Genomic DNA, 72,089 nt, shown 5'->3' on the forward strand with positions numbered 1-72,089 from the left:
ATGTGGATCAACACACTAAAGATTATGAATATCCTCTTACCTATTGATTTCATTTTTGAGATTTTAGCCTAATAAAACACTCCTCAGAGACACATAAAATTATATTTGAAGAAGGATGTTTATCTGTTCATTTAAGATACTAGTCCTATTGGGCATAGTGTATTCACATTTTATATAATACTCTGCAGTCCACTTTCAATGATTTTATTTTTAAAATTAGGAGAAAATCATATATAAATGTAGCAAATATTTGGATTATATACATTTGAAATGGGCATAAAGGTGAATGCAAAAAGATATACACCAAAAATTGATAACAGGGCACATGGAGAATGTAGAAAGGTGAGTTTGATGAGAGAAAAAAGAGGGAGCAGGGGAAAGGAAAAAAATGCTCCTTGTTTCTTGGCAACACATCTCTATGTTACCAGGCATTTTGCAAAAAAGATTTATTGCTTTTGTAGTTTCAAAGGAAAAGTCAATGAAGTATTTTTAAATGTTTCCCTGCCACTCTCTTTAAATGTCTAAAAACATGCTATGGGCTAAAAATATTATATCAATTAATAATGGGTTACAGAAAAATTTGTGGTAACATGAGAAGGTAATTATTATACCAAAAAAATACAGAAGGCTTTAAAATGGTATTATAATCCTAAATATATATATATTTGAAATTTGTATATATGTATTTTAAATAATATATATAAAGGAATATATATATGAATATGTGTGTATATATGTAAGTATTATAGTCATTCCAAATTTCTCAAGAAAATCTTTCTAAAAGTGAAATTAATGAGTAAAAATATATTTTGAAAGTATTGCACAATTGGTCTGTTTCTTATTATAAACATAATTCTTTGCATTGCAAAATGTTTGAAAAATATATCAAAGCACAAAGAAGGGAAATTACCCACACTGCCACCCAGATGATACATACCCAAATGCTAACAGATATTAACTCTGAGTATATATATTATGAGTAATTTTTATTTTCTTTTATACACTCTTTAGTATTTTCTAAAATTTCTGCAGTTCACTCATATCAGTTTTATTATCAGGAAAATCGGATACTAGTAAAAAATTTCAATCTGCTCTTTTAGTAATTTTTCAGAAGCTAATCTTCTTTAGGAAACATTACCTGAACAATCCAGCTGCAATCAAGAGTTTTTTCCTGCTATTCCAGTTAAATAAACGCCCTCAAGAAACTGATGCCAGTTCCACTTTGAAGTGGTGCTCTTGATGCCTACATTGCACAGGGATTAAGTGTGTGGGTAACGGAAGGTCCAAAAGCCCAACTGCATCCAAGGCACTCAGTGAATCTTCCTAAGGCACCATGCTGTCATTCATTAGTTGTTCTACCTTGAGAAAATAATTTAACCTCTCTGCCTCAGTTTCCTCATCTGTAAAATGAAGCTTATACTAGTGCCAATCTGTTTAGGTTCCAGGTAGAATTAAACGAGCTAGTACATGCAAAATTTTTAGAAAAGTATAGGCAGATAGTGAACTAAAGGTAAAGCATGAGCTATCATCATTATCCTATTATTATATTATATAATTGTATAAAACTTACCAAATTTTATTTAGTAGTTTTTTTATCGTGTAGTCTTTTACCCTTACTTTATTATGTGTTCTTTGAAGTAGAAACCATGACTCATGTTTATTTCTAGTTTTTATAGCATTTTATACAAAATTTTGCAGAGTAAGCCTTCAGAAAAAATATTAATTGAATTCATCTGTAAATGCAAGAATGGGATAGAAAAAGCTCAAGCTTAGGTGTATTATGGAAAGAATTTAAATGTAGATATTCAGAAATCTGCTCCAGAAATTAATGCAGAGAGTGAACTCTATTAGCAAGAAAAATCAAAAAGCAAGAGTATGAGGAAGAGAGGAAGCAGGCACACTGCTCTGAGTTCTTATGAAAGGAAGACAACAGAATTCAGATTCACCAAAAAGAAAACGATAGGCTCCTTCCCTGGCCCTGTCTGTTACCTTTGCCTGTGAGCAAAGTGGCAGTACTAATTTGGATTACTAATAGAAAATACAGAGACAGGGTTTCGCCATGTTGCCAAGGTTGGTGTCAAACTCCTGGCCTCAAGCAATCTGTCTGCCTCAGCCTTGCAAAATGCTGGGATTACAGTTATGAGCCATTGCACCTGGCTGGCAGTATCTTTTTTTATTGACAATAATAACAACTGGGTAGAGTACTCTCTGAGATTCAGAGAAGTTACGCAAATTGCTCAGGCCGATACAACTAGAGAGTCACCAAATAGGATTCAACCCAAGTCTGTGTGATTCCACTTACTGTGTTTTTCTGTTAAATACTGGGTAATAGCAAGTTTACCTCATTAGGTTACAAGCATACTACTCAGCTAGTACTAAATCTGTTTTTTGTTTATTTAATGTTCTGTTCTACAATTTGGTGTTTATTTTACTTAATTATGCTTTGCAAAATGGATTAAGTGCTTTAAATCTGTTATAAATAAGTCTCCTTTTTGTACATAAACAATACTGCTTTCTTATTTCCCAGGGATTTCCCTGGGTCCAGTCCAAACACCCGAAGTTTCTAAGAGTATGCTGTTTTCCTTCCTGAGCTACCCTACAACTTTCCACTGATGGCCGCAGAGGAGGAGGGCAAGGGTCAGAGTGCTTGAAAAGTCACAAGCCACAAACCAAAGGAGGAGGCACACTGCCAAACCCTTCTTATTTGCTTAGCTTTAACAAATAGTACCCTGAACCAATCTGCACTTGAATCCTTTAGCTTGTCACTGAATAATTCATGGTTATTTAATTTTGGCCCCTATCAAAAGATTTACAATGCATAATCTTTTAAGTACGGAGATTGTAAGTATGTCACAGGGCTTATTTAAAGCTTCACTGTTCTGTTTAGTACATTCAACTTTGCCAATGAAAAGATCCACAAAAATTGATGTATTCTTATCCAACTTGAGATTAGACAATACATGTAAATAAAGAATGACATCTGATATCACCAAATGTCTCCCTTACTATGCTTGGTATTTGGAATGCAGAAATGTCCAAACAAATTGTGTGAAATCACTTTTAGGACAAAAGGGGGGAAAAAATTACCAGTCTTGCTTTCCAGCTCTAGACTCCCGAATACTAAGCTTTGAGCTAGTGGAATGTTTGTTCTAGACAGTAGTATAACAATATTACTATCATTTTTAGATGTATGTTTAAATGAATTGACAGTATTTTGAAATATATGAGCAAAGCAGACCTATCAGGATTTAGACAACCCTCAAAAAGACTGTAAGTGAATAGAAGTAGAATGAGCAGTTCCTAAATCCCCCCATCTGTTTCACATGTACAGATTGTTAAAGGCAGGGGCAGAGCCAACAGCAGTTAAGTTCTCATTTAGTCTTATTGAGGAAATTCCTCCATCCTGTATGTACTGCTGTTAGTATACAAGTGATATCTTTGAAAGAGATGTCAGTATAAACGATACAGTTTCAGTTTAAAATCCAAAATTATACACAAAGAAGTGAGAGCAAAAGCAACGACTTCTTGTTGAATAAATTGCAAACAATATAACTCAAATATAGTCAAGTATTGCTTAACAGGGCTATGTTATGAGAAATATGTCTTTGGAGGATTTCAACATTATGTGAATATCATGGAGTGTACTTACACAAAACAAGATGGCATAGCCAACTAAACACCTAAGCTACATGGTAGAGCCTATTACTCCTAGACTACAAACGTGTACAACATGCTACTGTACTGAGTACTATAGGCAATTGTAACACAGTGGTAAATATTGGTGTATCTAAACATAGAATAGTCATAGTAAAATATAGTATTATAATCTTATGAGACTACCATCTTACATGCAGTCTGTTGTGGAGTGCATGGTGTATATACTACCGCAGTACCTTCTCTGCTTAATGGTTCTCAATGAGATAAACAGTAAAAGTTCCCTTATCCTATGGCAGTAAGCAGAACTTCATCCATTTTCAAATGCCATAGAAGTATTTTTTTATGACTCCTTGATTTAAGAAACATCAATTTGGAGAATATAATTTCTTAAGGAAAAGGACCTCAGCATTAGGAGTACGTTGTACAAAATAATAGGCTGTTTTTTCCAAAGACAGCAGGCCTGTACCTCTCCTGGCAGGTACATTTGTAACATACGTTTTTTAGCCATATAGTTTCTACTGTCTTTCTTTTCTTTTCTTTCTTTCTTTTTTTTTTTTTTTAACAATAAAGGTTGGTCAAACAAACCAACAAAAATACATTTTCTTCCTGAAGAATATGAACAAATGTCAAGAAAGCAAACACTTAAGTTACAACTGCCCCCAGGCAAATGTAACTTCATGCTGGGCTTATGCTACTATCATAAACACCACACCACAGGAAATCACTAACACTAACCATGACCAAGCCAGTCATGTCTTTTCACAATTTAAGGCATAATTGCCTTAATGAACTCATATAGTATCTGAAATTTTTCTAATGCAGAGCTATTCACTAAAGTGCATTATGTTCCATATAATGGTTTTCTGTGTTTGGTCACAGATTATTATGCATTATTTTGAAATCTTAAGGGTTAAGGGGCGGTGAACATCACGTAAATGATATCTTCTTTTAGGTGGACAGCTATCAGAAAGCCACATTAAATTTGTTTTCACATTTTTCTTCGATGGTCGAATGTCAGAGGGTTGGGCAGCATGAGATGAAGAATATAAACTCAAATGTTAAGGATGTTGCTTTATGTTCTCAAATGTAGGCATGAAAATGGACAATTGAGATGAGGAAAGCTCAATCCAGTCCACAAACACACCCCGGCAGGGGAAAATTGCTTCCTAAAATAAACCTTCTAATATTTAACACTGTTGACTTTTGTGTGTCCCTGGTGATTAAGCTTCTATCACTCACTTTTCCTGCAAGACTATTCTTGAAACCCAATATTTTCCTATGTCAGGAAGTGCCTTAAATTTCCCTTTCTCAGTTTCAAACTACAATCCCAGTACTCCATGGGATATTAGACAAATAATTAAGCAGTTGTAAATCATTCTAAGTATTTCAAATGAATGCTATCTGAAGTCCTAGAAGCAGAAATTAGTTGCTTCTTTATAATTTAAATATTTTGTATTTTTTCTCTCATTATACATTACACAGCAGCAATTTAATAAAGAGATGAAATCCTTTAAAACAGGAACTATGGCCAGAATGTAATTTTAATTAATAGGTTATATATTTTTAATTTGAAGTAGCATATTAATCCTTTTTTTTCCTTGATTGTTTTTGTTGCTCTGCCCTACACTATTTTAGTTTTAGCCATTCATCTGGAACAAAGGACCTTTTTTAATTAAATGCTGCATTTTTAGTAGTTTTAGTAAACAACTTTCACATACCTTATTAATTTTATATTCAGAGACAAAACAACCCAGTGTGATTTCCAAGCTTTATTCTTCCATTTTAGTTCTTTGTCTTAATATTTGATCTCAATATTTAAGTTAAAAGACACCTGTCTTAGTTTATTTTGTGCTGCTATAACAGAATCTTATACTGGGTAATTTATAATGATTAGAAATGTATTGGCTCGTGTTTCTGGAGGCTGGGAAGTTCAAGATCAAGGGACTGCATCTGACAAAGGCCTCCTTGCTGCATCATCCAATTGCAGAAGGGCAAAGAGAGGGCAAAGGAGAGCCAGAGAGGGCCAAATTTATTTTTTCATAAGGAATCCACTCCTACAATAATGGACCCACTCCCATGATGACTACATTAATCCTTTCATAAAAACAGAGCCCTCATAGCCTCCTCTCATTAGATTCCACCTCCCAACACTGTTGCATTGGGAATTAAGTTTCCAACACATCCTTTTTGGGGGACACATTCAAACTATAGCAACACCCTAAATGAAGGAAATATCCTACTTAAGATCAATAATTCATAGAACATATTTTGAAGTTTGTGTCTCCCTCAGTCACTCATCCTGCCTCGTTAAAACTCCCTCCTTATCTCCCATACAGATTTAATTTTGCCTCTTGGATAAAAAATATTTTTCTCTACCTAAATTAGAAAACTTCTGAATGCTATATGTCAGTACTTGTGCTTCAAATTATAAATGGAAAAGAGTGCCTCACAGTAGCATTTTGTGTTTTTCAAGGATGTACACTCCAAGATTGGAAGAATTAACATTTGATATTTTGCTAGCTCCTTTCCCAAGGGGTTTTGATGTTTGATTGTGTTTATTATTTTCCTAGATCAGTGTTACCAAATTAATTAACTTGGCCCTTTATGGATGCATTATTGAGAATCTGAACAAATCCTTACAACATCTTTAATATCTCATGTCTTCTATGATCTTCAACCCTTGGTTATTTTTCAGGAGAGCAATTTCATTCCACCTTTGACTTCAACATAATGCATAACAATATGGAAATATGTAGGCAAAACATAACCTGAGCTAAAAAGAAATTTCTGCTTTCGAAAAACACTTGAGTTACAAAACAAGTAAGTTACTTGAAAGATGACAATTTATAGGGCAGAGAATTATACTGGACTATAATGGTGGGTATTGCAGATAATTGCTTGTGTATTTTATAATATACAAATTTTGTCAGTAGACTTTTAAAAGAAAACTTGAAAATGAAGACAATATCCCTATAAATAATTCATTTTAGTGGAAATTTATCAAGGTTTTGTGAAGTTGTCATAAGCAGTATGGAAAACAATTGAAAATCTAACACTATCACTATTTCATTTCTGTTTTAGCTCTCAAAGGCCATCAGGTTAATACAATGCAAAAGCCCAAGGCTCCTCTCAATATGACCATTGAGAATTTCACCATTATATAAATAAGTAGCATTGATTTAGGCAATGGATGGTACAAGTTTTCTTTGAATGAACAGTGAATTATGATCTCATATGAAATTACTGAACTTGATGTATAATTATTTTTATTTCTCTCATTTTTCTTCAAAAAGAATAACCAGTAAAAAGTAATATTAAATACAAGTCGAACAATCACTTTCTTTCAAATTAACTAAAAGTATAATAAACAGACTAAGTATACCCATATAAACTATTATTTTATAAATTTAAACACACACATAGGAAAACATTTTTAAAATTAAGACTAATAATTTCCTATGTTGATTTTTTTTCTTCTCTCTCAGTTTCCTGAGTAGCTGGGATTACAGGTGTGCAGCACCACGCCCGGCTAATTTTTGTATTTTTAGTAGAGATGGGGTTTCACCATGTTTGCTGGGCTAGTCTCGAACTCCTGACCTCAGGTGATCCACCCGCCTTGACCTCCCAAAGTGCTGGGATTACAGACGTAAGCCACCATGCCTGGCCTAAAATTTCATTTTTGAATTCATCAATGGAAGTAAGTTAACAGAAAAATTTCGTGATATAATTATTCTTTATTAAAAGAAATCATTTCATGAAAATGCAGAGAACTAAACTAAATCATTTTTCTTAGATTTTCTGTAATATACTAATAAAAATTTTAAAACTTTATACTTTCAGCAAGGATTTCTATACAGTGTCTACTGATTTGAATAAATTCTAGAAATTATAAACAGTACACAGAGCTGAGATACATATATGTATATAGATAATTATGTAATAATTTATATATAAATATTTAGGAATATAGAAATGAATTTGCTGAGAGATATAGGAGTGAGTATACTTTTCCTGTATAGGTCCAAATAGCAAATATTTTGGATTTACAAGTCACATTTGGTCTTGATTGTATAAACAGGCTAAAGGCTGATGACCCTCTACCATAGAGCAATGAAATATAATATTTTGGTATATCTTTTCCACAGAGTAGAAATCACTTAGGTCTATAGCACACAATATTTCTTTGCGTTACTATGGACAAGGATTATTTGCTTTAACGTCCTTTGTCTACATCTTAACATCTACCCCTAGAGAGTAAACAATAACCTCGTTAAGGGAAAGACAATTAGTGGTGCACATGCCTATAGAACTGGAACCCCTCTCCCCCAACCCAAAAGTCTGCTAGACAATGCTCAGCATTCCACTGAAAGGATGCTACTGCTCATGTTCAAGCCTTGAACTATTTTTTTTTTTGTAATTATATTTTTGTTAGATAGTAGGTGAGCTTATAAACCTGGGTTTGAATCTCTGGAATTCTATTCATGTGGTATTTGACATTGGATAAATGATTTAATGTCTATGAATCTTGGGATATTTATATATGCATAAAATAAGGTTCCTAACACTGTGTTTGTAGCTTTAATATTAAATAAGGTAATATCTATATTAAATAACATCCTTTCTTTTCTTTTCCCCCACTCTCAACCTCTCAGTTTCCTTTCCGAAGGCTGAACATCTTATGCTAACCATAGAAAGGATTTTGCATTGTGATTCAAAACTGTTATCTCTTAGCCTACCTCTATTATTCTTTTCATCATATAAAAGAAGCAAGCTGCTCCATTACAAAATAGTCTTATAGTCAAACACACATCCAGAACAGCAAATAATGTTCCATCGGTTCTTTAGTTTGATATAAGCAATACAGTTCCAACACATACGGAGCCCTCAAAGTGGTAAAGAATCCTGGAATATGTCTTCAGATCAGTGGTTCTCAAAAAGAACTTATAACCCCTGGAGCATCCCTGAAGTCAAAACTATTTTCATAGTAATGCCAAGGCATTTTTTTAGCTTCTTTCTCCCTTGTTCATTTAGAATTCTTGAGAATCTACATGACTTGTAATAGTATAACAGATTGAATGCAGAAACAGGTATTATAATTCAGCTGTCCTCTAGTAAGCCAGATATTAAATAAATTGTTACAAAATGAAAAAGAACATCTTTTAACTTTTTTAAAGAAAATATAGTTTACATGTAATAAGTTTATTATTTTCACTCATAAATAGTCCAAATATTTTTCAGTGTGGATTTCTAATACTGTGAATATCAATCAATATAACACACACAAAAGCTTATTGGGATCATCAATACATTTTAAGAGAGTAAAATGGTTTTGAGATCACAATTTTTGAAAAGTACTGCTTTAGATATTAAATCTATCACTTAGCTCTGGCATAAGGGAAGACCTTTGTGTTAGGTTGTTAAAGGACAGCCTATGGCCACCCTTTTGGTTGGAAGACAGCCCCTCTCCCACTGTCTTCATCTGTCCACTTTCTCCCCATCCACAGAAACCCCCAATCCACCAATCTGTAGCTGCTTCTCTGCTCTTTGCCCCACAAAGAGTTTACCTTCTTATGTCTCACTTCAGGCAGGGAATGTTAGTGACTATTTTGTCCTTCCAGTGTCCCTGTGCTATAGGGGAGAGACACGGTAAGTCCGGATCTGGAAAAGTAGAGAGATCTTTACAAGGATGTGGTACGTAGGTCAAGTATCTGAAAGACTTGTGGATATTCAGACCTTTTTGTACCACAGATAATAATCTTCTCGGATACAGAAAAGCACAGTGATAAAGGATACAGACCTACACTAACTGGTCCTATATCCTCACTCTGCAGTCAGGAATTGTAAATTTGGGCCAGTTGTTAACCTCTTTGTGTCTCGATGTCTCGATCTGCTAAATGGTACTATTTATTATCAACCTCATAATTAATGAACACAGACTGACAAGTAATAAACACTTGATAAATGCCAAAAAGCATTCCCTCACAAAGTCAGCAAATGCTTGTCTTTTTTCCACCTTAGAGTATAAAATCTACTCCATGAACTTAGTTTCAGATTATCTGGGTCCAGGATGGTTAAGGGGGATTGGATGAGGTGAGGTAGAAGGGGTCTGGAAGGAAGAGTGAGAAAGCAGTGGATGGGGGGGATAATCACATACATAAAATACTTAAGCATTTGATAAATGGCAATTCCCTAAATATTATTGCCTTTAATCCCCATTGAGAGGTTTAAGTACACTACTTTACAAATATATATGAATGTCTTCTATGTTTATTAAAGTAAAATAACCTTCAACGTTCAATTTTAACCAGAGCAAATTATTTTCATCAATTATAGTCAGTAAATGGCCCAATCAAATGGAAAGCATTCTGTATGAAACCGTACCAAGTTCTAGCTCTTCCCTAGGGTCTAACTTTGATTATAGATGCATTAGTGAATTACTCAATTTCATTGGTAAGGCCACTCACAGATAGGGGCTTTTATATTCAAATTCTAAAACCTCCATAGAAAATTGTATGTGCCTCTACCTCATAAGAAGGTAATCTACAGAGGGGATAGCCAACATTTGAGAGTTAAAGGTCTATTCTGAAATTCTGAGATAGAGAAAAATAATCTAGAATATCCATTTTGGAGAAATTGTATGCTGGGTAGAAAACTCCATAAATTCTTTTACTGCTTACTGAGATGACTTTGAAATTATTTTAAATATATGGTTTTTGATTAATCTTTTACTTAAAAAGTAGTTTATGTTGATTATTTTAATTCCTTTTCTCAAACATCACACCAATACTTAAAATTAATGGTCTCCCAGGGAAATCTGATTGAGAATTTGGGAATTCTTGGATTAATTTAGAGATTCAAAGGCTAATAGTTTTATCTGGTTAATTTAGTGGAACAATCAATTCAAGGGAAAACAAAGTATGTCATAAATCTTTAAGTTAAGTCAAACAGACTGATGTTTGGTTTTAAAAATGTGTGTAATTAACTAACTCACAGACCAGCTATAGTGGGTGTGGAGGTATTTTTTTCCTACTTAATGCAAAAATATATTTGACTATTTAAATCACTTCTCTGTTATTTAGCAATAGCCAAGAGTTTATCACTGAAATCTATACATTTTCCTGGACTTCAAGGAAATTATAATATGCTTCAGCTTTTTTGATCTTTGTATATCAAAGTCAATTATTCTCATTTATCTTCAAGAGTTCATTGACTCTAATGCTTGAATCAAACGTTCTTTTATTTACAAACTCTTGACATTCCTACTAATTGTTTGACTTCAAATTCCCAAAAGTATATAAAGAGTAAATGATCCCAAACTTAAATTTATTATTAATATAATAGACCCTCTCACATGACATTATCTTACTATTAGATCATTACTAATCAACTCTTTTTACCATCCAAATAAGGGGCGTGGGGAATTTGGAAAGAGAGAGAGAGGTGTTGTACATGCTACTTCGTAAATATTGCCTGACTGCATCACAAATCTCATAATTAACCTTAGTGTAATGTATTCAATGTTAAAACCAATGGTAAAATAATATTGTACTAGGAATTAAAAGTAAATAAAACAGTAAAACAAAACTGGTTATTGAATGAGTTTACAATAAAATCATTAATATCCCTTTAATTAATTAATTAATTTAGGCATTCCACATTTGTTTCAATTATCCCTTGCACAGAGAAATTCCCCTGGTGAGGTTCACTTCACAAGTTTCTTGATGCATTCTAAAATTTTCCATATAAATTTCCTCTTCTTTGATGTTTAGCCACCAGTCTTTGTGCTATGTTTTCTACAATGGCTGTTTACTAATGCCTTAATACAGATTTATGACAGCCTATGAAAACATTTATTAAGCATTGCTATGGACTCAATGTCTGTGTACTCTCAAAAATCATATTTTGGATCCTAATCCCCATTGTGATGGTATTTAGAGATGGGACATCATCATTATTGGTACAAAAGACAAAGAAGCACCATTTTCAGCATTCACTAGAGTCTGAATTCAACTCTCAGAAAAGAAAATTGTTGTACACATTTCCCTAGAGAGAGACTACACAAATAGAAATTGAGACACATGCTTTATGACACAGTTTTACAAGTGCTGAATGCTGCAGACACAGATCTCTTGGATTCCTTCTCTTGAAACTTTTTCCGTTGCATACCGGAAACATCAAAAACTAAGTGCGACATTGCATTCTATTACTGTGCAAATTTTTAGGCATTCATCTTTGATTACAGAAGGCGATGTGTGAGTGTTTAGGAGAAACTGGTTTCTGAGAAACGAGATTCTCTTGCCCTTCATATGGTGTGTGTGGCTCCCCACAGATATCCTGGTACATTATATAGGTCTTCCATCCTCTCTCCACAGGTGACAGTGCTTAAACTTGCACAGTGCAGATAAAGCTAGCTAGTGGAAGTCAGGTTTCACAGTCTGACCACCTCTCTGGAGGAACAAGATCTTGCCATCTACAGAAAAACTAAAACAGCTACTGAACTATTTCTATGTGGTGCTTTAAAATTGGATTTTTACCTTTTGGATGAATCTGAAGCAACTTTATTTTTCTGGTCAGACAAAGTCTTTGGAGGAAGGATTCTTGGTGCGTTATAAACTAAGCTGTACATGAGGAAACAGGCATCTCCATGTCACCAAGTATATTTATTTCTGCTGATACTCTTTGAATTCAGTTTGAGGTATATTCTTCAAAACTTTTATTGTTTCCTGAGACAGATTTTTTAGATATCAATTCCACAATAACACAATTAATTAATTCATCAGTAGGTGTTGATTTAGCACCTGCTGATATTCATGAATCATAACTCTCAGATAACTTAAATTCTAGTTAAAGGCAAGATGGCGACTAAAAATGTGGTAAATTTTGTAGAATCAACTTGAAAAAAAATTATATAAGTAACCTAGTTCTCTCAGTTCTCAATAATCCTATTTTATTTCTATTAAAAAATATTTTTACAGATGACCACATGTTTTAATTAGCAGTAGTCTCCTATAACCTCTCAGCCTTAACCAGAAATGATATCTATCTTTTGATAACTATGCTTATTAGTCAGGATTCTCCAGAGAAACAGAATCAACAGTATAAGGAATTGCTGCATGCAATTACAGAGGCCGAGAGCTCCCAAGATAGGCAGTTGGCAAACTAATGACCTAGGAGAACCCACAGTGTAACACCAGTCTGAGTCCAAAGAGCTGAGAACCAGGAGAGCCAATGGTGTAAGTTCCAGACAGAAAGCTGGCAGACTCAAGACTCAAGACAAGCTGATGTTTCAATTTGAGATGAAAGGCATAAATAATGCTTAACCAAATATCTGGGCAGTTCCTGATCCAATCAAGTTGACATAAAGTTAACCATCACAAGCCCATGCCTTGTCAACTTTGCACCCATACACATCTCCTTATATCATACTTAATGTCAAAATAAAGACAATGACAAGGTCAGAAATCTGGCTCACATGGTATGACTCTTCTATATACAACCAAACACACTAACCTCTTTCCCAGAAGAGGAAATAAAGTTTTTGAATGACATTTTTGATATGTATCTTTGATATTTCATAATTTAAATACTATGATGTAAAATGAACAAGGCTTGGATATTATAGGATCAATATATCTTATGTTACGTGATAAGGAAGTAAGAGAGGAAAGAGATTTGCTTAATATATACACACAAACCACAAACACATACACAAAATATTTTCAAACCAAAATGAAAAGGAAATACTCATGAGAAATATCATCCTTATTCCTGTAACTGGCCAGGTAATCATTGCTGGTATTTGTGACTAATTTCTTCCACTACCCATTCTGGCTTCCTTTTCCCTTCAGCAAGCACCTCTGCTGGTTGTAATTCTTTAATTGGTGGGGTGACCCATACCCTCATTCCTGAAGGAATGAATACAAGCAGTCCTGCCTATATTCAGTTGTAGTTTTCCACTGTCCTTAATCATAAGATATGATAATACTGAGAGATGCCTTAAAAGATCTCCTGTATTCCACACATACTCTTCCTTACCTCCATTTTGGAATTGTAAACCAATTGCTCCTTGGTAGTCATCATTAATCACCTCATTAGCACATTAACTCTTTTCTTTACTTGTTGATTCAGAGACATGAGGAGACCAAAGGGGTTTCACTTGCAGTTTGATGGAATTATTGTTATTTCATGGTGGTGGCATTCCTTCCTTGGAAACTAATACCTCTAGGCCAGCAGAGCATAAGGCCATGGGGAAAAAAAGCAAAAAAAAAAAAAAAAAAAAAAAAAATTGCTAGTGATTGCTAAGAGTAATAGTGAGTGCTGCTACTCCCAATTCTATCCTTTAGTTCCTGGAGCCATAAATCCTGCCTATGAAAAAAACCAGCATATTTATTTGATGCTGATTAAGAACATACACAGACTTCTGGAGAACCTTGTGCCAGGTATTAACACCTACCTGGCAATACCCGTGACTTCAAAAGGCCACTCCACCATCTATTAAGCCAGCTGTTTCAGAACGATGGGGAACAAGATAAGATCAGTAAATTCCATGAGTGTGGGCCCATTGCCACACTTCATTTGCTGTAGAGTGAATTCCTACATCTGAAGCAATACTGTATAGAATAGCATGATGATGTGTAAGGCATTCTGTAAGTCCATGGATGGTAGTTTTGGCAGAAGCAATATATGTAAAGGAGGCGAATATGGAGCCAGAGTAAGTATCTATTTTAATAAGAACAAAATGCTGCCCCTCTCATAATGAAAGTGATACAATGTGATCAACCTGCCACCTGGTTGATCACTCTGGGGAGCGGTGTTGTATCAGCAACTCAGTGTTGGTCTCTGTTGCTGGTAGATTGGGCACTCAACAGTGGCTGTAGGCAGGTTGGCCTTGGCGAATGAAAGTCCATGTTGCTAAACCCATACATAACCTCTATCTCTGCCACCATGATCACTTTGTTCATGAGCCCACTGAGGGTTGGTAGGTGTGCTGGGGAGAGGCTGACTGGCATCCACAGACTAGGTCATCTTAGCCATTTGATTATTACAACTTTCATCTACCGAGTCACCCTTTGGTGAACATTCACATGGGTGGCAAATATCTTTATGTTTTTTGCCCATTAAGAGACATTTATCTCCATACCCATCCTGAAGATTTCCTTGTCACTAATTTTCCAGTTAGGTTCCTTCCAATTTCCCGACCATCCAACCAAACAATAGGCAACACCTCATGAATTAGTATAAAGTCACACACCCGACCAGTTCTCCTTTCAAGCAAAGTGAACAATCAGATGCACTGTTCAAATTTCTACCCACTGGGGGTATTTCACTTTATCACTGTTCTTCAGGAATGTTCCAGAAAGAGACTATAGTCCACTTTTTGGGTGGTGCTTGCATATCATGCATCTGTAAGCCAGGCCTGAGTCTTCCTTTCCTCTATCCATTGATCGTAGGGAAACCCCCATCTCTCCTAGATGTAGGCAGGCAGAGAGAAGGCAGTGTAGCATATTTTGGTACCAGAAGTGGGGTGCTACTGTAAAACATTTCTCAAATATGTGGAAGTGGCTTTGGAACTGGGTAATGGATACAGGTTGTTGTGGTAAGCTCTTAGACAGAAATGAAGAATGGGTTATTTGAAGCTGGAGGAAAGGTGATCTTTATTATAAAATGGCAAAGAACTGACTGAATTGTGTGCTAGTATTTTGTGGAAGATAAACCCTACAAGCCATAACATTGCATATTTAACTGAAGAGATTTCTAAGCAGAGTTGAGAGTGTAGCTTGGGTCGTCCTGACTGTTAATAGTAAAATGGAAGAGGAAAATGATAAATTGAAGAAGGAATATTGAAGCAAAAAAAGGAAGGAAAGAAAGAAAGAAAGAGAGAGAGAGAAAGAAAGAAAGAAAGAAAGAAAGAAAGAAAGAAAGAAAGAAAGAAAGAAAGAAAGAAAGAAAGAAAGAAAGAAAGAAAGGAAGGAAGGAAGGAAGGAAGGAAGGAAGGAAGGAAGGAAGGAAGGAAGGAAGGAAGGAAAGAAAATTGAAAAATTCTCAGCCAGCTCATATTATAACAATAAGAAAGCTTGTTTAGAAGAGAACACTAAGGGTGTGTCTGGACTATCACTCAATAAAGAGATTATGGCACTATATAAGCAAAAACACTACCAGTTTGAACTGAAGAGAATGGAAACTAGATGTCATGAATGAAAGGGAAGAATGGGCCTGACGATGATTCAGAGATCATTAGGGCTGCCACTCCCTTGACAGGCTCATGAGGCTAGGCTGATTTCCCATCAGTTTCAACAGGCCAAGCAGACACCTCAGAAAACTGCATGGCTGGGGCCACCCTAGTAAAACCCAGGGCTGTGGTTACTACAGAGATTTGGAGCTGATCATATGAATGATTCTGCCATCCCAGGGGACCTGGAGGACATAGCATCAAACCAAACAGGAGAAATCTCAAGCCCTAAGATCTAATGGAATTTGATGCGTCTTGGCAAGCAACTTTTATCCTTCGTCCCTTTCATCCTTCTAATTTTTTCCTTTTGGAATGAAAATGTCTATTTTATGGTTGTGCCACCATTGCATTTGGAAGTACATAACTTGTCTGGTTTTACAGGTTCACAAGTGGAGAAAAAATTTACCTCAGGATAATTTATACCTTGAGTATCACCCATATCTGATTTAGATAATAGTAAGATGAGATTTTAGGCATTAGAATTGATGCTGGAATGAGACAACACTGTTCAAACTGTTGGGATAAAATTAATGGCTTTTATATGCAAGAAGGACATAAATTTGAGGAGACAAGAAGCAGAATACCATGGGCTGAACTGCATACTTCCAAAATTTATATGTTGAAACCCTCATCCCCAATGTGATTGTATTTGCAGATAGGGTCCATAAGAAGGTAATTAAGGTTATATAGTCATAAGGAAAGGGCTCTGATTCAATAGGATTAGTGTACTTTGAAGAAGAGATGCCAGTGTGCACTCTTTCACTCTTTCACACTCTCTCCCCACACAAAGAAGAGGAGATGTCATGTGAACACACTGTGAGGGGGTGGCTGCCTATACATCAAGGAAACAGACCTGAGAATGAAATCTACCTTACTGGCACTTGATCTTGGATTTCTAAGCATCCAGAACTATGAGAAATAAATTTACAGTTGTTTAAATCACCCAGTCTATGATATTAGATTGGTGCAAAAGTAATTGCAGGTTTTGTCATTACTTTTAATGGTAAAAACCGCAATTACTTTTGCACCAACCTAATATTTCAGTATGGCAGCCTGAGCAGACCAATACACTAGGAAACTCACATTTTTAAAGAAATATAAAGCCCTTTTTTCATATTTATGTTTCTTTTCAGTAAGTATATCCTGAGTGCTATTGACCAAGCCGATTAAATACATACATACAAAGTTCTCAGAATCCTAATTCATACCCACAACTCTGTATGTATAATAATATTGAAAACTATACCAAGATGTATAGATAACTCAGTGGATCATGAATTTAAAATATTTCAATCCCTTCTTACCTTCATCTTCCAGGGCCTTGACACATGTTTTGTTTTTCCTCATTTTTTCTTTGCCTCCCTAACTCCTACCCATCATTTAGCTCCCTGCTTAAACATCAATTCCCCCAAGAAATCTCTTGTAACCCTCAAACTGGGTTAGGTTTCTCATTATATGTTATATGCTTCCAGTGAATCCTTAACTTTTCCTCCGTAACAATTTCAAACCTGCTGTATTAGTCTAGGTTTTCCAGAGACACGGAACCAATAGATGAATGGATGGATGGATAGATGGATGGATGGATGGATGGATGGATGGATGGATGGAAAATTTAGATGATTGATAAATAGATAGATAGATACATAGATAGATAGATAGATAGATAGATAGATAGATAGATAATAGATAGACAGATGATAAATATTAAATAGATAGACTTATTTTAAGAAATTGTTTAATGTGATTATGGAGGCTGAGAAGTTGCAAGACGTGCAGTTAGCAGGTTGGAGACCCAAGAGATCCAACGTCATGCTTCCACTTTGAGTCCAAAGGCATGAGAAATGAGACAGATGATAGGGTAGTTGCTGCTCAAAGGCTAGCAGTCTCAAGACTCAGGAATAGTTGAGGTTTCAGTTAGAGTGCAAAGGCAGAAAAAATCTGATGTCCTGGTTGGAAGGCATTCATGCATAAGGAATTCACTCTTATTCACAGGAGGGTCAGCATTTTTGTTTTATTCAGGCTTTCAAATGATTAAATGAGGCCCACCAACATGGAGGACAACCTTTTTTACACAGGGATATGGTTAGGCTTTGTGTCCCCACCCAAATCTCATATTGAATTATAATCCCCACGTGTCAAGGGAGAGACAAGAAGGAGGTAACTGAATCATGAGGGCAGTTTCTCCCATGCTGTTTTCATGATAATGAGTGAGTTCTCATGAGATCTGATGGTTTTATAAGTGTTTGGTAGTTCCTCCTGTGTTCATTCTGCTTCCTGCTGCCTTGTGAATAAGGTGCCTTGCTGTTCTTTAATTGTAACTTCTTTAATTCTAAGTTTCCTGAGGCCTCCCCAGCCATGCTGAACTGTGAGTAAATCAAACCTCTTTTCTATATAAATTATCCAGTCTCAGGCAGTTATTTGTAGCAGTTTGAAAACGGACTAATACACTCAGTCTACAGATTCAAATCTGAATCTCATCTAAAAGCATTCTCACAGACACACCCAGCATAATGTTTGACCAAATATTTGGGCACTCTGTGGTGGCCCAGTCAAGTTGACACATAAAATTAATAATCACATCCATTTACTGTTTGTTAATAATAATAACACAAGAACTGTGTCTGGTTTTCTTATCTATATATCCCTAGTGCTAAAAAATACTTATTAAATAATTTTTTTACAGGATAACTGACTAAACACCAATTCAAAAACACTCATTAAATCTTTATATGAATAAAATCATTTTAGGGCTATGATGAAAATAAGAACACATATATCTTTTGTCTGAATCTCCCTGTACAATTTACCGAGACTTCCTTTCTGGAAAATCTTGTCTACCTAGCAAAGCAAAGAATTTCTGGATTCATTTATATTTTTCAATGATGCCTCAGTAATTTCCATTATAAATTCAATTGAGAAGGAATGCCTTTTTCTTTATAATGTAATTCACATGTTGCATATTTAAGACCATATATATATATATAAAGTTCTTTAATTGATTCCACATTACCCTCCAGATATATTCTTATTATTTTTCCTCTATTTCACAGGCAGCTTTTTCAAAAAGTTGTCAATGTATATAAAGTTATTGCCTTCATTTCTCAGCAGCTTCTATATACTCTAGGCTGACGTCAACTTAACTTTTGCTTTACCTGTGACTCTCCCACGTCACTAAATCTAATGATTCAATTTAAAGCTTCATCAAACTTGATGTATCCACAGCACTGACACTATTGACCCTTTGATCCTTTTGGAAATACTCTTCCCCTTTACCTTCCATGACCCCAAATTTCCTTCCTTTCTCTCTGCCTTCCTCCTCTGAGTCTCATTTACTGGATAATCCTCTTTTTCCTGATTCCAGTTGTTGAAGATTCTCCCAGCTTTGTGCTAGGTCCTCTTCTTAAACTGCACATCCTCAGCTAGTGCTTGTTTGTTTGTTGTTTGAGTCAGAGTCTTGCTCTGTCACCCAGGCTGGAGTACAGTGGCAGAAACACAGCTCACTGCAACCTCAACCTCCTGAACTCAAGCAATCCTCCCCCATCAGCCTCCCAAATAGCTGGGACTGCAAGCATGTGTCACTACACTCAGCTAATGTTTTTATTTTTTGTGGAGACAGGGTCTCTCTATGTTGCCCAGGGTGGTCTCAAACTTCTAGTCTCAAGCAATCCTCATGCCTCGGTCTCCCAAAGTTCTGAGATTACAGGTATACAATCAGCACCTCGCCTCAGCTAGTTTTAATCACCACAGATACAGAGATGACTCACAAATTTGTGCTTCCACTCAAATTTTTCTTCTGTGTTCTGTACCATATACCTGCCTATGACACTGCATTTGATTGGCTCAAAGCCTACCTCATCCTCTGCCTCTTTTCCATCCTGGTCCTGATCAATCTCAATAATGTTAACAGCATATTTTTAGTTGTGCAAATGAGAATTTCTAATAATGTTTGTTAACACCTCCCTCTCATCACACATTCGTATTTGCAATCACACTTTTATGTGTCTCTTAATTTCCCCCACTTCTTTCTCTTTCACTCCCCACTTCTCTCTCTTTCACTCCCCACTTCTCTTCCATAAATTCAATTTCACATTAACTCTAACATGCAATAATGTTGCATGACTGTAATAATCTATTAGCTTTTTCTCCCTGAGTTTATTTCTAGTCACTGCAATCTAATATCCACACTACAACTGGAGTGACCTTTTCAAAGTGGAAAATGAATCATATATCCCCAATGCTTAAAAAAATTCAACAAATTTCCTTTGTATTTAGCCTAAAACACAAAAATCTTAATATGTCTACAAGATGCTGCATAGTCTTACCTCTCCCTATCTTTCCAGGTTCATCTTGAACTTATCCTTCTCTATCTTCATTACCCACTTTCTGCTCCACTGCATTCTCGATACGTTGACTGTGTCTCATTTGCTTGAATGCTTCATACTTTTTTATATGACATGGACTTTACCATTCAGTATAGAAAGTCCCCACCCCAACACATTCAGAAATAGTTGGCCTCCAGTTAACAGATTGACACAAGCCTCAGAAAGGCCATCCCTGACTCACCGACTCTAAATGCTCTTAAGGTGTTCTGTACCTTTCATTGGATTAAATATAATTGTACTTGTTTCATCATTTTATCAATGCTTATTTCCTCTAGTAGACTGTAATGCCCATTAGAGTAACCACAATATTTCTTTTATTAACAATTATTCCCCAAATCCTGGCTGGCATATTAATTAATAAACGCTAAGACCAATTGAACAAAAATTTATTGAATGTTGATTTAATCAGTGTGGAAATGCACATTCATATCACATAGAAGTGATATAATTTTTTAAATCACACAGAAGTGATATAAAAATATTTTGGAGATGGTCCCTGTCTTCAAAGAGCTTACCTTTCACTTTAAGAGATAAGCATAAATATAATTAAAAGTAAACACTACAGTAAATAATTAATATCAAATGCTATGGTATAAGAAGTCGCAACATAATTTAAAAATAACTTACAAAGCAATACAACAAGTAAGATGCTTCTAACTGAAACGGTCTAATGATGACTTACAAATGAAAATAATCGGGAACTGGACCTTGAGAAATAGAAGAAGCTGTAAAGTCAAAACTGAAAAGGCAGAAATTTCTGGGGAGAAGAATGGAATGAACAGCACTCCAGAGGCAAGAGAGTCTCTGGGATCTAGATCAATGGGATGCCCTCACAACAACCCTTATAGGGCTCCAATGTACTGTGGAAATAAACAGAGACTAGTTCCAGAATTTGACAAAAGCCACACTTTGGAATGATGAGAATTTTAATGGCTTGGAATTCTGAAACAAAGCTTTACTATTGTATTTCTGCAAAATACTACAAGTACCATTACTGTGTAACTGGAATGTGAAAAGAAAAGGTGTGAAAATAGGCCGGGCGCGGTGGCTCAAGCCTGTAATCCCAGCACTTTGGGAGGCCGAGACGGGCGGATCACAAGGTCAGGAGATCGAGACCATCCTGGCTAACCCGGTGAAACCCCGTCTCTACTAAAAAATACAAAAAAAAAAAAACTAGCCGGGCGAGGTGGCGGGCGCCTGTAGTCCCAGCTACTCCGGAGGCTGAGGCAGGAGAATGGCGTGAACCCGGGAGGCGGAGCTTGCAGTGAGCTGAAATCCGGCCACTGCACTCCAGCCTGGGTGACAGAGCGAGACTCCGTCTCAAAAAAATAAAAAAAAAAAAAAAAAAAAGAAAAGGTGTGAAAATATAATGGCTAGTTTAACATTTTTTTGCAAAGTTGTAGTCTTATTGGACACTTTCCCAAATCTCAATGCGGCCTTTGGAATTATCAGCACATAAAACAGAGTATGTGTTTTTTTTTTAGTAAGCATTGTGGTTCCATGCCTTCAAAATTCTACTTTCCATGTTCAAATGCACCCTTAGAATCTCCTTTTAAAGAAAAATAACCCAAAGATGGTTTGGCAGCAATCCTTGAAACTTGGTCCCTCATTCTGAAAGCTATGAGTTTTTTTGTTTTGTTTTGTTTTAGTTTTAGATTTTTGAGAATAGAACAGCAGTATTTGACAATTCCAAATGCAAACATAGTACTTTATCTGTGAAATCATCATTTTGCAACATAAGATTTAAGAAATTTATAACCTCTTTTGCAGAATTTCCTGTCTAGAAATACTGATGTAAATATCAATGCTATATTGATCTATAGCATTTCTGGGTAGGTATATCAATAAAAAATATAAACTGTGTCACCAGGTTTCCAAATCACATTGCATCTAGACTGGAAATGATGAAGTGTTCAAAAATAGACTAATTTAATTTGATTTCTTGTCAAATTAATACATCACATAGTTTTAACAGTCAACTATTTCCACAAGGATTGTTTCGAAAAAGATCAGTTTCTCTGCCTCCTGCAATCTACTGTCCCTGCTTCCTGCTTCCAAAATCATGCCTTAGTTCCTTAATTTCAGATTTAGGCATTAACTGTTGTCTTCCAGCTATGGAAGATGAGAATCTCACTCTTCCCTCTCCCTTCACCTAGGTCCCAGCAAATTCATACACTGTTTCAATCCTCCATCCTCTTAATGTAGGCATATTATAACATTGCTTAGATTCACATTCAACGTTCATTTTAACCATGTAAAAATATTTACCCTGGAGTCATGTGATATATGATGTCATTTTCTTTTCTTCATAACTTTCCATTTTTCCTGGTGTTAGTAATTATCTTGTTTATAGTTTTCTTAACTTTATCAGTATCACTAGTTTAAATTGAAGCACTCTGCCAATTATTTAATCCTTTTCAATACATTAAAACACATTATATCTAGTCATCTTTTTGCAATAATTATTCATACAGCTTTCTAGTGTGTACGTGTGTGTGTATGTGTGTGTGTGTGTGTGTGTGTGTGTGTGTGTGTGTGTGTGTGTTGAGATGGAGTTTCACTCTTGTTGCCCAGGCTGGAGTACAATGGTGCAATCTCGGTTCACTGTAACCTCCACCTCCCTGGTTAAAGTGATTCTCCTGTCTCAGCCTCCTCAGTAGCTGGGATTGCAGGCGCCCAGCAGTACACCCGGGCAAATTTGTGGTATTTCACCATGTTGGCCAGGCTGGTCTCGAACTCCTGACCTCAGGTGATCCACCTGCCTCAGCCTCCGAAAGTGCTGAATGTAAAGAACAGCTGTCACTATAGATTGTCTTTTCATAATCTTGGGATTTCTCTTTACGTATCTCTTCAGTTAAATCCAATGTTCATTAGACCCCTTGTCTTTTTCTTTTTTATTCATTCATTTTGCTGGAATATATATTTTAGTAGCTTTTAAGAAGGCATATTTGTAAAGTAAATATTTTTATTAACTGCTTATTTTATTATATACATATATATATTTAACATAGACTTCTTATTAGAACTTATGCATCCTCAAAATTTTGAAAGCATTTATCTAATAACTTCAAGATTCCAAACCTAAATGCCCATCAGTGATAGACTGGATGAAGAAAATGTGGTACATATATACCCTGGAATACAATGTAGCAGTGAAAAGGTAGTAGATCATATCCTTTGCAGGGACATGGAGGGTGCTGGAGATCATTATCTTTAGCAAACTAATGCAGGAACAGAAAACCAAATACTGCATGTTCTCAAGAGTAAGTGGGAGCTGAATGATGAAAACACATGGACACATGGGAGGGAACAAAACATGCTGGGGCCTGTCACAGGGTGGGCAGAGGGAGAGCATCAGGAAGAATAGCTAATGGATGCTGGGTTTAATAACTGGGTGATGGAATGATCTGTGCAGAAAACCACCATGGCACACATTTATCTACATAACAAACCTGCACATCCTGCACGTGTACCCCTAAACTTAAAATAAAAGTTGGAAATTTAAAAATTAAAAAAAAAACAACTTTAAAAGTCTGTTGATAGATTGATATTGTTCAAGAATCCAATGTCATTCTTATTTTTTAATCATTTTATGAAATCTTGTTTGTTGGAAATCGTTACGTATTCTCTTTTTTTTTCCACTGTTTTCAAGTTTCATGATGATTATTATAGCATGGATCTTATGTTACTCATTGTACTTGGCACACAGCAGAGTGTCTCAATCTTAATTCATGTCCTTCAGCTCTGGAATACAGTCTTTATTTCTTTGATGATTATCTCCCCCTTGTTTTCTTTATTTTCTTTTTCTGAACTGGTCCTTTATTTTTTTATCTGTCCCTTTTGACATACATCTCATGTTCCTTTTGCTTTTATGAGGGGAGATTTCCATAGCTTATCTTATGATTTTTAAAAAATATTCCACTATCATGTTTTTAATTTCCACATGGTACATTTTGTTCTCTAAATATTAAACTATAATAGCACCATGTCTTTATTTCATAAAGTCAATATCTTCTCATATATCTGTTTTTTAAAAAAATTTCTTTTCTTGTAGCTTCAATTTGCTCCACAGCATTTTTCTTCCTTTTGTATGATTTTTGTCTTTGACTTTAATGATAAAGGATTTCCTTCATTGCCTGGTGATTCCTGGCAGTCTGCTCATAATGAAAAGTGGGCACTTAACAGCTGATTGGAAGCTCTAAATACATGGTAGCAATTCTCCATTGTCAATTTCATTATAGGGTGGTCTGGATGGGCAATTAGGATAGAGAACCCTTATATCATTATCTTTAGGTCTTTTTCTTTCTATGGAGAAGATTCTTCCAAACTTCTAATTGGAGGATAGGAGACTGGTTACCTGTGTTCTTGGAGACAAGTGGTAAAAATACTTGAGAAAACCTTAACTTTCCATATGTAATCTTCCGTTTAATATCTGTACTTTCAGTACAGGATTTTTACTCTCAACTAAACCTCTTGCCCACAGTCAGTTCCTTATTTCCTCTTCAGAGAAGAAATTTCCAGTCTTCTCCCAGGTTGAGGAGGAACAGTTGTCTAACTACACACAATAATACGATTAATAAGGGTGACTACTTCATATACGACTTTCAACTTATAAGTCTTTTTTAGCACCAACCTTAAACACTATTTCAGAAATACCTGTAGTATCCTATTGTAGTACCGTTTATGGGTTCTGTGGTATATGTAGTTTTGCTTGTTAGAATTTGTCATGGTTGTTTTATGATGCAACTTTCTGGAATATGTTAAGTCAATTATCATTCACCTGTTTGCTTCTAGCTTCTAAATTTTGGGAGTTGTCTAATTCTTCCTCTTTTTACTTTTAAACACTCACTTTACTATAATATTAGTAGGATTTCAGGAAGAAAATATAAATATGCGTATCCCATCTTCCATTCCTAGAACTCTTAATTAGCCCTTTACTCGTCGGTATTAATGAGACTATTACAAAAATTTTGATGCCATTGTAAAGATTATGAGTTGGTACCTCTAGAGACACCAAACAATGGGTCTGTTATACTATTATATGCACTCAATAAATATTTGCTGTTCCCTCCCTTTTGAAGTAGCAACTACAATCCTCTCTCACACTTTCTTCCTGGCTGTCCCTTTACTGATAAAGATACCGAGGATCAGAGAAGTGCAATTCAGTTATCCAAGAGCATATAATCCATTCATGTCAAAGAAACTTTAATCTTTTCCCTTCTTGCCTTTTTGTACACCTCATTTACTTTCAGTCTGTACACTTATATGTAAGGATGTTAGTTTTCGTTTTGCAAAATACAGCATTTTCTCTAACAAGTGAGTAAACTGTGGTTGCAAATGATATTATACAAATGGCCAAAGATGCTTCATTTAAAAGAAAATATCATTGATCATCCATGATGACAACTAGCTAATTAAACAGGCCACAATATCCATAGCTGACCATGGATTGGCAGCAGCTGTCTTAAATGACACACAGAATTTGCACACTTCTCCAAACTGAGTAGGAATATCGCTATTTCTAAGGGGATCACCTCTTGCAATATAAGGTGCTCCATTTTTCTGCCATGCTGTAGTCAGCATGCTGGTGCCAGACAGACTGGATAAGCTCCACAAACTAAATTCTTGGGTCTCACCCTCATACATAATGGTTCCATAGTTCCTGCTGGAGTACAGCAACCTAGAACTTCATTTTAAAAGTTCTCAGGTGATTCAAGGTGCAGCCAGGTTTAGAAGCCATTCTAGTAGACTACACGCCATCTAGATAGAGCAGAAACATACGGGTGTTTTTTCAATGGGTCAGTGAAACATCCCAGGAAAAGTCTTTGGAAGTTTCTATTTTAGATTTCTATTTCAGCTTTCTATTTCAGTGGTTCCAAAAGATCGTTTGAGTGGATTTTCTCCTTGATTTTACAACTCTGAGCACGATCTCTCACCCTGGATGACTGAGCAGAAGAAGGAGCTGAAGCAGTAAGGCAGGCACTCAGGGTCTCTGAGCATTACCATATTCCAGAGCAGCTTTTCCAGTAAAGACAAATGCCATGTGCTCTCAACACTATGATGAATGAGAGAGCAGCTTCACTGTTGCCACCTAGAAATTAAATAGAGAGGGCTAACTACTGGAGATGCTCTTTAAGTTGAACATATTGGTGTTCCAGGAAAAATGCCGTCATCTAGAGATTGCACCTCATTAAATTTGTATATCATTTTATTGTTTTAGAAACTATATTTAATAAGGTGCTCATGAGGGATCAAAGCAACCTATTACCTCTGCCCTTGTAAAAGAAAGAAATTTTACCTGAACAAGGGTGTATAGGGAAGTCTAGGTCATTATACTCATACTTCTTTTCTTACGAACTTAAGTTTGCTATAAATTATTGTGAATTTAGCATCAGGTCCATATGGTGTATTTACAGATGTTAAGCTGGAAATGAACGCTTCAAAGAGAATCACAGAATTTTATTGCCAAAAAAAACTACTGATTACGCCGTCTACTTCAAAATCCTCACTTTATTGGCAAATAAACTGAGGCTTAGAAAGCCGAAAAGGTTTATCTGTGGTCATATATCTAGCAGGTGACATCGGAACCAGATCTTTTAACGCCTGGAGGAATTTTACTCCCAGTGTGTCACTTTTCCCAAACTGTGTTCTGAAAACCACAGGTGTCTCAAAAAACATTACTAAGTGTTTGATGGGAGGAAAGAGGACTGGGGAGGACATATAACGGTTTGAGTATATATATTGAATTTCCACAAGGGATAAGTGTGGACAGTCTTTTCTAAGTATTTCACTAAGTACAATCATTGTCACTTTCACAGGGACTCATAGGACACTTTGGGAAATCACCTCTATCCTTTGTGGCTAAATTCTGTTTTTCTGTGTAGTCAGCCTCATGGAGAATATAGTGCTAAATCATGTTAATTCAATGTAGATTTCTTTCTTGTTACTTTTTGGACACCAATATCTAACAGTTTACTTGTGAATAGACAAGATATTATACTAGGGTTCAAAAGATATTATAAAATTCTGCCCTAAAGAGTTGTAGTGAGATTGAAGTTCTTTGGGGGAATATTTTTGTAGTTTCAATTTCTATGCTGTTTTCTCCTGCAAATCTGCAGGGGCTGCTACATTTGTGTATGAGATCAGGAACGATGCAGTTACATGACTGAACCATTTTGGAAATTCTTGACCTTGATCTATACAGAATATTTCTACCCTTGCTTTAACTGTGCTATTATTGCTCCCATTTCTCCTGTTTCTATTTTTCCTTTAATGTGCCTTGAGCTTCTCAGATGAAAGGATTATCAGAAGTACAAAGTCCTGTATTATTACTACAAGCATAAGACCGTCTCTCTTCAGTTCATCAGTGAAACTTTTGTCCATTGACTAAGAGTGGTCTACATTTTTTTGAAGTATGCTACCAATATATATCTGAGAACTTATAAAAATTTTGAAGGACATGTATAGAATTGTGCTATGTCTTTTGAATGCTCAAATGCTGGTTTCTAGAATTATATGTTTAGTTTCTCTATAGACATTTTAAATGTAGCTTTTCCCCTTTTTTGTCCAGATGGATAGGAATCATTATGTAAATCAATCTTCTTCCCTAACAAATGGGAAATGTTTCTTATTTCAAAGCTATTGACAATTTTAATCAGTGCTGCCATCAAATTAGAAGGCCATTAATAAAGACAGTCAGAGAGAAAAATCTGTATTTGCTTACTTTGCTCCTTCTCATACTTATTGGTAAGAATACACTGGTTAGAGCCCTTGGGCCAATAGCAATTTTCTGAGGAGTGTCTTCTGTGAAGGCCACATAACTCTAAAGAAAATCTAGACATTGGGATAACTGGGAACACACAGTAATCCTTTTATCAGCCTGCAGGCTCTCAAATAAAGAACTTGACCCCACCCCTTTTTATTCATATTCCAGTGCCACTAAAATTGCAATCTCTCAGGGCAGAAATTTTGTAAGGAACTCATTCTTCCTTTTCCTTCATCACCATATCCTCAATCTCTGATCACTGCCATATTTCCTTCAATATTTCTCTCTTTTTAATGATTTTTTAAATTACACTTTAAGTTCTGGGATACATATGCAGAATGTGCAGGTTGTTACATAGGTATACACGTGCCATGGTTGCTTGCTGCATCCATCAACCCGTCATCTACATTAGGTATTTCTCCTAGTGCTATCCCTCCCTAGCCCCCCACCCACGGACAGGCCCTGATGCATGATGTTCCCCTCCCTGTGTCCACGTGTTCTCATTGTTCAACTCCCACTTATGAGTGAGAATATGCGGTGTTTGGTTTTCTGTTCCTCTATTAGTTTGCTGAGAATGATAGTTTCCAGCTTCATCCATGTCCATGCAAAGGACATGAACTCATCCTTTTTTATGTCTGCATGGTATTCCATGGTATGTATGTGCCACATTTTCGTTGTCTAATCTGTCATTGATGGGCATTTGGGTTGGTTCCCAGTCTTTGCTATTGTGAACAGTGCTGCAATAAACATATGTGGGCATATGTCTTTATAGTAGAATGATTTATAATCCTTTGGGTATATACTCAGTAATGGGATGGCTGGGTCAAATGGTATTTCTGGATCTAGATCCTTGAGGAATCACCACACTGTCTTCCACAATGGTTGAACTAATGTACACACCTACCAACACTGTAAAAGCATTCCTATTTCTCCACAGCCTCTCCAGCACCTGTGGTTTCCTGACTTTTTAATGATCACCATTCTAACTGGCGTGAGATGTTATCTTATTGTGGTTTTGATTTGCATTTCTCTAATGACCAGTGATGATGAACTTTTTTTCATGTTTGTTGGCTGCATAAATGTCTTCTTTTGAGAAGTGTCTGTTCACATCCTTCACCCACTTTTTGATGGGTTGTTTGTTTTTTTCTTGTAAATCTGTTTAAGTTCCTTGTAGGTTCTGGATATTAGCCCTTTGTCAGATGGATAGATAGCAAAAATTTCTTCCATTCTGTAGGTTGCCTGTTCTCCCTTATACACTCTGTTCTGTCTTATACACTCTGTTCCCTCTTACACACATTTCCTCGGTATCTTTAGGCACTTACAGTGTTTACTGTCTTATACCTGGGTTACTGCATATCCTGCTGTCGGATCTTTTTAAAAAATTTTTCTGGTCTTCCAACTCAGATTGTAAATTTCTTAAGGGCAGTCACAGTCTTATGCTTCTTTTGTGTACCCTATCACAGTCTGAGAACTTCACTGGAGCTCAAAAATACTTGCTTATTTTGATTCATTAATGGCCAGCGATAGTGGAAAGGTCAAATGAAGCACTAGAGGAGATAGTCTTATCATTTGAATCCAATTACAGAAATTCTAGATTTTACATTTCACAGTGAGTTTAATAACACTGATCTCTGGCATGAGATGAACAAAAGTAGTACAATGACATGGAAGTGAGGGCCCTTAGAGTTAAGGTAGGTTAAGATTGTAGAAAAAGAATAAATAATTTGCACTACTAGTGTTAATGGTGTTACAGTTTTCTCTGCAGCTCAAGGCTATTTTACCACCTTCAAAATGTATCTTCTCTTATATTCACATTTCATTAGAAGTGACCTTTCACGCAGAATAAAGAAGAATGGCAAGAGTTTTTAGTAAAAATATTAACCCTGATTCTTTTCCCTAGAGGGTCAGAGAGCAGATTCTCATGAACTCTCAAGAGCTCTCAAGAGCAGTAGAGTTTTGCAGTAGTCAGGGTGGTCAGGAAACAGAGAAGAATGTCTTGCCCCAACACTTTTTGTCTGATGTAGTAAATGGGGTTGAGTGACCCCACTTCAGGTTAGGGCTGGAGAAGATAATCGACGGAGACATGTGTAAGCACAAAGATAACACTTCAAATAAAATTTCACATCATGCTATAACATCACACTGCAACAAAAGCCAGAGGCAGGAAGCCCAGACCTTGTGCCCAGCTCTCTCAACAAAGTGATCTGTGAGCCCGTCATTTCTCCTGTTCGATCCTGGGCTTCTCACCTATGCAATAGATAGTGCTATTGACACCTGGGAGGAAAGTTGTGAGGTAGAATGAAATGCAGATTTTCACCATGTAATGAACTTTCTTTTGACAAATTAATAAACAGACTATTTTGTCATATATGGCAAAATAACCTGCAATAGAAACACTTAAAAAATGTATGGCCTAAAATGTGGCGAGAATGTTCCCAGATATGCCATGACCATGGAGGGACGTGGTGACCCAGAACTCCCAGTTCAGCAGGGGCTCATAGAGCAGGAACAACAGTTCTATGTCCCAGTAACAAAGAAACAGCCTCCATTTTTATTTCCTTTATCTTCATCAGCCAGCAGTAACACTCCTGGCTCTGCCGTGTGGCAGGCCTCTATGATCTTAGTATTTATTAAAAAAGAACTTGTAGGACTAGACAAGCAAAATACAAAAAAAAAAAAACAAACTGAATGATAGGAGGGTTAGGCTAAGAGACTAATATAGAAGCAAGTCTATTCATCTGTAAAGAAAAGTATATATATATACACACACACATATACATATATATGTGTGTATATATATATATATATATCACATTTTGATATATATATATATCACAGAATACTACTCAGCCATAAATAGGATTGAAATCATGTCTTTTACAACAACATGGATGGAATTTTAAGCTATTATTGTTAGTGAAATAATTCAGAAACAGAAAGTCAAATACCATGTGTTCTTACTTATAAGTGAGAGCTAAATAATGGGTACACAGAGTGGAGACTACAAAGCATGGGAGGGTGAGAGTGGGGGAAAGCCTGAAAAATTATCTATTTGGTACAACGTTCATTTCTTGGGTGATGGGCACACTAAAAGGCCAGACTTCAACAGGATGCAATATATGCATGAAAGAAATCTGCACTCGTACCTCCTAAATATGTTTGTAAAAAATTTTAAAAAGAAAGCCTATTTATCCAAATCATAGCATGCCAGTAACTTTCAGAAACTAGAAATGCATACAACATTTATGATCACACATAATAAGCAGTATACAAACATTAAAGATATTGGATGATAGGGAACCTTAGCAGCTAGGAATTAATTTTTTTTTTCTTTTTTCAGACAAGGTCTTACTCTGTCACCCAGGCTGGAGTGCAGTGGTGTGATCACAGTGCACTGCAACCTTGACCTCCTGGGTTCAAGTCTTCCTCCTGCTTCAGCCTCTTGGATAGCTTGGACTACAGGCACATGCCACCATGCCCATCTAATTTTGTAATTTTTTTGTAGAGATGGGGTCTTGCCATGTTCCACAAGCCGATCTCAAACTCCTGGGCTAGAGCTATCCTCCTGCTTTGGCCTTCCAAAATGCTGGGATTATAGGTGTGAGTCACGGTATCTGGCCAAAACTTAAAATTTTTATTAGACAAAGGAAGAAAGGATTTTTATGCTTCCCCACCTCCTACCCAAAGACTGTAGGTGGTAGAAGAAGCCACTTATTTCAAGGCTCAAATTTCAAAGCTTTCTGCTTGTTTTTTTGCTGGTAAGTTTGGAGACTCAGGGCACATGCTTTTTTATTTTATTTTATTTTACATATTTTTTTTAAGAAAATAACTTGAAAATCCTTTTTGGTTGTGAAAAATGAAATTAGCATGATCTGAAAGTTTATTATTATTCTGCATATAAGAGATGTTTTGAGTTTTCTTCTGGCATCTCCAGAAAGAAGAAGTTGAGAAGCAGAGTGATGGGAGAAACTGTAGAACAAACTCCAGAAAATGGAACCTATAACATGAGGGAATGGTATATAAATATGTTATTTTACATACTCAACATCCCATCTCTCTTTTATCTGTTACCCTCTCTCTCAAGGCACATGATCCTAAAGGAGTCCATTAGAAAGATTCTATCAGTCCCTACCTCTCCCTATTACACACTCAAACAGCAGGCACACCCACACGCCTCTAACATACATCATAGTGGCAAGCAAGTGACCCAAACTGTAATTTGACACATGTATACCATTATGTTTTATTCCTGGCAACAAATTCATATTAAAATTCCTCCAGGTGTCTCCCTTCCCAAATATTTTTGTTAATGGTTGCATGTTTTTCTCAAACAAAATTTCAATCTAGATTGTCCATAATACCTATTCGTCCCACTGCAGTCAGCAAATAATGTCAAGATGATGTCTATTCACCAGTGAATATTCTGTTCTCTGCAACTTTTTCTTCAATAGTTTTAGCATCTACTGATTGTTGTCGGTGTGTGCATTTTACAGGATATCTCTCCAGTTTTCCTTTTTAATTTCACACTTCGCTCTTTTCTCAGTTCTGTCCCAAAAGTCTGACATAATAGATATGTCTAATAATGCACACTAATTTTTTTAAGAAGAAAAGCTCTACCAGACTTTATAAGAATCATCAGAAAGCTCCTTTTCTCACATATTTTTTAGCTTGACCTTATCTATTCAAGAAAATATCTTGACATTCTGTTAGAAAGCATCGTATTTTCCTGAGATATCAAAAAATTGAATTTCAGCTTTATTTGTCAAATGAAGAAGCAGGATAACATGCCTAAATTTCCATTTAAAGATCTATTCAAGGACTCTATTTCTGCATGAAGCTCTCAGTGAAGTCTGTGGCAGTTCTGAACACAGAGGGGAATGTTGTAAGGGATTTGGGTCCAACATCTTTCAACACATACATGTCAATCAAAATCAAAACAAAAGAAAAATTCTTAATAACTTTAATATTTGGTTTCAAAAAATCTCAAATGAATACTGCTATGTCAAACTTATAATTATGAGACCATGAACTAAAAAAGCCCCAATTCATTAATTATTGTGCTGAAAGACTCATTAAATAAAATGATTTTAATAGAAATAATCTTCCTCCTTTCATGTAATTTCTTTCTTCAGAAGCAATGCTCTATTTTGTCATCTTTAGCACTGGTGGAAAAGGTGTAATTTTCATAAAGAACACAATTGCTCATATGGCACATTGCATGAAGTCTGTTAAAATTACCTCATGAATTACACATATATCCATCCAATGGGTTTTCCTGCCTCTATTCTTTACTAAACTCACGCTGTCTCTAACTGGATCTTTTGAAGATTTCATGCCGTTACGGGAAAACATCCAGTAGTTTTTCAGCACATATAGAAGACAAATTTTCTGGGATTTTAAAGTCTTTTTCATTTCACCTCTTCTCTCAAGCCTCACTTTTCCTCATTCCTGTAAAAAAATCCTGATTCTCATCTGGATGGGACACTTTACCACATGCACAGGCGGGTGAACTTAGAAGCTAGTCAAGTTTAAACTTGATGTCTTTTTGCTTGGCCAGGTGTCTGAAAAAGTCTCTCCTAATTTTGTTTTCATAATTTTATTCTCCTTTATCCAAAGAGAACTCCACAAGTAATTCAAACTTCCCCTGACCATATGTCAAACACATTAATTCCATTCTCTTTTCTTAAAATAGTGCCCTAGCTTTTTGAGTCCCTCCTCTTCCTCCTGATTTTCGTTCTCAATATTTAAATCACTTCTTAAAAGCTCAAATCCACTCTGATGTCCTCCAAGAAACGTCTCACAGCTACTAAGACTTTTTGGCATTATGAAACGCCCTTATTCTTTTATATTTCTCCATTGTTTTCTTGTGTTTTAAGATAACGTTATATTGTCTTTCCTGTGCCCCCTAAGCCTTCTGAACTACATTTGGAACATGGAGAGTATACATACACAAACACCTATATTCATCCATCAATATGTTTTGTGACAACTCTCCATTCTAGGAACTTTTGCGTATGCCATGTAGTTTTATATTTTGTTCTTTGTTGCATTTTTTTGTTCTCTAGATATTATATTTTAGCCCAGGTAATGGGATAAGAATTCCCAAAGTTGATACTTAATAACCCACATGGTATTTGATATGCCCTGGACATCCATTTATTTCCCAAATATTTACAAAGTGCCAACTATGTGCTAGGCACTCTGTTAGGCACAGTCCAATAGTGGCTACACATAATGAGCACAAAAGTCAGTGTATTAAGTACTGTGAAGGGGGAATCACACATCTTTACTGAGGGAGCACTGGTGTATGTCTAGTGGTCAGATAGGGAGAGTGGATCAGAGAGATGAGAGAAAAGAAGAAAGAGCAATTGGAAGTTTGAGAAGTACTTACCTACTGGCTCCACTGAAGGAACTGGACCATGAGCCAAGGATTGCAGATGGCCTTTAGAAGCCAGTAACAGCCCTCAGATAGTCAGAAAGAAAACAGGATCCCAGTCCTATTAGGAAAAACAAAACTGGATTCTGCTAACCACCTGCATGAACAAGGAGAGAATCCTCCCACAGAACCTCCAGAAAGGAACTCAGTCCAGTCTATACCTTGAATTAATATTAACAAATTAACATTAATATTTCACATGCAATTAAATAAATATGTATATATACATTATATATAATTATATTTAAGGTGTTTAAAATGTAATAGAAGTATAGAAAATATTGATAAATTTATAAAGAACATCATGTTATTAATATATAATCCTCAAATATATGTGACAAAAATTACTTTTAAAAAAGGAAGAAAATGCAAGAAAAAAACTAGAGCCACTTTTAAGTTATCTACTTTTTGTACAAGAATCCACTTTAATAGTGGACCAAATGGATCTTGTCTTTACCAGGATTACGTTGGGGATGATGGATTGTCATTTTGGATTTTGCACTTGAGATATAGTTGTATACTATATCCTTAATTCCTATTATTATTCTAAGCCTAAATCAAGCACAAGGCTCACCATAACTATAAGACTATTGTAACAAAGCTAAAGAGGGACAGTAATCCATCCATCTCCATGTTGCATCTTGAAATAACATTATAAAATCAGAAATGTTATAGGAACTATAGTAAAGTCAAAGTTGCAAATTATGGGAGAATGCCCTGTTGCAGAACTGCAGCTTTCAACAATAAATAAAATTACCAGGTGTTGGCCAGGTGTAGTGGCTCATGCCTGTAATCCCAGCACTTTGGGAGGCAGAGGCTGGTGGATCACGAAATCAGGCGTTCAAGATCAGCCTGGCCAACATGGTGAAACTCTGTCTCTACTAAAAATACAAAAATTAGCTGGGCATAGTGGTGGGTGCTTATAATCTCAGCTACTCAGGAGGCTGAGGCAGGAGAATTGTTTGAACCCGGGAGGCAGAGGTTGCAGTGAGCTGAGATAGCGCCATTGCACTCCAGCCTGGGTGACAGGGAGAGACTCTGTCTCAAAAAAAAAAAAAGAAAAAAAAGAAATTACAAGGTGCTTTTATTATTTAATTAACAAAGGAAGTCTGAGACCCACTTTTTAGGATATGGCAAACTAAAAATAAAGTTTTTCCAATATTAACTGGCAGTCAACTTATGCTTTTCTGACTTTTAATTTTTTTTTAGTTAAGGTTATGTTGAAATGAATAGAGGGGGTTAACTTCTTGCTAATACTTCTGGTGTTTAGTTCGAAATCTCTGCCTCATTCAAACTGGATTCCCCACAGATATGCTAATGTTGTTAGCTTTTTCTAGAGTAAAAAACCAACAAGCTCCAGGGCCAACTTCAGTTTAAATCCTACTTCTGAAAATTCCTAGCTGTGACAGTCTGATAGGTTATTCTCTGAATACCTCAGTTTCCTAATATGTAAACTAAAAATAATAACTGACCCCGTGGAATTTTATTGTGAGGATTAAAGTAGTTAATTTATATAAAAATGTCTAATAAGACTTTCATTTTGCCTATGATAGAATAGCTTGTAGCATGTCAATGATTTAAAAAAAAAAAAACTATTATAGAATCAAAAAAGTGGAGTGAAAAAATGGCAAGTTTTCTTAATAGGGGTCCGTGGACAGAATTTATGGAGTTTGTGAACTTGAATGGGAAAAAATAATTTTGCTGTTTCTTTTCATTGATATCAAACTAGCATTTGTTATTTTCTTCAATTATAAATATAAACCCAAACTGCACTAATGTTAGTAGTATGTGTGATTGTAACAGTAAAACTACAGATGCTTTTACTTCATATTATGCTTATTGTGAGTATCTTAAAATATGATATATGCTTAATCCTGTGTAATGATTAATTTTATATATCAACTTGGTTGAGCCATGGGGCCCAGAAATTTGGTTAAACATTCTGAACGATTCTGTGAGGCTGTTTTTATTTTGTTTTGTTTTGTTTTTTGTCTTTTTGAGACAGAGTCTCGCTCTGTCACTAGGCTGGAGTGCAAAGGTGTGATCTCGGCTCACTGCAACTTCTGCCTCCTGGGTTCAAGAGATTCCCCTGCCTCAGTTTCCCAAGCAGCTGTGACTATAGCATGTGTCACCATGCCTAGCTAATTTTTGTATTTTAACTAGAGACAGGGTTTCACCATGTTGGCCGGGATGGTCTTGATCTCTTGACCTAGTGATCCAACCCCCTTGGCCTCCCAGAGGGTTGGGATTACAGGCGTGAGCCACCGCACCTTGCCGAGGCTGTTTTTTTTTTTTTTTAATGAAATTAACATTTAAATCAGAGGACTTTGAGTAAAACAAATTGGCCTTCATAATACGGGTAAGACTCATCCAATCAGTTGAAGGTCTTAGAAGAACAAAGACAGAATTCTGTCAGCAGATGGGGTTTGGTTTTGAACTACAACATCAGATCTTCCTTGGTTCTCCAGCCCATTGGCCTATCCTGCAGACTTTGAAACTGCCAGTTTCCATAGTCACATTAACTAGTCTCTTAATAGAACTCTATCTCCTCTCTCTTCTCTCTTCTCTCTTCTCTCTCTCTCGCTCTCTCTCTCTCTCACACACACACACACACACGCATCCTATCCTATTGGTTCTGTTTCTCTAGAGAACCCTCTAATACAAGCTACCTCAAAATTATGATAGTTGTTAAATCTGCTGCTAGATTTTACTAATACAAAATAAGAAAGCACATATATTATAACCCCAAATTTTAAAATATACATGTATTTTGATATAGCATTTCAACATGATTAATTCCTTTTTGGAACCACATCACTTTATTTGGTATACTTATTATTCTGAGAAGCTGCCCTGAGAACTTATCAGATTAACAAAGATGTTCATGTCACAATGGTTAATAATCCCCAACTTAAAAGCATTATAAAAGTTGAGGGTTTCAGAGCCTAAAGAAAAGAGAAGGAGGAAAAGAATGAAACTAACAGTCCAAATCAGTTTTCTCCCTGATTTATCTACCAATTTGTGTGTGTATGTTAAGAACACAGCTTTTTAAAAGAATTATGGATACATAATAGTTGTATATATTTATGGGGTATGTGTGATACTTTGATACAAGCATACAATGTGTAATCATTGATTCAAGGTAATTGGGCTACTCGTCACCTTAAACATTTATTATTTCTTTGTGTTAGGAACACCTCAATCCCACTCCTCTAGTTATTTTGAAATATGCAATACATTATTGTTAAGTCTAGTCACTCTATTGTGCTACTGAACACTAGATCTTATTTCCTCCACCTAACTATATATTTGTAGCCATTAAGCATCTCCTCTTCATCCTCTATATCCACTACCTTTCCCAGCCTCTGATAATCAATGTTCTGATTCTCAATTTTTAAATTAACAGGAAAGAATATGAGAAAACAAAGATAAGTCAGTGCATAACTGAGCAGAGCTTTTGACTCTCTTGCAACACTAGAAAAACAAAAGTTATCATTCAGGACCATAAGAGGAAGGACTCCAGTAAATACCTCAGAGTGTCAGTTGGAAATACTGGAGGACTGCGCTTTAGGAAAGGACTGAACTTTACGAAGAGTTCAACCCAATTCCCCACCAGCTCAGACTCTAATTGAATGATGGAGATCTGCCAGAAAACAGGTGAACAGTCTCTGAGATAGATCGTTAGATAGATAGATAGATAGATAGATAGATAGATAGATAGATAGATGGATAGATGATAGATAGATCATTTTTCATACAAAATGTCTGATATTCAGTTAAAAATGAGCACACTCCCATAGGCAGGACCAAGAATTACAAAACAGGCAACAGAAAGGAACTCACAGGTAATATGGAATTAGAGATAATATATGTAAAATTTAGAAAATGTATAATTAACATATTCAAGAAGACAGATGACCAGATGAAGCATTTTACCACATAAATTCTAGAACTGGAAAATATAGCATCTTAAAATAAGAACATAATAAACGGGTTTAACAGCACATTGGATATGAAGGAGGTCATTGAACTGGAAGATGTATTAGTATGAAATATCTAGACTGATGTATAGAGGAAATAAGATTGAAAATACAGAAACAAGTTCCTCAGATATATGAAAGCTGGTGAATTGGTCTAATGCATAATTAGGATATTAGGAAGGAGAAGACAATATGGGGCAGATGTAATACTTGAAAAGATAATGACTGAGTTTTATCCCAAATTGAAGAAAAACCTCAAGCCACAGAGAGTCTATGGACTCTAAGTAAGGTAAATACATGTAAAACCATGACCTAAGGATGTTACAGTAAAACAATTAAAAAGGAAAAACAATTAAATAACAAGAAAAACTAGCCATTTTAAAAAGCAATTATGAAAAACAATTATGAAACTGACAGCTAACTTCCCAGCCGAAATAATGAAAGTAAAGAAACAATAGGAAAAAGACCTTTAAAGTCCTGACAGAAAATAAGTGCCAGTGTAAAATTCTATGCCTAATAAAAATATCCTTCAGAGGGTAAGAGAAAATGCATCTTCAGACAAAAAAGAAAAGTACTGATGGATTTCTTTTAGCAGACCCACAGTAATTCCTCAAGCAGAAAAAAGATGACCCTAGACAGTAACACAGAAAAGAACAGCAGAAAAAGAACAAAAGGAATAGTAAGTATCTGATACATACCAAAAATATATATACACTGCACAAAACAATAATAATGCTCTGTTGAGTTTAATAGTTTTTAGAATTAAAATGTATGACAATAATAACACAATAAGAGGAAATAGACAAATAGAGTTAAATTATTTGAAGGTTTTAGCATTGTGTGGGAAAAGCTATAAGTATGTTTATATTAGATTCTAATAAATTACAGAAGATGTAATCTCTAGGTTAACAATCTAGGGATAAAAAATTTTAAAGGATATATACCTGACTAATTTTCTTTAAATGCAAGATATATGATAAAAAGGAATGTATAACAGAGGAGACAAACAGAAAACAAATAGACAAGAAGTAGTTATAAATTCAATTATATCAACAATATCGAATGGACTAAAATTGCAACAAAAAGACCTACTCAAACAAGACTAAAATCAAAGACAAAACAAACTTCTGCAGTCCTTACAAAGACACAACTCAGGAAATGTAAAAGTAAAAGAACAGAAGAGGATTCACCATGTAACCACTAGCAAATGTAATCTGGTGCCATTTTATTCATATCTGTCAAAGTTACACTTCAAAGCAAAAAGCATCATTAGCATTCAGGAGGGATATTTCATAATGATAAAAAAATTTATCTACCAGGAATACATAAATATGAAAACTTTGTACACTCTTAATAACATACCCTACTAATTTTCCAAAATAAAAGGAGAAATATGAAAGTCCAGATAATAGTGGGACATTTTAGTAAACTTTACTTAAGCACTGATGATGTTAATGAGAGAAACTAAATAAAACTTAAAGAAATAGAAAAATGTATTATGTTGATGGATTGGAAGGCCAAATATTTAAATTAAAAAATCAATTTTTTTAAATGATTAATGCATGCATTGCAATTTCAATAAAGATCTTGACTTTTTTTTGAAAATGTGTTTTAAAGAATGGGGAAGAAGTGTTAAGGAACCTTTTAAAAAATTTACATGGAAATGTAAAGGTCAAAAAAAATGAAAGACAAGCATAAAAAAGCAAAACTGGAGACGTTCGAAGAAAAACGAACACACATACCAGATATCAAGATGCGTTATTAAGCAATAGTAATTAAGAAACTGTAATAAGAATAGGCAAATGGACTGGTGGAGAAGGAGAAAATCCAGAAAGAGACTATGCATAGGACTGCCACTTACTTATTTTACAAATGTGATAGCACAGTGCAGTGGAGACTGAATCTTTGCAATAAATTGTACCGGCTTGATTAGATCTATGTATCAAAACAAATGTCAACCTACCCCTCCTACTATGCAAAAACCCAATTCCATATGGATCGTGAAATTAAAGATTAAAAATGAAAGGGAAAACAAGAATCCTTCTGGAAGAAAATATGAAAGATTTACTCTTGGTCTTGAGGTAGGCAAGGACATAAACGCAATGACCATTAATAGAGGAAGGAGGAAGGTGTTAAATTTGACTATATTTAAATCAAGAACTTATTCTTTAATTAAACAATACAATAAAAAAAGAAAAGCACGAACAAAGTATAAATAGATATTTAAAATATATGTTTGACAAAGTATTCACATATATCCATCACCCCCGAAAATAATTATTTAAATCAATATGAAAAATGCTGATATCTTAGTAAACCGGTGAACAAAAGTCTTGATTGACACGAAAGAGAATATTGGTAGTCACAAAAAACATAAAAGGGCACTCTACAACAGTAGTCGTAAAGTGTATGCTAATTAATTTCACAACTAGATTAAAAAAAAATCCCACCAGAAAGGCCAGTATTAAAAAAGACATAATATCAAGTGTTGATACAGATGTGGAACAACTAAATTCTCATATATTGCAATTAGGAGTATAAATTGTAGAATCATTTTGGAAAACTGGTAGTATATCCTTACAATTCAGCAATTTATCTCCTAGGTATAGATAAAACAAATATTTCACCAAAAATCATGTACAAAAATGGTCCTACATTAATAGTCATAATAGCAGAAATAGAAGTAATAAATAAACTTTACAGTAATGAGAATGCATAAACATACAACATAAATAATCTCACAATAATAATGTTGAGTTAAGAAAGCCAGACACAAAAGAGTACATACAGTATGATTGGATTCATATAAAGATCTAAAAGAAGCGGAATTAATATATGGTATTAGAAATCAGGGTAAAGACTACATTTGGGGATGAGAATAGTAATTGTGTGTTAGTGTTAGGAGAGGAACATGATAAAACAGGTTGTTAACATAGGTGGATTTATTTTGTGAAGATTCATCAAGCTGTACCATTGTTTCACCCATTTGTCTACATGCATGTTACATTTAAAGGTTCGCACATATACACACAAATTCTAAATATCTACACATAGTAGGTATTCAAGAAATATTAGCCATTATTGTTGGAGGGGAATATTTGGGGCACTAATTACCTACTCTCAAAGTTGTGAAAGTCAGGTATTATCATGACCTGAACCAGGGATGACTGCAAAAAGATATGAGACGTAACGTGCACATTCCACATAGAAAAAGGCGGAAATGAGTAATGGACTACAAATAGAGAGCATGTCTGGGCAGAACATTCAAATGCTGTTTCTCTCTTTTCAGGGGCCACAAATTCCCACCGGAAAAGATGTGGTGGAAAATTATCAATGTATTACTCCAAATAGTTCTTCTTTCTTTATATGCTAATGAGTGTTTTGACCTCTGCACTTTTAGTCCGTTGCCCTCTTCTAAAGAGGATTTTCTGCTCTTACCAGATGGTTCCCAGGGTTTTTGTAATGCAAAATCAGTATAAAGAGAGAGAGACAGAAGTTTGGAAATGGCAGATTAAGGAGATATGGGGGAAGTATATGGACAGTATACAGATGACGTATGCATCCTCTGTAAAGAGGAGATACAGCTTGAAAAGAAAGAGGTTTTCTTTTTTCCCTTAGGAAAATTAATATTAAAAAAAAGAGTCAAAGAGATAAAGAAAAAAAGTTATCATACTGAAAGGATCAGCCAATGGCTGGTTCCAGAAAAGTTCTCTGTGCCCAAAGTTGAATATCCAGTCATGCCTGAATTCATAAGACTAACAGACATAACTGCTGAGCACAAATCATATGGTCATGAAAGTAACAAAAGAGAGAGACAGTTTTGCAGACCTCAGATTTGTCAACATAACATGTTTCTGATAGAAAGCTCAACTATAGACAATTGCGAAAGCGACTTTCCTGACAGGATTCTCATCAGTTGGGAAAACAATTTGAGCATAATTAATAGGTTCCTGCAGAATTAAACTTTCTAGGAGCTTTCTGCTTCAATGTTGGGGAAAGGAAGCAGTGACAGGAGAAGAGGTCTCCTTGCCTGCCAGGTCACATATGGTGGTGGAGTGGTGTGCCTGGATTCACTCTGGTTCATTCTGCATCCACGTGAGGTTCCATATGTGATGGTCTTACCACGGTTCCCTCTATCATTAAGTTCTAGGCTTCTAAGCATTTTATCAAGATGAGTTTTCCATCATTTGGCAAGCAGCTATCCAGGCTATGCCCCACCTTATTGTTCCACAACTTCCATGTCTCCTTGGAATCCATAATAGCAGGTGTTCATACAGAATGGAACAACACTCACAGTCACAGAAGCTGTAGAACAACAAGCTGGGGCAGGGATGACCTCAACCTTTTTCAAGACACACAACATTGTGATATCTGTAAGGACACTTGATTTTCCAACTATTGATATCCTTAGACCAGAATTAGACAGTTTTGATATTCAAAAGTGCCACCAAATCTTAGAGAATGCTTAACAAGTATAGCTTTTTTTCCCTACTTTATAATAAAAAATGGAACTGAAAAGGACAATGTGCTATCACATCTATGTTTCCAGAATGCTTTACCAGACACCAGACATGGCAATATATTCCACTCCAAGAGGGTGAGATTAAGGGCTTCACAACCCAAGAAATATAGAGTTGAGGAACAGAATGTTAGTCTCCACTAATTGCAGTCGCACACTGTATTTAGAAATGATTCTCTTGGAAAACTTTCCTTCATCGTAGGGGAAGATTAAGTAATCTTTTCTCTGCCAGGAAAAGAGAGAGTCTAGCATTTTACCATCAACATTGAGCTCCTAAAAAAAGACAGAGAAAGAAAGGAAGAAAAAATAAATAAAATGTATCTCTGCTATTGGTTTTCTTTTTGTATTAACCTATTGATCATAGGCTGTTGGGGTTAGGGGTATAGCATGCAAATGAGTTTGTAATGGGACTAGTTTTAAACTGATTTCCAGGCAAGCAGTTTGCCCCAACTCATGGTGACTTCTTGAACTTAAAACAGGAAGTACTTGGCCATTTTTTCTGTTTAGAGTACTGGTTATAATTCCAAGACAAGAAAAATACATTCAAAACTTTGTCTCAAAGAAATGAATAAACTCCTACCTTCCTGCCTCCAGAACAATGGTTCTCAACCAGAGAAGTTTTGCCCCTAGTATGTATATGGCAATCATTAGAGATATTTTTGGTTGTCACAATTTGGTGGTGCCACTGGCATCTAGGTAAGGACCTAAATAAAGGACAGTGCTGTTGCTGAGCATCTTACAATGCACAAGACAGCCTCCCATAGCAAATGTGACTGTGTTAATTTGGAGGAACTCTGGACTAGACCGTATTTCTGTGTTCCTCTCTAAAATAAAATCTAGTTGACAAGAGACATTTCAAGGTAACCTGTAATCCTATTAATTCCAGGTCTATTGGTAAAGATGAGTAGTCCTAATACATAATTCTTATTTTCATTTTCATATAGTTCTATAAGGTGTGCATGTTTCTTATTCCAAAATGTCTATGTGGTTGATTCCTCTTACACACATTATCATTTTTTTATCAGCAAATGTAACATAGTATGTATGCCTATATTTCAGGTCAATAAAAATTATTCACGAAAATTACACTGATCTCTTCAATGAGTTGGCTTCCCTGATTTCGACAGGTCACCAGAATTTAATAATAATCTCAGCAATCAGATGGAAGTCTAAGAGGATAAAAATCCATTAGCTGTATTTCTTTCACATTTGTCATGTGCCATCAAACCACTCAGTTTATGGTTTCACGAGAAACATAAGTAACTGCAAAACTATGTAACCACCAGGCCAGGTGGTAAAGCAACCTAGAGGTCAAATAAGCAAATTGACATAACATTTTAAAATGTGCTATTTTGTCAGGGTGAATGACAGTGCTGCTATGTGCATAAAATCACAGATTTATCTGAATGTTAAGTTACTTGTCAAGGAATCATTTTACAATTTCTTTTTTTTTCTTGCCTTGTGTCATGTAAGATTCCTTGAAGCAACTAAAAAAACAGTCATAATCCATTTGATTTTCTGCCTTCCCACGAGGAAAACTTTTGACAGATGATAAATAGCAACTGCTGACAATCATCAATGCAAAGCTATCATGCTTTTACATTAAATACAAAAACAGAGTTGTAAAGTCACAAGGGATAAGACTTTTGACACATAAGAGACAAATATATAATCCTCAGAACTAAATCACTATTGGGATCTAAGCAAGTGCAACAAAGCACAGCTGCTTTTAGAATCTCACAAAGTCAAACTAAAGCTAACTTTGATATCTGGAACCTAATGCATGTTCCAACCCAATGTGCCACGCTCTTATCTGGAAGCTCACGTTAAACTTGCAAACATCAGGGAATGTGCGTGCACAAAGAAAACAGCCATTTTATCAAACTGTCTCTTTTAATTAAGGCCAAAAAGGAGACTAGAAAACAAATAAAAATACCATAAAACCTAATTAATTAGAATAGAAGGGCAATGTTGAGTCAAAGGAGTTTGAGTATCAAATGTTTGTATCTCATTAAACCTGCATGAGAGCTAAGTATGTATGAACCTTCAAAGAAACACAATAAATTGTTCAGATTGCTTGTCAATATGACAAAGTCATCTACAAAGGTTACTTCCTTTATAGTCTAAGTCACTCTCTCTCTTCTGCTTTTGACAAGTAATCAGAGTGGTTCACAGATCATTCCTTCACTACGGCTAATTCGTGGCTGCTTAGTGACATTCACTTCAAGTTATCTAACTAATTTAGCAACTCAAAGTACCCTTGGGAACCAATTTCCACCTCAAATTATACATATTTTTGTACTTTAGATTAAATGACTGATTTTAATGGAAGAAATCTTATCTAATAGGGCTGAAGGATAGCAGTTACTTCAAATTTCATGCTATTCTGAATGATCCTGATATCAAATTAACAAGGTTTAAAACATACTGTTTATTTACCCAATTAGTAACACACTGGCCTTTTGGCTTTTATCTAAGCTTGTTTTTCTCTGCTTGGCCTAATTTCCTCACGGGAGAAAAAAGGTGAGGTAGACTGGGTGAGAGAGATCATTTCCTATTCTCCAATCTCTTTTCCTTCTTCCTCCTCTTACTTCACATACGCATACACACACACACACACACACACACACACGAGAGAGAGAGAGAGAGAGAGAGAGAGAGAGAGAGTGAGAGTTTGTAGCTCTACATGGGTTACAATGCTAAGCAGAATCTCTATCCTTGAAAAATCTTTGAGTGGAACCACGTTTTTAAAAAGGGCTTCCAAGTTTTTTGTCATTTTCCTACATTCATTCTACATTTCTAATATTGCATTTTTATATTGCATTTTTATACAAGGGGTATATATTGCATTTTTATACAAGGGGTATTATATTAAGAACACATTTAAATGAAAGGGAACCTACATGAAATTTGACAGGAGTGATGATGATGATGATGATGATGATGATGATGATGATGAAAGTGAGAGATATTCCTTTATATGATTTTATTTTATTTATATATGATTGTATTTAATTCTGACAGCAAACTTATTAGGGAGATTATATTATCCCAAATTTACAGAAGTGAAGTAATTCATTTGAGGTCACACATTTAGGAGGTAGGAGAGCTAGAGCTTGAATTCTTTTTTGTCTAACTTTTGGTCATTGATTTCCCCCAATGACTCATATAAGTAGTAAGTTCAATCGCTTTTATTTCATTTTCTTATTTTTTCAAAACTTCCAAAGTATCTTTATTCAAAAGAGTGCAGAAATATAAATGCTTAAAGTATATAGGGTCATGTAACACATTAAATGAAGAATGACATTTTAATCAGTAGTTAGGTTTAAAATTATTTACTTTATTTTACCTATTTTACCAAATAATGTCTATTATTATATTAGCGACCTTATTTTTAATGAAAATATATACGATAAAGTGATAGTTTTTCATGCAAACCAGCCATGAAGATTCTTCTCTTAAACTCTGAAATCTGAGACAGTTAAGGCAATTGATTAGAATTTAAGTAGGTCTAACTATGTAAGTGAGATAAAGACATCAATGAGCACAAACCTCCCCAGTTAGTTTAGGTAAAGGGAAATGACTGGGATTAATATTACTTTGAAGTAACTATAGGATCCTAAGAAACTTCAATGCACTGAAAGCCTAGGTAAAAAACATTTTCAAAATGAAATACACGTATTTGTATTCACATGTAAATAGAAAAACATACAATGACTTTCATATTAACTGCTAGCTTTTAACCAAAATAAGACATATGGTTAGGATCAATGTCAACCAGAATTGATACTCAATATTGATTACTGTTATTTTCCCATTAAAGTTGAATAGTTGCTATAAGTAATACGGTTGCATACATTTTACTCAAGAATACTCAGAAATAGAGCAGGAGAATGCATCCATCTTGGAATACATTCTAGGATCGCACTTCACACAGTAGATGAAGTATCTTTTCTTTCTTGTCACAGATCAAGGAAGGAGACCCTCATATGAAAGACACCAGCATCGTCAAAATTCTTAGTCTTTTTTTTTTTATATAGCCTTTTATTATTATTATTATTATACTTTAAGTTCTAGGGTACATGTGCATAACGTGCAGGTTTGTTACATATGTATACTTGTGCCATGTTACTGTGCTGCACCCATCAACTCGTCAGCACCCATCAACTCGTCATTTACATCAAGTATAACTCCCAATGCAATCCCTCCCCCCTCCCCCCTCCCCCCTCCCCCCTCCCCATGATAGGCCCCGGTGTGTGATGTTCCCCTTCCCGAGTCCAAGTGATCTCATTGTTCAGTTCCCACCTATGAGTGAGAACATGCGGTGTTTGGTTTTCTGTTCTTGTGATAGTTTGCTAAGAATGATGGTTTCCAGCTGCATCCATGTCCCTACAAAGGACACAAACTCATCCTTTTTGATGGCTGCATAGTATTCCATGGTGTATATGTGCCACATTTTCTTAATCCAGTCTGTCACTGATGGACATTTGGGTTGATTCCAAGTCTTTGCTATTGTGAATAGTGCCGCAATAAACATACGTGTGCATGTGTCTTTATAGCAGCATGATTTATAATCCTTTGGGCATATACCCAGTAATGGGATGGCTGGGTCATATGGTACATCTAGTTCTAGATCCTTGAGGAATCGCCATACTGTTTTCCATAATGGTTGAACTAGTTTACAGTCCCACCAACAGTGTAAAAGTGTTCCTATTTCTCCACATCCTCTCCAGCACCTGTTGTTTCCTGACTTTTTAATGATTGCCATTCTAACTGGTGTGAGATGGTATCTCATTGTGGTTTTGATTTGCATTTCTCTGATGGCCAGTGATGATGAGCATTTTTTCATGTGTCTGTTGGCTGTATGAATGTCTTCTTTTGAGAAATGTCTGTTCATATCCTTTGCCCACTTTTTGATGGGGCTGTTTGTTTTTTTCTTGTAAATTTGTTTGAGTTCTTTGTAGGTTCTGGATATTAGCCCTTTGTCAGATGAGTAGATTGCAAAAATTTTCTCCCATTCTGTAGGTTGCCTGTTCACTCTGATGGTAGTTTCTTTTGCTGTGAAGAAGCTCTTTAGTTTAATTAGATCCCATTTGTCAATTTAATAAATGGTGCTGGGAAAATTGGCTAGCCATAAGTAGAAAGCTGAAACTGGATCCTTTCCTTACTCCTTATACGAAAATTAATTCAAGGTGGATTAGAGACTTAAATGTTAGACCTAATACCATAAAAACCCTAGAGGAAAACCTAGGTAGTACCATTTAGGACATAGGCATGGGCAAAGACTTCATGTCTAAAACACCAAAAGCAATGGCAGCAAAAGCCAAAATTGACAAATGGGATCTAATTAAAATTCTTAGTCTTTTATCCTAATCTGACCTTGTTGCTTATACTTGAGAAGGGCTTCCACGGTGAAGACACACTTTTTTTAAAGTACTCTCTGTCATAACATCTCTTTGTCAGCCTGATCTTTATAAATCAAATGATATATAAGGCAGGCATACTATTGTAACTGGATTATCATCTTAGGGATAGAGGCACGAACAATTCTAAACCACTTTAGCTGCCAGGGAAATATAAAATGGTATTTAATTTCTTCTTTCATAATTTCACTCTTAGGCAGCAACTCCCTAATAAATCTAATATCAGAAAATCATCCTTGTGTGGTTGGACCTTATCAAGTAAGTTTTCTTATCACCTCTTACTCCAATTCAGAATTAGGATGCAAGCACTTTCCATTTGCATTTTATTGCTGTCTTGGGATGGAGAAGAAACTTCATTTCCCCATAGGTATATTAAGGGCTTTTGCCGTTTTAATGTTAGCTATCTACCAGAATGACATCTAAATTATAGGAGACAAGTCAAATTATGGTCATTTAAAATTTAGCCATAGAAAGTTTAAAAGACAATATTCTTATTCGGCCAAAACCATCATAAAAGACAACTGATATCCCAATACTAAAATATTTCACTAGGTTTTATGTTCTTGCGACTTAGGAAAAGTGGACTTGAGACTATCAATGGCCTCTAAGTAGGGATCATAACACCTGTTACGTTCTATCCTTTCTCTAAGACTATTCCCTGGTGGCTATGAGAATAAGAAAATGGGACCAGTTAATTTGACTAGTTCTGAGTACTCACAAGGATAAGGTCAAAGGTTGAGTCCTAAACAGACCAGTTAACTTCAAATGAGTAAGACGTCTGTTCTTCCTGTTCTTCAGTCACGTATTATGCCTTTAATAATCATGACCAGCTGTCTCAGAAACTTTTCAATCACAATAGGAATCAGTTCAGACTGTAGATAGTTCTTTGGTTCATGCAAACATATCACCATTGCAGATAAAAGAGCTCAAAAGTGAACACTGCACTTATGATCTCCTAGTGATTTTTAATGCATACAAAATCACTTATTTTTAGAAAATTAAAATGAGTTTTGTCTACCCAGTGTCTGCAAAAGCATCCATTGAATGAATGAAAGAAAATCAGTTACAATATTTGACACTGCAGGCAGCACAAACAATATTTTGATGTTTTGTATTTTCCAGCTGTCATAATGACAAAGCTTTCCTCTTTTGTCTTACTGCATTTGTTTTCAATGGAATTCAATAATTGGATTTAATTATCCTTTGAAAAACCCAGCAAAGTTTATTTATTCCTTTTAACAAGAAACAAGGCAGATCATTCACCCTGTGACACTCAGACAAGAAAAGAATCAAAGAGTTAAATGACTCACCCAGAGAGATAGTCTGTCAGCAAAAACAAGAAAGAGACTGGGACCTGGGTCTCTCAAACCCCAAGTATTTATTGTAACTCAAACCGATTCTGAACAATTCACTATTTAAGCACAGTTCAAATTTGGGATCTTAAACTATTTCTGAAGTTTCCTTATTTGAGAGAGTTTCTGATGACCTTGCAACTAATCATGGTTAGAAGAAAAAGACATTATTTAAAACCTAGTATTAAACTCATCTAGTCCTTCATTGTATCCCATAGTATTATCTGTGATTGTCTTTTCAGAAATAATGAGCAAATGATATCAAACAAGTCACAAAGTGTTCACAATTTTGTATTGCTTTCTTACTAGACAATCCAAAGATAGGTAAGCCAACATTGAGTTCAAATCCTATTTTCTTTATCTAAGGAGACCAAAAATACAGGCATTAGCTCGTTAATATTCAAATTAATTAAAAAGTGCTAGAGAAAGAGAGGAATAGAGCAAAGTATAAGTGTTACAGCCGTGTGCTGGGGAAAATTTTAGGAACATGTGTTGACTCATTAAAATGGTTACAGATATCTGCAAGAAACAAGAGGAAAATTAATCTAGATTACAGAGGCTACTCAATAAATCAATTAACAATTAAAAAACATGCAACGTATAATTTTTAATTAACACACTCAGAATCTCAAGTGTACCTGAGGGTTAGGAAAACTGTATTTGATCTCTGAATCTCTTCAAATATAACATCAATCCCCTTGATCATTTTTTTCAGTGCACTAGGATTCTTCTTAACTGTTATAAATATATTTTTAAGCACCGGCAATTTATTAGAATATTTTACAGTTTTGGTCCATAGATAATTCAACTTAGATTTGGGTGGTTTATTAAATGCAGCCATCTTCGAATAAATGTTGCTGAGTATTTACGTGGCCTTCACTCTGCTAGGTAATTCTAATGGCTGTTAGCACTACCTGCTTTTTATGGCTTTCTGGGCAAGAAGACAAAGAAGGGCATTTGAATCTGAAATGGCAAGGTAGTTAAAAAAAAAAAAAGAAAAAGAAAAACATTTTCTTCACGCTCATTAAATATCAATTTTTGACATAAATGTTTCAGTCAGGTTGTGAAAGAGGTCAGAGGGTATATGGATAAAGGGAAAATATAGTGTAAACTCAATGTTTAGTTACTTTTTACAGTAATAGGACTCTGAATTTCCTCATAAATACTAGATCTCTGAAGAGGGCAACTGAAATGACAGCCTCCACAAAAAGAACAATTATTACAATAGAAATTACTAGAAATGCACAATTCAGGATGAAAATATAAACCTTCTAATTTATATATTTTCAGGTATTTATTAATTTATGAAACAAATATTTATTTAGTATTGAGGTATCAAAGACTAGACTAGGGAGGCAACAAAGGACTGACCCTCCCTGTTTTCATGTATGCACCGTCAGTCTGTAAATTGCCTTTCATGGAAGCTTTCAGATTTGCACTTGAGGATACTTTTTTTTTTAATAGATGGGGTCTTGCTATGTAGCCCAGGTTGGTCTCAAACTACTGGCCTCAAGCAATCTTCCTGCCTCAGCCTCCTGAACCAGTGGGATTACAGGCATGATCCACTGTGCCTAGCCTGAGGCTCCTTTTAACCTAATATTGTAAGACATGGGGGCCATGACATGACATTTTCCCTGGGTTCCACACGTCCTATATGGACAACCTTGAAATAAGGGCTGGCACAGCTCTCCAATTTGTTTTAGAGCAGGTTATAAACTTAGTGAGGGCAAGTACCATTCTCTCTCTTTTATCTTCGTGTTCCAGAGACTGGATTGTAGTAGGTGCTAATTAAATATGTGTGAAAGAAGTAAATAAATAAACTCTTAAAACTAATGAAGTGAGAGGGACCCACTAATACCGAAATAAAATAGTTTATCCAATTTTATTTAGTACATGTTATCCTGCTTGTTCCCACCTAATCTTGTCTTTCTCTTTTCCCAAAGCACTTGTCCATGGCTGCTTAGAACTCTTCTCATGGTTTGACTTTTGCAATCACTGTTTATAAGTCTGTTTCCCTGATTAGACTATGATTCCTTGAGGGCAAAGAATGCAGTCTCCTTCCTATATTTAGACAGCTGGTACCTAGGAGAATGCTTCTTACAGGGTTGTGCTCAATGAACATCGGAAGGAATTGTTCAGGTTGGCGTGTATGTGTAAATTACAGTCAACTGAATTGAGGCTCACACTTATAAGAAACAAAGGAATGCCCAGAAACAGTGCTAGGTAGTTTCCATATATTATTTCATTAAATGTCGAAATAGTTCTCCTGAAGTAGGTCTCCTGAACTGGTTTCATCTTTAAAGGCTGAGATTCAGGGAGGTAAAGCAATTTGACTCAAGTTGTGAGTGTTATTTTAGGGGTGGCAGAATGAGAATTCAAATATAAATCTTTCCGGTTCCAATATCAATGTCCTTTCTATGTTGTATTTCCTCTCTTTGCCTTTCAAATGCTTAGGACAAAGCTAAACTAAACCTATAGTTCTTTTAAATATATTGTATATCCCATAACCTAGTTACTCACTTTGCCATTATCGACATTATCGTTCTAGATTCCTTTATAAAGTTTTATCAACGGGAAGATTAAATTTTTAAATTAATCAACTTTTACTACCTTTAGTAATGGTACTCCAACAACCTCCTTTGGGAAGCTTTTCCATTTGATTGACAATGAGGCGGTGTTTCCTAAGTTGCATTTTTCCCCTTTCATTTTCAGGCTGTCATGAATCCAACCTTTCCTTGCTGTTCCTAATAAACCTCTTGCAGTTCTCTTCTTAGTCATCTTTTTTGAAGCCACATTTGATAGAGCTGGATAATCATTCTTCATGTATAATACTCTGACCTCTCACATATTAAGCCTGTTTTGTTGCCCTCCATTCTACCTCTTCAATTTTAGTGATGTCCTTCCAAAGAATAATGTGGTCACCTGAAGTGTATATAGCACACTAACCAAACAGGGCTTCACCTTCATTATGGTGGCCAAAATAACTTTGATTGATTTGAATCTTTGCTCTGACTCGCCATCTCCTCTTTCTTTATAAAATATTTCTAAACATGAACTTTGTTACTCTCTTTTTGCCAAATTATTTTATATTGAGAATTACAATGCATTAGTATACTTGCACAATCATTTCTCCTGTCATTTTCTTAAGCCAGCATCTATGTTGTACCTTGCTTCTGATTCTAACCTTTAGGATTTTTTTATCCCTCTACTCGCTTGCATTATTGTAGGATCATAATAGTCCTTTAGAATCCAATAAACCAACTACATAAAACATTACAATTGTGTTTGTCCTGTTCCTCCATATTTTCTAATCCTTAGGTAAAATCTGTGTTATAAGCAGATTTAGGTGTTCTGGAAAAATCCTTTACTTAAGGTCATTTCTACACTACTAAAAAGATAAGACTCTCAAACAGGAGCTTGAGTACTCAATTAATTTTAATATATACTATGTACTGCTTTTAAAATTTAACTTTTGTCCCCTATCGCATCTCTGTTTTCAAACTTATTACAAGTTCAGTTATTTATTATTGTATATGTCTCACTATACCTGCACTTTCTAATACAGTATCTACTAGCCAAATGTAGCTATTAATTAAAATTGATTAAAATTAAATTAAAAAGTAAATTCCTCATTTGTACTAGTCACCTTTTGATACAGTTAGGCTTTGTGACCCCACCCAAATCTCATCTTAAGTTGTCATCCTCACAATCCCCAGAATCCCCATGTGTCAAGGGAGAGACCAGGTGGGGGTCACTTAATTATGGGGGTGCTTTCCCCCATGCTGTTCTTATGATAGTGAGTGAGTTCTTACGAGATCTGATGGTTTTATAAGGGGTTCTTCCCCCTTTGTTCGGCACTTCTCCTTCCTCCCGCCTTGTGGTGAAGGTACCTTGCTTCCCTTTTCCTTCTGCCATGATTATAAGTTTCCTGAGGCCTCCCCAGTCAGCTAAACTGTGAGTCAATTCAACCTGTTTCCTTTGTAAATTATCCAGCCTCGGGTAGTATCTTTATAGCAGTGTGAGAATGGACTAATACACCTTTAGCAGTGTGAGAAAGGACTAATATACCTTTCAAACATTCTGTAGTCACATCTGTTACTGTCTATTGTATTGGACAGTGCAGATTACATAGCATTTCCCTCACTGCAGGAAGTTCTACTGGATAGCACTGCCCTAAAGAATATTTGGACCCCAGCAAAGGCTGTCTCTCTTTGAATGTTATCTTTTAGTCAGTAAACTGTTATTATATAGTAGTCCAAAAATATTTATTCAATTTGTTTTTTCTAGAATAGTTGTTATTTAAATTTAGCAGAGTTGGATTCTTTTAAATGATGATGTTCATCTCAGAGAGGTTAATTTCTTTTTTCAAAGCAAGCCCAACACAAGAATACTGGTTTCCTAAATACAAATCCACAGTGCTTTTTCTGGAAAGTCACACTGAATTCCTTATGAGCACATAACCTCATATTGACATTAAAAATTACAGAGGCACTGAGAAAAAAATGTGGTAGCAGATTTGAGAAATAGAATAAAATCACTAACATTGTTGAGAGGCCTCCATTGACGGTTAACCATGGAATAGCATATTTCTAAAATAATACTAGCATTTGTTAAACATATGGATAGATTCATTATTGTTACTGTTCACAGAGAGGTATATATTTACAGATAGATATGAGGATGAAACACATGCATTTCATTCAGCAAATATTTACTGTGTATCTACTATGTGCTAGGCACTAAATATACAGTTATTAGCAAAGCACATGTCTACATGAGAACTAGAGTTACCAGACCATGGGAACAGCAGACTTGTATAACTAGGAAATTGCAAAGCAGGATTGCAAATACTGTGATAGAAATCGATACGGAATACATAACGTGACACCCAAAAACATCCATGGAGAACATCAGAAAAAGCATATTGAAAATATCCTGCATTCATTCATTCCTTCAACAAACAATGAACTAACACGGAGTATGTACATTAATACTACAAGAGATCACAAAGATGAACAAGCTAGGACCCTATCCCATTGGACGTTCAACCCAGCCTAAGAGCCTGCCTCCGTGCACTTCAATAAAAGTGAAGATCTTTAATAGGTCTAGTCATTATGCTAAGATCCACTATGACCACCATTTTCTGTCACTGACCGAAGAGTAGTTGATAATGACAGGGCTGCAAATGATACCACCGACTAGTGGCTAATCTTTAGAACCAAAGTGTTGGGGACTTCTGATGCAATGCACACAGACACGACTATTGTTTTAAAAGTTCTTTATACCAATTCATATGTATACTTGCGGGGTCTAATGAGACCTGTAAAGCATGGAATTTGGAAGGTAAGTGATAAACAGTATGTGATTATTATATTAAATTATTATTCAGTGTAGCAATATATCATACTTTTTAAAAATGCAGCAGTAATCCATTGAAAGATTTTTATAGCAAGGTGATGAGGACAGTGTTGTAAGTTGACTCTGGTATTACTAAATCATGCATTACCAAATGTTTGATAATTGTCAATTACTTAAATCTTAGGCTTGGTTTTTCCACCAGCCTTCAAGGTGACTTCTTTTGGTTTCTGTTTTAATACCTATAAATCAAAGTAGAAGGCTCTGAAATTATACTTGCTGTCTACTTTTGAAAGGTCTTTTGATGATTGGTGGGTTAGTATCTGTAATTCCACTGCAATAATTGCATGTAAAAGAGGAAAAGAACTTCCGAATTTTCAGGCTTTCGTGAGAGTTTTTTTCCAGAACCTTTTGTGTGTGTGAGTGTGTATGCACACATGTGCCTACATGCACCAGCTCTTTTCCAAAATATGGGAATACACCCTTCGGCCTTCTGGTGACATGTTGTCCTTAATGACTTATGAAAAGTATTAACTAAAAATTGTACTATTTGTTACTTCTTTCAGAATTCTAGTGTGTAATGCATTTAAACTAATGCTCTGTCAAATTTAATAGTTGTAATTGCCTAATTATCTGCTCTAGTGTGATGGTAAAGCCTTTTAACATCACACTTTCCCCTGAGGAGAATGCATTGCAGCTTCTATAATACTACATTCCTCTTCTTTGGTACTCAGGCAAATAATTCATTTTGCTCTCAGCTAAACAAACTTCATCCCCTTCTTCAATCGCTCGTTTTGTTTTGTTTTGTTTTCTGTTTTGTTTTTTTCTCCTTACCTCCCTTCTTCAGCTTCAGGTATATACAATGTGTTTCAGTGAATTCGTATTCACATTCATAAAATATTATTTATTGGTTTAGTCAATTAATTTTATAGTGTTTCTTTTCAGTAAATTCTATTCAACCTTCTTCATTATTACATGTCCCGAAGTATGTCTTTTATTTTTCTCAATAACTACGACTCTCCTTATTCAACTTCTAAGGATATGTATCACTTCACATGACACAACTAATTAGCAAACAATCCCAAACAACATTTTGATTAAAATGAATTATTTTCTATGTAAGATTATTTTAATTTACTTGCTTTGATCTTTATACAGTTTCAGCTCGGTAGACTTAGTACCTAAATGTAACATGCAAAGTATGTTTCCATGACATTATTTTTTGCTTTTGACCTTAAAACTGAGCCACTGAACTTGATCTTTTGATGTTCAGTCCACTTGGGAATCTAGTGTGGTGCCTGCCACAATGATTCAAAGATACGATTGATAGGGAGACGTCAGGATGCACAGAGAATGCAGAGAATCTCCTTTAATAAAAGATGCAGAAAACTACATAGACAAATAATCCATAAAGCCAGAAATAGCAAAGGATGTGCCCAGAGGGGGATAGAGTTTTCCCAATAGTCCAAAATCCTCTGGGAAGTAAGGGGCTCTAACAGGCCTGCCTGAGCTCCAAGCACAAGTCACTAGTTCAATACAACTCCAAAACATTCCTGAATGTTTTCTGCTAAATTGTATGAAGCAAAGGTTCACACAATTTAGCTGGGGGAACCACACTTAGACCTGAATTTCATACCTCTTTGAGGTCTTCTCCTCCCACTAACCCTCAATTTTATGTTTTTAGAGGGTCGATTCAACAAGGGAAATATCTTTTAAACGTCAGATGGATATCAACATTAACTCAAACCACTCAATCATAGGAAGGTATTCTATCACTTAAACAAACGTAAGTTTTTCACTTTCCTTTACTTACTAGATGGTTTGAACCCCTTCCTAGTTTGTGTGTATGTGATTAATAGGCATGACTTCTATCTATCACAAGTAAATATTCATCTTGAAAACTCCTGTCCCAAACATGGAATAACCTTTTCTACAAGGAGCCCTGGCTCCTTTCAGTGAAGGATGGTATTAGAGAAAAAACCTGGGGCTAGGATGCACAATATCACAAACCATAATCTGTTGGAGATAAACAGAATGACACAAGAGAAGAGAATATTTAAACCATTGTGGCTACCGAATAAAAAATTAACTTTCTCCCCAAAGGTTGTGAATTTAGGCTAAGATTTTCAATTCAGCGTATTTCTTCTACCTAGCTCTAAAACAGAGGTTATTGACTCGTATTTCTTTCTATCCAACAATTGCCAAGCATTAGGCTCTATATTGTCACACTTAGCAGTGTCACCAAATTATAGTTTCTTCTTTTTAACTTTATGCTTAAGTACGAGGACCTGGCTGTGAACTTCCCAATGATCTCCTTTTCAGTGTCACCTGTACATCAGCCCTCTGAACAGCAAAAGATCTTCCAAAGCCAAAGTAAGTCCCCCAAAATATACTTATAACACTAAAAGTCACAAGAGTCACAGATGTTCTGAGAGAAAAATACATGTTTACAACCTTCCTTTGGCTTTTTATTTCCATGAACCTCTGGATCATTATTAGTCTTTTATTGTGAGCAGTTTTAATTCTGAGCTCCAATTTCTTAAAGACTTGCAACATCTTTGTATTATATCAATCTCACTTTTTCAAAAAGCAGTTTGAAATGACAGAAAATATCAGCAAATTAGCATTATCAACATAAAATTTAGAAAACATTACTCCAAAGATCAAGCAAACCATTTCAATATGGAGCATTTTTTTCCCACAATGCTGACTAGTTTCCACAAGAACCAATTCTTAAAAGTCACTAAAACATTTGGATTATAACATATTTCAGTTGATGTTCTATATTCATGTCTTTTCCGTGGCAACCAACATCTTTTCAAGTATTTCCCAGAAATTTTTGGACTTCCTCCAGAGATTTTATTTTCACTTAAAAGAATCAGAGTAAATTCAACTGTTGTGAAAATATCCAAAATGTGAATGAATTAAAATGGGTAGTCCGACATTTTTGCATTCTGTGGTCTTTGCTTGATCATCCTGCGGTAAAAGTGGATGATAGATCCTCTCTGGGACAGCAGCTCCGATTTAGGCCTATACAATTCCTACATATTAAGACATCAAGATGAACTCAGCACCGATGAGCACCAAGAACACACAGCTGCATGCCACCTTGAGTATGAAACAACAGGTTTAGAGTCCACCAAGGACATCAGATACTGGAATTATTAAATAGGAATAAACAAAGGCAGGATGCGGTTTTAAAGACCAAGTAAAACACAAATTAATAAATACATTTTTAGGAAAGTCTTAGTTCTTTCAGGCTACTATAACAAAATAATTTAGCCTAGGTGATTTATAAACAACAAAAATGTATTGATCACTGTTCTGGAGGCTGGGAAATAAAAAATTAGGGCACTGGCAGATTGGGTGTCTAATGAGGGCTTGCTCTGCTTTAAAGATGATATCTTCTTGCTGCATCCTCACACAGTGGAAGGGGCAAACAAGTTCCCTTAGGCCCCTTTTATGAGGGCACAATCTCATTCATGATCTCTGCCACATCACAAAGGTCCCACCTCAACACCGCCATACTGTAGACTTGGTTTCAACATAGGAACCTGGGGTTGCAGGGAGACATAAACATTCAGACCATAGCACTGTAAAATATATAATCAAAATTATAAAGTAGAATCTTCCATAAGAAAACTAAAAAGACAGAAGACACTGGGAAAAGAAGATTACAAACTACATAACTAACCAAGAGTTCATCTATAGAACAAAATTTAGTAAAATATATGACTAGCCAGTTGACTATAGGAAAATAAAAAAAGATTAATATGTATGTAAAAAGCTTTTCAACTGCACAAAAAATAAGAGAAATGAAATTAAAATAATAATATCAATAGAAAGTGCTGGTGAGACTGAAAAAATATGACCTGTGTTTGCTGCTGTTGGGGTTGTAAACTGATGCAATCATTTTGAAAAACTACTTGGTGGTAGTTAAATTAAGCATGCATATATATTAAAACACTTTAATTTAACTTCTGTATTTGCACCCAGAGTCACTAACACATAGGTACACAAACAGATGTGACCATGAATGAGCTTAATAAATGTTTTTTTGGAGAGAAGGGTAGGGGTGATATTTTGTGCTTCTGTGAGTGGATCCCTCTCTCTGTCTGTCTCTCTCTCTCTTCCATTCTCCCTCTTTTTACTCTTAAATTATTTGCTTTCCTTTCCTTTTATCATAAAAATCTAGGTCATTCTGTTTGATTAATTGTGTAATTTTCAGTTTTAGAGGACAGATGCTCCTGCACTTATGATGCTGCAACATCCCAATAAACCCATCATAAGTTTAAAATATCATAAGTCAAAAATGCATTTAAACATCTAACCTGAACATCATAGCTCAGCCTAGCCTAGATTATGTAATCAGAACATTTACATTAGCCTACAGTTAGGCAAAATTATCTAACACAAAGCCCATTTAATAATAAAGTGTTGACTATCTCATGTAATTTATCAATACTGTACTGAAAGTGCAAAACAGAATGGTTGTATGGGTACTAGAGGTATGGTTTCTACTGAGTGCATATTGCTTTCACACCATCATGAAGTTGGAAAATCATAATTTGGGCACCGTCTGTATTTGTTTTATTTGTCCCCTCCCTAAATAGATTATGAGTTTCTTGAAAACACAGATTGTACCACATCCATTTTTGTATATACACTGCCTAAGCATAGTGTATGGCACCTAGTAGGGAATTAATGTACAAATACACAAAATTTCTTCTTGTAATATGAAATTATGAATAATGTCACATACTCCTACATTTACCGATGTGCTTCAAAATATTAGAAAACATTAGGATGCTTAATTTGAGAAAGGTTTTATTTTCAATATATACTTATTTGGCTCTAAAGACAGTCAATGGTAACTAGAAGCTCCCGTTAACTTCAGACTCTGATTAAATAGTATAAACACCCTTGACTTCATATGAAGCATTAATGTTGAACTTTTAAAATATAAAAACCATAACTGTAAGCTATTATAAGAATCTTGGCCTTCTTCACTAACATTTTCCTATTTCAGAAATAGAAATTCACTGTAGCCAAGTGATCAAACTACATAAGAATACAGCTTTTTTTTTCACTGACAGCCAAGAGAATTCAACAGCAAAACTTTAGAATATAAGCTACTTAAACTGAAATATCCTATATTTCAAATTTACTCCCAGTAAATAAAAGAAAAAATATTTTAAAATTTGATTTGTTCCCCTTCCTGAGTCCAAGTGATCTCATTGTTCAGTTACACCGGGGCCTATCATGGGGAGGGGGGAGGGGGGAGGGATTGCATTGGGAGTTATACCTGATGTAAATGACGAGTTGATGGGTGCAGCACACCAACATGGCACAAGTATACATATGTAACAAACCTGCATGTTATGCACATGTACCCTACAACTTAAAGTATAATAATAATAAATAAATTTAAAAAAATAAATAAATAAATAATAAAATAAAAAAATAAAAAAAATTTGATTTGTGTTCTGACAATATCTAGTTTCACATGAAAACAAATATGGAACAGTTCTGCACACTACACAGTTGAATTAAAATAGAACATGGCACAAAGCCTATAAAATAAACCATTGTCTTCATGTGAAAGGCAATATGTGAAACCTCCTCGGAGTCTGAATTAATAAGCACATTTAAAGTATACCATTTCTCTGCAGTGGTTTCAATTTTCAATTCCATGAAAAAATGATATAATATTTTATTATTAACACTTAGTAAATGTATACATTTATCTCCCTTAATAGAAAATAAGTTGTAAAACATTTCTTTAAATACAACTCATTATTTTCTTTCTAGAAATTTTCATTTGCATAACTACTTCATCCTTCATTTTCCCACTTTATAGGATAATGAAAACTAGCATAACCCATCAAATGGTTTGCTTAACCATTAGTCTAAAAGAGAGACAGGCAGTAGAATCTACTAATCACAAATTTGGAATATGGACTCCAACCAAACTGAATCCAAGACTTAGATCTGCCACTTACCGGTTGTGTGACTTTGAACTTCATTTTTGTCTCCTGTAACATGGAGAACATGATACCTACCTAGCTCTTAATCACGTAATAGGATTACCTAAGAAAACCATGTAAAGTAATTGGCATAAAGCAAGTCACATAGGTAACTGTAGATAAATATGAGTACTGTGTTTCTTTATTCTTGCTGTTAGAAAAGGGAAAATTGAGGGCAGGGAGTGTCAACTGTTGAAATTTGTATTCTCCTGGCCCTAATAAGAATTCCTTAACACATAGTCAGTGTTCATCAAAAGTTTCAGGAATAAATATTTTTAAACCGACACTCTCATAAATGTTATCCAGTAACATGTTTATTAAAAATATGATTCAGTATTAAATTATATTCTAAAATGGAAGAACCAATACAGTATCTGAAACATTGCATTTGGATATTATACATGCTATCACAAAATCATTTACTGTTTTGAAACCTGTGAGAAAGAACTTATCACAGTAGAAAGTGCAAGGGTCCTCAGAATCATACTTTAGTTGCTGAAAGATCTTTGTATAATTATTCATTTTCTTTGAGCCCGTTTTCTCCCCTGTGTAAAAGTGAATAGTCCCCAGGTATGAGAATAAGTAAATAAGACAATATATGTAGAGTACCTAGTGCAGTACTCGGCACATAACATTTGCTCAATACATGTCAGTAAATCTACCCCATCACCACCACCTCCATACCAATCTAATAATTTAGAAGCCAATTGATATCTGTCTATAATAGGGAAACAAAACCTATGAATAAGTTAAACAAGGAAATGTCTTAATTGGGTCGATGAATCTTTATGGATATCATTACAAAATGAGTGGACATATGTCAATGACTCTCATATATATACACATACATATGCACACATACATACACAAACACACATATTTATATTTCCACCTCAAAGTGATTGATATCAATATATCCAACTATTTGCCAACTCTATTTTGGAAATTCCCTGGCAAATCAATTACACCAAATACATGGCCAAAATCCTCAAAACCTCATGTTTCGCCTGTTTCCTGACTCAGTGAACAGCAGAAAACTCAATCCTGGTGGACAAACTAGTATTTTAAAATCATCGTCGACCCCTACATCCTAAGTTACCCCCTCTAATCCTACCACCTTATTTTTTCTATTTTATTTATGTATTCATGTATGAAACAGGTCTTTTTCTGGTCCCAAAGTGGAGTGCAGTGGTGCAATCATAATTCATTGCAGCCTCGACCTCCTGGGCTGAAGCGATCCTCCTACCTCAGCCTCCTAAGTAGCTGGGATAACAGGTGCAAGCCACCGTGCCCAGCTAATATTTTTTGGTAGAGACAGGGTCTCACTGTCTTGCCCAGGCTGATCTCAAATTCCTGGCTTCAAGCAATCCTTCCACCTTGGCCTTCCAAATTGCTGTGATTATAAGCATAAACCACCACATCTGGCCTTCCGTCATTTTATAACACAGTTGATTTTCCTTCTACATATATTTTACATCTGTCCACCTATCTTCATCTCCATCTTCACTTTTGTCCGAACTATCATGTCATACCTGGACAAGTGCAATGACCTCTTGAATATTGATATCTACTCTTATCTGTTACCAATTTATTATCTAAAACTGAAATGATCTTGTACAAGCAAAGAACACCTTGTGATAACTCTTGTTTAAAACAGATTAGCTGCATTTATGGGCATGGTCAACAAGCCGCATGTGGTCTGCTTAGGCCCTGCCTAGCTCTCTAGCAATATATTCCACTACTTACTCACATCTCCCTTTTACTCTGCTCTCCCTTCACACTTAATTCTTCAAAAACATCCTTCAAACACATACCTTCTTGTTTAGAGCACTTGGCACCTGCTATCCTCTTTACCTAGGAAACTCTCCTTACTTCTCCTACATCAACCTTCCACCTGATTAAATTCTGTTCAGCCTTCCGAGTTTAGTTTAAAGCTTTCCTCCTCAGAAAAGCCTGTTCTGCCAGACTAGATCAGTTCTCTGCTCTGTTTTCTCAGTCTCTCTACTGTTCTTTCTTAGGATGTATCACAGATTGTATTTACATATTTGTGCATTGATTAATTTCTCCCTTCCATTTTGGACCATAAGCTCTTTAAGTCTGTTTGGCTCACTGCTTCCTTTTCATTAGGCTCTCCGCTGCTGGCGTATCACAGATGCTAAGTAGTTATGGAATAAATTAACGGATGAATAAATATAAACTAGGCTGAGGTCATCACTACTCTTCATGCATCTAGTTACCAATCCCTGTCCCCTTGCCTCATAAAACATGAGTAATTTTTGTTCATTTGATTTTTGTTTTTCAGAGAAGAGAAATGAGAGGAAAGCCTTGAAGAACTGAGACATATGGTGGACAATAGAAACATTTTGCTGAAGTGAGATCTATAGGCAGTTGTAATAATTATAGTTGTCAGGGAATATAGAAATTAAAGTAAGAAATCCATTTTTTCCTTTAATGCTAAGCTTTCTCTGCTTTTACTTTTCGCATGTGCCACTTTTTCTGGTACTAGTAATCTGGACTGAGAAACAGGATGGTGTTCAAAGCATAGAAAGATAGCCTAGATGTTACTCACTATCAGAGAGAGAGAAACAGGAATCTACTTCTTATTATCAAGAGGTCAAGGAAGGGTCCAAAAATGTAATACAGAGATGAGCTTTTCTTGTATAAAGGGCGTCAAAGAGTAGTCTATAAGGAACTGGAAAGCCAGTGTGGCAATGATGAAATAAATCTCATCTCAAGAGGCAATTCTGAACCATTAAGAGTGGCTTCTTAGAGATCTATGCTGACAAGGATTCTGACACCGCATCTGGGCCACAGAGCTAGGAGCACAATAATCAACTGGTGATGTCAGACAGGCTTTGACTGAGTATTGGTGGAATGTAAGCCAAGTATTTGCATTCACTCTTCAGAGACCAGAAAGGTGATAGGAATATGGGGTGCGGGATAGGATTAGTATTCCACTCATTCCCATGATAGGATTAAGAAGTATATTTCTTTGGAATATGAGTTGAATATCGTTCCTTACCTGGGCCAGGCATGCTGTCCATCATTCCTGATTAACAATTTGGAAATTGTCCTGAGAACTGTAGATACAGAAATGCTAAGTAGTTTCAACCAACATGTTTATGAAAGTTTATGACAGGGTTAGAAGGATTTTTATTCCAGAGCCCTATCTTAATCAATATATTCTCATTTCAAATTCACAACCTGTAATGTAAAAATATCTGAACATGTTTAATGAGATCAATTAAATATGTAGCTTGACATTGTCAACAGGAAATGGAACATTTGCATAGAAATAAACACTGGTACCTTTACTATTATAAGTAATAAGCTTCTCTGCAGTTTAATTTTCTGGTCTCACTTATGCCACAGTAAATGTCAAGCCTGGCTACCCTTAAGGGAAGGTGAAAAGGGAGTATGCCTAGTATATATCATTTATTTTCTTCTTATTGTAAAATCCAAGCTCAGAGTTCCTTATCAGTGTTTGTTGAAATATGCATTAAAGGGTTTACTGATATCTACCGACTTCCACCATGAGTTAGTGTGATATTAAGTATGTAATGAATGTCTAGAGAGACTCTGTGTCAACCTAGAAAACACAAATACATTGTTTAAAAACACATTTTCTTCCATTTGCTGCCATTGTCTTACCTCTGCTTTAAAATGCAGAAGTTGATTAGAGTTGCGAAGCTGGAGTAATATCTGTCGTGCCAAACTACTTACAAGCTGTAATATATCACCCATGTCTCTCAGGTACCTAACTCACTAATTACTTCTCCAGAAATATACAAGAGGTCACTTGCCTGCCACCTTTCATCATTGCTTACCCACCAACAAGAACTTTAAAATGATTCTAAAGATATGAGGAGAAAATGAGTGAGAGACATTGATAAACCCTTAAAGGCAACCTCATTGGTAAGAGCCCAAATCATAGTTCAGATATATACAGTAAATACTGCAAGAAACTATTTGAAACACAGGATAGATTAAAAAAAAAAAAAACCAACAGGAAAAGAAGGAGGTTTCCCTGCCAGCCTTAAAAGCAACAGGGCAATAGAATTAATTCAGGGTGTGTGTTTGTGTACGTGTGTCTGTGTGTGTGTGTGTATGCTAAGTTTTTGTAAATGTTGTAAACTTCATACTTTATGCAAAGATCTTAAAATCCTTTAAATGTTGCATAGTGAGTATATTTTCTTGCTTTGAGTTGGAATGGAGAATAAAATTGAGGGTGTCCATTCTTTTTCAGTGCCTAAAGATCTGCCAGAACCTGAAACAACCAGGATCAAGCAATCATGCTGTCATTCATGATTTCAATACATCTGCGGTGGCTCTAGCATCTCTCTGCCCACCACTGTGAGGAGACCACTGCAGTCTAGCATCAGCCCCTAACCAATGGTTCAGATGTGACTGTTTCCCACTTGTGTTCAGGTGCGTGTGAGAAGATGTTAGGAGAAATGGTGATGGCATCACTGTTTTGTTGGGAGGTGGAGGAATTTCCACTTATGCCATGTTAGAGAATCAAGATACTAAAATTGAGAAGAAGCATTTCCCTTGTCATACTCAATAAGTTAATCTGGGCCAGATGTGGTGGCTCACGCCTGTAATCCCGCCACTCTGGGAGGCCAAGGTGAGTGGATTTCTTGAGACTAGGAGTTCAAGACCAGTCTGGGCAACATGATGAAACCTCACCTCTACCCCTACAAAAACAGAAAAATTAATTGGGTGTGGTGATGCGCTTGTCGTCTCCACTACTTGGGAAGCTAAAGTGGGAGGATCACCTGAGACCTGTGAGCCAAGATCAGGCCACTGCACTCCAGCCTGGGAGACAGAGTGAAACCCTCTCTCAAAAAAACAAAAACGAAACAATAACCAAAGAATAATCTGCTCCTGATAAAATCAGGCACATTTTCTCATTCGGGGTTAGGAAACAAAGGCACAAAGATAAATAAATTTAAATACGTATGAAAAATGATTCCCAGAACTCAGATTTAGTTTTATAGTCATAGGACAGTGCATTTTCCCACTGATTGTCATATGTGAGAATTGACACATAGTATGTATGCATGCATAAGCATGATTTAATGTATTTTCAAAAAGCCTGATAATATATCCAACCACTCTTTCTGAAAAGGTAATAATGAGCCAGGATTTTTTGCCACTAGTTCTGGTCCTTTATACGATACCACCAGCTTCTTCAGGTCCTTACAGCGACTGCTTTAAGCTCATTAAGATCAGATACATCATTCTTTAATCTTGGGCTCTGCTTATTTTCATCAACACCGTGATCACCAGCATCATACTCAGTAACAAGTGCCTATTAGGTTCCAGGAGATATGCAAGGCCACTGCCATCTGGTAGCTTAAAATCATCCTAAGTCAAATCTGGTGCAGAACATGGGGCCTGATGAGGTTTTCATTCTAAATTAATCATGTTTTAGTTTAAGGATTAGCGAATAGGCACCTCAGTCTCAAGGGGACACTAACTGGAAAATTCATGATCATTAGTCCTTAACATATTCATTGGTTATCTTCCAATAGTTTCATCTTATTTTCCAAATTAACTCTCTATTCTAGATAAATGGGACCACATATGAAAGAAAAAAACTAGTGTGAAAGGAAAAATAAAGGGCATTTTAAAGATATCTATGAAACTGAAGGGCAAGTTCATATAATACTGACAATTTCAGAAGTCCAAATATACGATACCAAAAATAATCTTTTAAAAGACATTTGTATTGTAAATTGATCATCTATAGCTGTATAAATACACTGGGTACAAAGTAATGTTATGATTTATAATGTGGAGTAAAAATTACATCAAGCTGCTGAACATATCCATCACCTCAAATACTTAGCATTTTTTGTAGTGAGAACATTTAAAATTTACTCCTTTAGTCATTTGGAAATGTTCCATACTCTATAAACTGTATTTACCGCACTATGCAGTAGAAGTAAAAATAAAATTGTTAGCAAAGAATCATCACATAAAATTAACCCTTAGAAGTAAGCAAAGTATCGAGTCGGCACAGTGGCTCATGCCTGTCATTCTAGCACTTTGGGAAGTCGAGGCTGGTAGATCACTTGAGTGCACTAGCTCAAGACCAGCCTGGACAACATAATGAAACCTCATCTCTACCAAAAGTACAAAATTAGCTGGGCATGGTGGAGCACACCTGTGGTCCCAGCTACTCGGGAGGCAGAGGTGGGAGGATCAGCATCACATGCCCCCAGGATGGGGAGGTTGTAGTGAGCCAAGATCGTGCCACTACATTCCAGCCTGGGTGACAGAGCCAGACCTTGTCTCAAAAAGTAAAATAAAATAAAAAATACAAATTAGAAGTAAGTAAAGTATTAATATACTAGTATAGAGATGAGTTTTTTAAATAGGTTTAGACAAATTGTTAAATAATTGAACGTAAGTATTATTAGTCAACGATCTCTTATAAAACATCTGAGAATGTCATTTTCTCTGTCTCACATAAATTTAGACGGTAGTACAATTTGTACAATTTTAAGTTCATATCTTAATAATATAAAATGAGTGTTTTCATTGTTGAAATTATAATCAACTTTCCAACATTATTATTATTGTTATCACAGCCTAACATCTACAGGGAGTGACTATATTCAGTATTGCCTTGATGGTAAAGTTTGAGTGAAAGAATCACAGAACTCAAAACTTTATTTGAAAACAAGCTAACATAGACTTTTAGGAGAAGGAAACCTTAATTTTCTAAGAGCTAGGAGTTAAGAGTACCTTGAAAAGTTTTATGTGGTTTTTATAAAGCAAATTTTCTGTCCCACACTTTCCCTGCTGCAAACTAACAGAGAAGCCGCAAATGGAAAGAGGCTACTCCATTAGTCCACAGTAATTTCCCCTGTACAAACTAATTACAAAGTGGATATGGAAATAGATCTGAGTTTGCCTTCCTGTGAGGGTAACGTGTGGGTCTGTACAGACTTCCTCCGTGAGTAATTGGGTGACAAGTTTAGGGGCACTGCAGACAAAGGAGATCAGTTTTAAAGGGCAGACTCGCCCATCCTGATTTCTCACACAAGAAATTACTTTTTACTTGTCCCTCTGATTTTTTTTGGTTTTTAATTTGTTTGTTCTTTTTCTTTTAAACAACTACAACCCATGAGGCCTGCCTAAGGGTGTATATTACAGACCATATGGATTGCTGAGCTTTTGGCCCCTGGCTTCCATGGCATTCTTATCCAGAATGCTAATATTTCTACCATTCACTAACATGACAAGAACAAGTTATGCTGCTTCTGGCATCCTTCCTTTGGGGGCAAAAAAAGAAAAAGAAAAAAAAAACCCTGAAAGCTGTACTTTATTAAGAAAAAATTGCCAAGAAAAATCAATTCATTTGATGATCCCCGAGGCTGCATGATCATCCTGGAGTTGAAAATGCATTGTCTATTCTAGAAAATGGGGTAAAAGGCAAAAGACAAAAGTTCAGTATCTGGGTCATCACACAATGTTAAGAGGAAGCTCACGGCTGAAATGGTTGGATGAATACTTCACGCTACTGTCTGGAACAATAATCCACCAGAATGAGACTCATATCTCTGCCTCCATCTGCTTTCCTGTGCCTGAAAAATTCAAGAAGGAAAGGATATCTATTTGCTGATAGACCGTTCCCTGGTATTATTCTTATAATTTCCACATCCTGCTTAATAATGCTATATCTGAAACATTGTTTTCTTTTTCTTTACCTTGCTCTTATAAATTATCCCTGAATTTGAAGAATACCCACTCACGGGGGGGGAAAAAAACTAGCTCTTTTTCTCATAAACCAAAGAAGAGAAGTAATTCATTGTGTACCTAGGATCTGTGCTGTCTGATTCCTACCTCAAGCATCTATACTAAAATACTGAACATGCTTAGTAGAAGTTTCAGCTCATAGGAGACCTAAAGAACAACTTTCATGTTGTACAAGGGCCCTTACCCAAGCACAAATAAATGGAATTGGGAAACAGAACTTTCTTCACAGAAACAGGATTCAGGTAGTAATGGGCAATCCTCCTCACTCAGTCATTTGTGTTCCACAGAACAAATCTGCACACGCTCATGTGAGGATAAAGAGTGTGTCATATGTTTTTGAAGGCTCTTAGGGAGGAACCCTATTTCTCTATAATGCATTTTTTTTTGTTTGTTTGTTTGTTTTGTTTTTTTGAGACGGAGTCTCGCTCTGTTGTCCAGGCTGGAGTGCAGTGGCGGGATCTCAGCTCACTGCAAACTCTGCCTCCCCAGTTCATGCCATTCTCCTGCCTCAGCCTCCCAAGTAGCCGGGACCACAGGCACCCGCCAACACGCCCAGCTAATTTTTTTGTATTTTTAGTAGAGACAGTGTTTCACCGTGGTCTCAATCTCCTGACATCGTGATCCACCTGCCTCGGCCTCCCAAAGTGCTGGGATTACAGGCGTGAGCCATCTATAATGCATTTTATAGAATACTGGCAATTTTTAGGGATCTCGAAGACGAATTATTCATGCAATGCAAGAACCCTTCCCCATCAACACTGCCAAGTAGTTGTCTAGTGTTTACCATTAATGTATCCAACAAATACTTATTGAACACTAGGTTCTAAGCAGTCAGCTAAGCACATGCAATTATTTTTTAAAACATACACATACATCTTGCCCTCAAGGTTCTCACAGTCTAGAAGAAAAGAGACATGCATAACCAATTACAAGAACAGTGATAAGAAAGGTGAAAAGTAATAACTACTTCTGAGTGGTTGGGTAGTAAAAGGCATCATCAAAAAGTTAATAATAGGGTGAGATTTTGAAGGATGTAGAGATTGTCGCCAGATGGAAAGGGGATAACTGGACATTGTTTTGTCAAAGAAAACTAAATAGTCAAAGATCTGGAAGGGCAAAAATCTTGGAGTATTAAATTCATATAGAGATATGTATTTTGTATCAGGCTACACTAATATGACAGCCACTAGGCAAATATGGCTATTGAACACTTGAAATGAAGGTTAATCCACATTGAAATGTGCCATAAATATAAAATATACACTCAATTTAAGAGACTTAGTATTTTTTAAAAGAGATTGTAAAATGCACTAGTAATCTAATAAATCTCCTTAACAAATTATTCTAAAAAGTTAGTAGTTTAAAACTACTAACATTAATTACGTCGCGGTTGCCACGGATCAGAAATTTGAGAGTAATTCTTATTCAATATCTCTATTGAGGTAGCAATAAAGATGTCAGTACTACAGACATTTGAAGGTTTCAGTAAGGCTGGAAGATCCACTTCTTAGCTGACTCACATCAATGTTGGCAGGAGACCTCAGATTCTCATTGGCTGTTGGTCAAGACCCTCAGCTCCTTGCCACATTACATCTCCATAGATAAGAGTCATCACGAAAAGGCAACTGCCTTCTGCACAGAGTAAGTGACCAAAGAGAGAGCAAGCAAACAGGAAGCCACAGTGTCTTTTCTTAGTCTCCAAAGTCAAACCCAACGTCTTTGCTGTATGCTATCCATTAGAAATTCTTCACAAAGAATTTGACTCCATCTTCTGAAAGGAAGAGTATTAAATAATTTGCGAACCTATGTGAAACAAAGTTGACCATTCGGTCACATATAATTTTTATTCATCCCACAAGCAAAGTATATTTACTCTCTCCCAAAGGCCCCAAAAGTCTAATCCCATCACAGCATCAGCTTGAAGCCTAGAATCTTGTCAACTAGATCAGGTGTAGCTGCAGATGAGTCTCCTTGAATACAGTGCCTTAAGTTCCATAAGTACAGCTCCCCAAGTACAGTTTCTGTTTTTCAGGAGACCTGTGAATTAAAGAGACAGGTTATACGTCCCATAGACATGTAACATACAATGATGGGACAAGCATAAGAAAACCACTATGGGCATTTCTATTTTAAAAAGGGGAAAGACAAGAAACACAAAGGGGTCACAAGTTTACAACATTTCTGAAATGGAGCCAGGCAAATGATCAAAGTCCCTTGACTCAGCCCTTTTCCTTCACAGGAATAATTCTTCAAGGCTATCAGCTCTACTTTCTGGGCTCGTGATTCCAGTCTTTGACTCATGCTTCCTTTTGCAAGAAAGTAGCCTGTGTTTACAGCTGTGTGGTTTCCTCAGCCTCCTTCCTGCGTATTGAATTCTGGGGGTTGAAAGATCTCTTTTCATTTTGTATTGTCTGTGTACCTTTCAGTTTAAGCTGACAGTGTTTCTGTGAATATAATTCTTGCTAAAATTTTATGGATCTCCTGTGATTCTTATTAGGGTTCATTGCATTAGACTAAAGACATACCCACAATTCTCTTCAAAACAAGTCCTTCTCTACCTCTGGCTTCTCCCCAGATGGACAAAGAAAGATACCCTTAAGTGTTAAGAAGTTTAAACTAGGCCAGGCATGGTGGCTTACGCCTGTAATCCCAGCACTTTGGGAGACCAAGGTGGGTGGGTCGCCTGAGGTTGGGAGTTCTAGACCAGCCTGACCAACATGGAGAAACCTCGTGTCTTCTAAAAATACAAAATTTGCTGGGTGTGGTGGTGCATACCTGTAATCCCAGCTACTCGGGAGGCTGAGGCAGGAGAATCACTTGAACCCAGGGGGTGGAGGTTGCGGCGAGCTGATATTGTGCCATTGCACTCCAGCCTGGGCAACAAGAGTGAAACTGTCTTTAAAAAAAAAAAAGTTTAAACTACTGTTCATTTGAGAGGTTTTGTGAGGCATACACTTACACCTTTTAAAGGGTCTTTTGTCTGACTAAACTGTATTACACTCTGAGGCAATAAATACCTATAATCTTTCTGAGGTCTCTTGGCAGCACATTGGATTTTATCTTTGTTCATAAGACATTTCTTAATTTTAATATCATTCTCCATGTGGATGGGCTAAGAATTTTTAAAAACATCAAATTCTAGTTCCTTCCTATTTAATAGTCATTTCTATAGTTCATTCCTTTCCTCTCTCATTT

At 35.8% G+C, this 72,089-nt stretch overlaps 1 long non-coding RNA gene across 1 annotated transcript; it reads right to left on the reverse strand.

The window, feature by feature from the left end:
* Positions 1–31,856: 31,856 nt before the first annotated feature.
* Positions 31,857–58,519, reverse strand: LOC105482725 (uncharacterized). The gene is made up of 3 exons (XR_987811.3): positions 58,419–58,519; positions 34,425–34,530; positions 31,857–32,030 (listed from the first exon to the last, which is right to left on the reverse strand). It is a non-coding gene; the product is annotated as an uncharacterized lncRNA (long non-coding RNA).
* Between the last annotated feature and the right edge of the window lie 13,570 nt (positions 58,520–72,089).

The sequence above is a fragment of the Macaca nemestrina genome, chromosome 1 (assembly GCF_043159975.1).
Source record: "Macaca nemestrina isolate mMacNem1 chromosome 1, mMacNem.hap1, whole genome shotgun sequence".
NCBI classification, from domain to species: Eukaryota; Metazoa; Chordata; class Mammalia; order Primates; family Cercopithecidae; genus Macaca; species Macaca nemestrina.